The 72089-nt window shown below is 39.3% G+C and overlaps 1 protein-coding gene and 4 pseudogenes across 1 annotated transcript; all 5 read left to right on the top strand.

The window, feature by feature from the left end:
- Positions 1-24929: 24929 nt before the first annotated feature.
- LOC121442717 lies at positions 24930-28308 on the top strand (annotated as a pseudogene).
- Positions 28309-29020: 712 nt separating this feature from the next.
- Positions 29021-30228, top strand: LOC121442716 (annotated as a pseudogene).
- Positions 30229-30915: 687 nt separating this feature from the next.
- Positions 30916-31934, top strand: LOC121442715 (annotated as a pseudogene).
- Positions 31935-32164: 230 nt separating this feature from the next.
- Positions 32165-35746, top strand: LOC121442714 (annotated as a pseudogene).
- A 7-nt stretch (positions 35747-35753) lies between these two features.
- Positions 35754-37912, top strand: LOC121442712 (E3 ubiquitin-protein ligase RLIM-like). The gene is made up of 2 exons (XM_041644322.1): positions 35754-35858; positions 36632-37912. Exons 1-2 carry the CDS (start codon positions 35754-35756, stop codon positions 37910-37912), a joined length of 1386 nt encoding a protein of 461 aa, XP_041500256.1.
- The last annotated feature ends 34177 nt before the right edge of the window (positions 37913-72089 follow it).

Here is a 72089-nt window from a genome sequence, read left to right as displayed (position 1 = left end):
TCCATTTTTTCCTTACATCTGTTAGTTGTTATGATTCTTAACTTTACCTAAGGGCACTTAAAGTCATGTGATAAACATCTACAAGAATTTAATTTGAAGGTCTGTGATAGTTAATCTTGATTGTCAATTTGATTGGATCTGGAGACAATTAAGGCATAAAACTCTAGGGGATCTATAAAGATGTTTTCTAGAAAGATTAACTAAAGGAATAAACTACCTTTGGAACAGATAGGACACTCTTGTGGCAGTTCACATATAAAAAAGCCTTAGGGGAAAGAAGTGCTGTTTTTACACTCCCCCACACACACACCACACACCACACACACACACACACACACACACACACACACACACCTTTGTTCCTTGCTGGTTAGTTCATTTTATCTACTCTTTTACTGCTGCCATCTTCACGATCATTAGAACACAGTTTCTTCACCGTTATAGTGCACATCAAAGTCCAAGGACTTTCCAGAAATCTTTTGTACATTCAACACTAGTGTGTGACTACTGAGACATCCAGCTTTGTACACTATTGTAGCCATTATTAGGGTCTCAGTCTGCCTATAATGTTGATAGCTACTGTTAGAATGCCTAGCTTACATTTTGTAAGCCAACCTAGCAAACCCCCCCTTTTTAGTGTATATTCATTATTTGTTCTGTTCTTCTAGAGAATCCTGAATAAAAGAGGGTTCTAGTCAATTCATTTGGTTTACATGTTTCAACGGCAAACTATTTTTCAAACTGTTGTAAACATTTTAAAACATAGAAGTAATCGTGCTAAAAGGTATACTTCAGCAGCATTTAGCACTCCTTCACTTATGATGATATTACACCGTATTAAACTCATGGTAATGTAAAAATATCATAGGCCAAATATGCATTTAATGTACACTAATTTAGTAACTTTGCAGCACATAGCACTGATTGTTTATTATTGTCATTGTTGCAGGGCTATCATTGAGCTCAGTGTTACTGCTGATCATCACAAGAGGTTATCATACTACATATCGGTAGCCTAAATTCAAATTTTAAGTCATTGTTTTTACTGCATATGTGTTACATTGTGGTAATATAAGAAATAATTTGATACATTACAGAGTAGGTTGTAGCTGGAAACTTCTGTATCTTCTCTAGCACCACTGACTTAGTCTCTCTCCCTCCCGCTGGTCCCTATAGCTACTTGTAAAATAATGATTCTGAGGCTTAATATTAATTATAATTGCTTGGCCAATGGCTCTGGATTCTTACTGGCTAGCTCTTACATATAAATTATTCCAGGAACTCACCAAGGCCAGCTGGCCTGGATCTGAAAAAGCCTGGGATAAAATCGGACTCGCTGAACATAGCGGACAATGAGGACTACTGAGAACTCAAGAACAATGACACTGGGTTTTTGATCCTACTGCACGTACTGGATTTGGGGGAGCCTAGGCAGTTTGGATGCTCACCTTACTAGACCTGGATGGAGGTGGGTGGTCCTTGGACTTCCCACAGGGCAGGGAACCCTGATTGCTCTTTGGGCTGACAAGGGAGGGGGCCTTGATTGGGAGAGGGGGAGGGTAATGGGAGGCGGTGGCGGGGAAGAGACAGAAATCTTTAATAAATAAATAAATTTTAAAAAAAGAACAAAAAAAATATGAATAAATAAAATAAATCTTAAAAAAAAATCTGTGTATCATCACCTGCCCCATGGCTCACCAGTAATGCTCTGGCATTTTACTCCTCTGGTGGCTGCTGGAGTCTTCCTGACTCCACCTTCTTTGTCCCTGTATCTACACTTGGATTTCCCACCTAGCTATATTCTGCCCTGCCATAGGCCAAAGCAACTTCTTTATTAACCAATGGTAATAAATCATGTTCACATGTTTTTGTATTTCCAATGGGTGCAACCATAAATACCATGTAGTTATAAAATATTTCACCAACTCAAAAGTAAATTCATATTTGTTAAGCTCCAGAATTAGCAAATTTGCTTTTACTCTGAGTATCTATTGTAGATATTTCACATAAATTATATAATACAATATTTAATTTTTCATGTGTGGCTGTGGTGATTTAAAATAATATTTTTGAATTGGATTTGTGTTGTACTTGCCATATTTCATCCATTTTTATGGTAGATAGTATTGAGTATACTACAATTTATTTGTATATTTATAAGCTAGTAGATGTTTGGCTTATTTTTCCCTTTCACTTTTATAAACATTGATAGATAAGTTTTGTTCATTTTCCCTTTGGGAATATGTAGTAATAGGAGCAACGGGCTAGCTTTACCGAAAATAATTACACAGAAACTGTATTCTTTTAAACACTGCCTGGCCTGTTAGTTCTAGCCTCTTATTGGTTAATTCTCACATCTTGATTAACCCATTTCTAATAATCTGTGTAGCACCATGATGTGGTGGCTTACCAGGAAAGATTCAGCATGTCTGACCTGGCAGCTGGCTTTATGGCATCTGCCTGACTCTGCTTCTTTCTCCCAGAATCCTGTTCTGTATACTCCGCCTGTCTAAGCTGTTGTCCTTTCAAGAGCCAAGGCAGTTTCTTTATTAACCAACGAAAGTAACACATAGACAAATGACCCTACTACATCAGGAATATAGATATAAAAGTACAATAGCTACATTTCATATCCCCCCAGCTTTTGTATCCTCATTCATTTTTTTTAACCTAAAAAGTCCCATTATTGTTGTCATTATACTCTTGCCATTACTGGAGCATGTTAGATCTACTAGAGGTCTTACCTTTCAATAAAAATTATTCTCCCTTTCAAGCAACAGCAGCAGCAACCTCAGTCAGTTACAACTCAGCAAAGGGTAGCACTTCCTTCCCACCTTCTCCTTCCATGCTAGGATTTTTCTTTGGTTTGACATACTGAAACTACTTTCACACCTGCTATGGTTTCATATGTGCAATTGCCTTATTGTGTTCAGAAATATTGTTTACTTGTAATCACTCACTGCCTCTGGCTCTTACAGATTTTCACTCTTCCACAATGATTTCTGAAGCTTGGGAAGAGGGAGTATAATATAAATATACCATTTAGGGCTGAGAACTCCTCAGTCACTTATTCTCTGTACATTGACTAGTTGAGAGTCTCTGTGTTAGATTAGTCACTATCTTTATCTACTGCAAAAATTTCAGTGATAAGTCTTGAATCTATGGCAATAATCTATAGGCATAATAAATGATAAATCACTAGGAATTGTTTTAATACTATATCATTTATCAAAATAATAGTTGTAGGTTCTCCCCTACTGTTCATAAGCTACATAGTGACAGATTCTTGGCCCTGACAACTGTGTCAGATATGTGTTCCATCTTGTGGAGTAGGAACTAAATCCAATCACAAAAACTATTGGGAAATGGACTGATCTGAAAACAATCAGCCTGAGGATGGTAAGATCCAAAATGACAAACACTACATTTCATTTATGGATGCTAACTTTCAATATTGAGGATGTGTGTTTCATTTGGAATATACACTGAGCTTAGGAAATTTGTAAGGATCCATGAAGAAGGGGAGATTTTAAAGAAGGGAAGATAGAACATAATAATACAAAGGGGGGAAGGAGAATAATGAAACAGAAAGTGTTGCATGGAGCAAGATGTGGGAAGGCAGGACAGGGGATGGAATATGATGAAGGATAACTAACACTAACTACCTTTCAAAAATCCATATGAAAAATCACTACTGCAGAAGCTTCAAAAATATAAACATATCCATATAAATAATACTTAAAATCAGAGTCACACTGTTATTGGACTGTAATGTCCTTACTAGATATCACAGGGCAACAAATAAAGAGTCCAGTGTTAGGAATGGGACACATCTATTGGAATTGTTGGCCAGTGAATTTCAATAGACACCCCCAATATTACAAGCTGTACTAGTGCTCATGATGATACTGGACAGTAACAGTAAGACTCTATTGTTAAAGATACAGCATACTTCAATCAAAGAACATGGAAAAATGAAACTTAGAAATATCATTGCTATTGAAAAGCTGATATAGTTTTGGGTGGGTCTATGAATGATACCAGAATAAAAAAAAAAACAGTATTATCCAGATGTGAAACTTGAAAGTTACAATAAAAATCTGCCTGGTAATATATGCCAATCTGTGTAATAGTGGCATCAATGGCAAGGTAATAACTAAATTTCTTCCTTTTAAGAGTATTCTACTTATAGATTTTCAAAATTCTATGTAATTTTTTAGATAAGCTTTCCTGTTTTGGAAGAAAGATAACATTGGTATTTTAATGAAGATTTCCAACATTGACTATTATAGGTATGGATACTTCATAGATGACTGTTCTCATATTGAGGAAACAAATGACTATGTATACTTTGTTTAATGTTCCTAACATGATATTGTTTTATATTTTCTCAGTTACCTTTTTGTATCAAATTTTATTTAGACTTTTTTTCATTCTATTGGTAGTATATTATATTGATTGATTTTTATTGTTGTAAATCCCACACACTTTAGATAATTCTCACTAGGTACAAAGCATAACAACACTAAATATATTCATAGATTTGTGGCATTAATATGATAGAGATTTTCACATTTGTTGTAGGCCCATATTTCTGTATGGCACAAGACTCATAAGCCCGGCCTGAGGTGGTCACAAACTCTGCAGACAAGCTGTCTCTGTTTAACAATAGCCAGGATGTGCTGCTCCTAATTTTTTTTTGTTATAAATGTAGATTACCTGAGAAGAGATGTTGGCTGAAGCTGATGACTTAAGAGTTAGAAGGTTTAGTGCTTCCTTCCTTTGTAATTTGGAGGAAGTCTTATAGAGATGATAATTCATGGCCTATGTGACAGCTAGCATACAGGTAGATGCGGAGGACATGACTAAAAGCCCATTCACCTTGTTGCCTAGGAGACAGCCTAATGTGTTTTCCCACTCAATTTATGTGATGATATATAAGGTGTTTGGACAATAAACAAGAGGAGATCTTCGAGAGATCTTGTCCTTAAAGGATGACTGTGTAAGCTGCGTCTGATTATTCTTCGTGACTCCATTCCAGTCCAGGTAGGGAATCTGTGCTGGACCCACATGGGCTTCAACAACATTGCAAAGAAACTAAGTTAGAGTGCATAATTATCTTTCTGTGTGATTGCAATATCTGAATATTTCACTATGATAATGTAAGTCTCACAAAAAGAAAAAGTGCTCTTTCTACTTATTTTGAAAATGTTATGAATGATTATGATCATTAAAAATAAGATTTGTAGCTGGGTTGTACTGGCCCATGCCTTTAATCCCAAGACTTGAGAGGCAGAGGCAGGAAAATGTTCTAATTTGAAGATAGCCTAGTCTGCAGAGTGAGTTTCAGGACAGCAAGGGCTACACAGAGAAACCCTATATCAAAAAAAAAAAAAAACAAATCAAAAAAAAATACCAGAAAGATTGGTGGAAATGACTAATGAAGTCATTGAGTTGTTTTAAATTATTTCTTCTTCTTCTGTTTGGTTGGAAGAAAGTCTTGATTAATGTTCCTATACCTCTACTATATACATACACATATACTTACATATAATTGTTTATATTTTGTCTTGCTTCTTGAGCCAATTTTGATAATTTTTGTGTTTTAGAAATTTTCCATTTCACCTATATTATTCAATTTCCTGGAGTACAAACACTCATAATTTTTTTAAATAAGTAGAACTATCTTCATTTTGATTTTTGTTTAATTTAGTGATTTGAACGTTGTCTCTTTCTTCAATAGGCAATTAAGATTTTCATTTTAATTAACCATTTTCTATATAGCTACTAAGCTAATCAAAGCTTACATTTAAAGTAGCTTCTAGTTAGGGAGGATTTATAAAACTTCTGCTATTTTTCAACATGTTTTATATATTTTTATTCAAATTCCTCTTTATTGTTTGTTTATTCTTAACTTTTCTAGTGCATTATTTTCAATGAGTTCTCATTCTCCTCCATTTTTATTGTTGTTGTTTTCTTCTTTAAGTGGTTCACATGTGGATAACAAATATCCCCCGATTCTTATTCCTCTTCTAGAAGCTTTATCACAAGTTCTAATTGTTAGTAGCTTAGTCTTAATAGTATACAGTGAATGGCACAGACCTAGCTCTTTACCCTCTATATTCTTCTTAAAGACTAAATCCTTATACATTATGTTGTCAACATAATTTCATACATATTATTTCAAAAACCACATTTTTTAATTTATTTATTAAGGATTTCTGCCTCCTCCCCGCAACTGCTTCCCATTTCCCTCCCCCTCCTCCGATCAAGTCCCCCTCCCTCATCTGCTCGAAGAGCAATCATGGTTCCCTGACCTGTGGGAAGCCCAAGGACTGCCCAGCTCTAGTGAGGTAAGCCAGACCCAAAAAGAGGAACATGGGATGTACTCACTCATATTTGGTTTCTAGCCATAAATAAAGGACATTGAGCTTATAATTCATGTTCCTAGAGAAGCTAAATAAGAAGGTGAATCCAAACACATAAACCACATATTAAATTACTTAGAAAAAAGAGGAATTTCAAAAAATAATACATAATGATACTGATTGATATATTGTCCATGTAAATTTAGGCTTAGCATTTTTTTCTGAGATATGACTCTCAGTTACTCTGTAATCTCCTTTATTTCAATCTTAAGGACTAGAGTTAGAATCTGTTATATGACAGACAGATTGTATCTGAACATCTTAATTTCACCATTTTGTGCATATTCTTATTTTAATTGCAATATAACTATGTCATTTCCCCTTTGCTTTATTTGCTCCAACCTCTTCCATGTCCTCTTAATCCAGCCCTCCCTCACCAGCCCCATTCGCTCTCAAATTTATATCCTCTTTCTCTTTTATTATTACTCTCTATCCTCTCTCTCTCTCCCTCTCTTCCCCCCTCTCTCTTGCACACATGCACACCCACATAAATGCATAACTTTATAAATGCATCCTGATTTTTCTGATTAGTATTGCTTGTGTGTTTATGATTTCGGGGTTTACCACTTGGTATTCACTAATCAATTATGAGACTCATCCCTGGGAAAAAACCTAATTCATTCTCTCTCTGCAGTCATTAGTTGTCTATAGTTCTTTATCTATGGGTGAGTCGACACTGAGTTTCTCTTTCCATGTTAGTATGTGTATTTGTCTTAGCTTTCTATTGCTATGAGCAGCAACGCTTATAAAGAAAACATTTAATTGAGTGGACTTGCTTCAGAGGGTCAGTTCATCATTGTGGGAAGCATGGTGGCATGGAGGCAGATGTGATGCTGGAGTTGAGAGTCCTATGTCTTGACTCAGAGGCAACAGGATGTACACTGACTGCCACACTAAGTAAATCTTGAATTAAATACCTATAAGCACCCCCACACACACACACACAGACACACTTCCAACAGAAAGTGTAGCCCAAATTGAAGGTATGCCCTGAAGCCTCAAGGTCTGAATCAATGTGTGTCTCATCCAGTCTCTTCCAACAAGACCACACTTCCTCCAACAAGGCCATACCTCCTAAGAGTGCAACTCCCTAAGAGCGTATGTGTGACAAATACATTAAAACTATCACATTATTATATTGTCTTTCTTTAGGTCTCATTTAGGCAGCCATGTTGAGTAAGTGCTAAGGGTACATTTTCCCTGTTTTTTCTAGTAGACACAGTCTTACAGTAGACTTACTGGTCCTTATACTCTTTCCAATCTCTCTTCCAAGATGTTCCCTGAGCCTTAAGAGTAGGAACTATACTGCAGATGAATACTTTGGGGCTTGGCATCCCATGATCACTTAATCTCTGTATTTTGAAAAGCTATGGGACATCTTTTTTGTAAAGGTTTCTGTCTGCTGTCTGCTACAGAAAGAAACTCTGACTAGGAGTGAAAGATGCACTTATCTATGGATATAGGAATAAATTTTAGAATGATGTTTTTTATTACTCTAATCTAGTAAATTGAAATAATAGGTTCTTCTCTGAGATTCATGTGCTCAAAAGCCTTAGGTGCGTGGCTACATTCCCAGCACCAGTTATCCGTTCCCATCCCTTCAAGGAAGCCTTAAGTCCAAGTAGAGAGCTGTTAGTTATTGCCAAGATGTGAGTGCCACTATTGCACCTTTAGGGATATATTGTCATGCTGGTCATTGTTGTGCTTCACAGGGAAAAATAAGGAGCAAGCTTTATTTGGGGAGTGGGATGAAGGTCTATATAGAAAGAGTAGGGTGAAGAGGGTTAAATAGTGTTAGGAATGTTTGAAAAAAGTCTCAAGAATTCACATTATGTTATGTTTACTTAGCTACATATAATAATTGTCAGTATACACACACACACACAATTTAAATGTCACTTGGGTTGACAACACTCCTTACAAGAGCCATAGACTAACAACAAACTCAGTATTGGGCATGAGAATCCATGAGAAAAACCATGGTAGTTCAAGAGATTCCCAAAACTATAGGCTACTGATAATATCCTTGGTGGGCTCGTTTAGACTGAAGTAAGTCATTGCTGAAGTCACCACACACCTGAGATACAGGAATTGGAAAATTCAAACTGATTCAGACATGAAAGAATCCTTTCCAAAGCTTACTTTTCATAACCCCAGAAGGTGCTATACAAGCTGCCAAGGTATGCAGACAAGAAATAGTCCTACCCAGCTGTGACAACTGTGAACTTCATCATTTTAGAATAATAGGTTTCTGTTCAGACATAGACCTCTTAGATAATAGGTTTTTTTCCTTTCTCTCATGCCTTCATGTCTTCTGTCTTCTATAACTTATGAAGAGAAATAATTTAATTTTTCTGAAAAGCTCTTTATCTGTTTCTTTTGAGAGTTTCTTTGTTGTCTTTCAGCAATTTCAATGAGTTGTGCCTCACTTTATGTTAATTAATGTGCATATTCATGCAGTTCACCAGTATGCTATTATGTTTATCTGTGCTTCAGATCCAATTTTGGAACAGAGCCCAGTCTTTTAGGCAGTCTCTACAATGAGTAAACATAAATAAAGTACTCGGCTCCCTATGGGTCTTTGAAGTTACATGTAGGTAAACAAAACCTCATTTCTGGTTATTAATATTTCTGTATGTATTCATATATATATATGACTCATATTCTATACCTAATCTATTTTTTCAATAGTTGTATAATGAACATTCTTAGATATTAGTCACTGTATCCAAGCCGTCTGAAAGAATTACGGCACATCATAGCTCCTAGGTAAAGGCAGATAATTAAAACAAAGATTTCTACTATTATAAACATTTGAAAACATTTCACAAGAATGTTTCCAAGATACTGAACATTCCATAGTTTTTAAATACATGTTGTAATCATACATACTTATAGAATGCAGTGAGAAATTTCTAAATTTAAAAACACTGTATAATTACCAAACCAGAGTAATTGTGGCATCAATCACCTAAATCATTTATTTTTGTCATTTTATCATTCAAAATCCACTCTACTAAATATATTGTAATTTTGTATTGATTCTTTGTGGGTTTCTCATCATGCATCCCAATCCCATCTACCTTCCCATCCCTTATATAACCCCTGCCCTTGTAACTCCCCGAAACAAAACAAAATTCAAAAGGAAAATAACAACAAAAAAAGGACCCCCCCAAACCAAAAGCAACCTATCTAACATAAAAATGTATCCTCGTGAAGCTGTAGTGTGAAACAGTGAGTCACACAGTATGTCTTTTAGTTCATCCATCTTTACTTGCAAGTCTTTATTACAATGAGTCATTGGTCTGGCCCAAGTCTTCTGGCTTCTGCTATACTGTTGACAATGGGACTTTACTGGGACTTCTTTTGGATATTTTGTTATTGCCCTGTGTCGTTCCTGCAGATTTGGATCTGCAGAACCGGCCCTTTCACATGTTCCAGCCATTTAAAAATGAAGTGGATGTTGGGGTGGGCCAGCTCATAACCCTGGTTCTGGGCCTGGGTGGTAGCTGGTTTGGTCAACCTGCCAGCTTGCCCTCATCATCACCACCCAGGCATGTTTTCCAGCACTGCCTGCGGTTATCTCACCCAGTGTAGCAGAGAGCAAGGAGCAGAGACCATTCTCCTGCTTTTACACCCCAGGGCCAGCTCACCTGGTCTCACACCACCAAAATTTGCTCTGTTGTTTTGCCCAAGCAAAGATCAGGGCCTGTTCTCTGGATGGCTGTGGTTGGTGAAGGGCAGGGCGAGCTCTTCCGTTCTCATGCCCTCTATTGCAGGTGGCAAGGGTTGGGTGAAGGAGGACATATTTCTCTTGCTAACGAGGGGGTGGGAGGCAGCTCTCCTCCATTCAAGCTCACTGGCCCAGTTCATCTTTGCCCCCATCAACAGGGTCAGTTCCAGTGTGCTGCCCTGGGGAAGTACAGGACCTGTTCCCTCACCCATGACACTACATGGTAGACAGGGTGTGGGGAGGGCGGCTCTCCTGCTTTCATGTCCTCAGGGCTGGCTTGCCTGGTGCCCCACCCCCGCCATAGGTTCTGTTCTTGTAGTAGAAAATTTAATGTGAAGATCTTTAGTAAAATGTTAGTCAGAACTTTAGTCAAATATACCCTGGGAGGGCACCGTATATTAGCATTACTTGGCTTGCACCACTATCACTTCTTCTGACTTTTGCCTTGGTTTGTATTTCTTTTATTTTTCCATTTTTTTATTGAGAAAAGGAGAAAAAAAAACAAGTTTCCACCTCCTCCCAGCCTCCCATTTCCCTCCCCGTCCTCACACCCTTCTCCCCTTCCTCCCACCCTTCTCTCCCTCCTCCCACCCTTCTCCCCCTCCCCCCACTCCTCTCCCCCTCCCTCTCCAGCACAAAGAGCAGTCAGGGTTCCCTGCCCTGTGGTAAGTCCTAGGTCCTCCCCCCTCCATCCACATCTAGGAAGGTGAACATCCAAACTGGCTAGGCTCCCACAAAGCCAGCACATTACATAGGTTCAAAACCCCGTGCCACTGTCCTTGGCTTCTTAGCAGCCCTCATTGTTCGCCATGCTCAGAGAGTCCAGTTTGATCCCATGCTTTTTCAGTCACAGTCCTGCTGGCCTTGGTGAGCTCCCAATAGATCAGCTCCACTGTCTCAGTGGGTGGGTGCACCTCTCGTGGTCCCGACTTCTTTGCTCATGTTCTCCCTCCTTCTGCTCCTCATTGGGACCTTGGGAGCTCAGTACAGTGCTCCAGTGTGGGTCTCTGTCTCTATCTCCATCCATCACCAGATGAAGGTTCTATGATGATATGCAAGATATTCGTCAGTATTGCTATAGGATAGGGTCATTTTAGGTTCCCTATCCTCAGCTGCCCAAGGAACTAACTGGGGACCTTGGCTTGGGCATCTGGGAGCCACTCTAGGTTCAAGTCTCTTGCCAACTCTAAGGTGGCTCCCTTAACTAAGAATTGTGCTTCCATGCTCCCCTATCTAACCTTCCTTTATCCCAATCCTCCTTTTCCCCCAATTTCCCCCCATTCTCCCCTTCTCCCTTTTCTCTCCCCATCTTCCCATACCCCCATCCCACCCCACCCCCAAGATATCAATTTTCTCCCCAGCAATTTTGTCTACTTCCCATAGCCAAGAGGACAACTATATGTTTTTCCTTTGGTTCACCTTCTTACTTAGCTTCTTTGGGATCACCAATTGTAGACTCTGTGACCCTTGTTTATGGCTAGAAACCAATTATGAGTGAGTACAACCCATATTGATCTTTTTGGGTCTAGGTTACCTCACTCAGGATAGTGTTTTTTATTTCCATCCATTTGCATGCAAAATTTGAGAAGTCATTGTTTTTTACCGCAGCATAGTACTCTAATGTGTATATATTCCACACTTTCTTCATCCATTCTTCCATTGAAGGGCATCTAGGTTGTTTCCAGGTTCTGGCTATTACAAATAATACTGCTATGAACATAGTTGAACAAATGCTCTTGTCATATGATAGGGCATCTCTTGGGTATATTCCCAGGAGTGGTATTGCTGGGTCCAGGGGTAGGTTGATCCTGAATTTCCTGAGAAACCGAAACACCGATTTCCAAAGTGGTTGCACAAGACTGCAATCCCACCAGTAATGGATGAGGGTACCCCTTCCTCCACAGCCTTTCCAGCAAAGGCTATCATTGGAGTTTTTTATTTTAGCCATTCTGACAGGTGTAAGATGATGTCTCAAAGTTGTTTTGATTTGCATTTCCCTGATCGACAAGGAAATCGAGCACGACCTTAAGTGTCTTTTGGCCATTTGAAGTTCTTCTGTTGAGAATTCTCTGTTCAGCTCAGTGCCCCATTTTATAATTGGGTTGATTAGCCTTTTACGGTCTAGTTTCTTGAGTTCTTTATATATTTTGGAGATCAGACCTTTGTCAGTTGCAGGGTTGGTGAATATCTTCTCCCAGTCAGTGGGTTGCCTTTTTGTCTTAGTTACAGTGTCCTTTGCTTTACAGAAGCTTCTCAGTCTCAGGAGGTCCAATTTATTCAATGAGGCGCTTAGTGATTGTACTGCTGGGGTTATACATAGGAAGTGGTCTCCTGTGCCCACGTGTTGTAGAGTACTTCCCACTTTCTCTTCTATCAGGTTCAGTGTGTTCGGACTGATAGTGAGGTCTTTAATCCATTTGGACTTGAGTTTTGTGCATGGTGATAGATATGGGTCTATTTTCATTCTTCTACAGGTTGACATCCAGTTATGCCAGCACCATTTGTTGAAGATGCTTTCTTTCTTCCATTGTATACTTTTGGCTCCTTTATCAAAAATGAGGTGTTCATAGGTTTGTGGGTCAAAATTTGGGTCTTCTATATGATTCCATTGGTCGACTTCTCTGTTTTTATGCCAGTACCACACTGTTTTCATCACTGTAGCTCTGTAATAGAGTTTGAAGTCAGGGATGGTAATGCCTCCAGAAGATCCTTTATTGTATAGGATTGTTTTGGCTATCCTGGGTTTTTTGTTTTTCCATATAAAGTTGATTATTGTCATCTCAAGATCTGTGAAGAATTTTGAAGGGACCTTGATGGGGATTGCATTGAATCTATAAATTGCCTTTGGTAGAATTGCCATTTTTACTATGTTGATCCTCCCAATCCAAGAGCAAAGGAGGTCCTTCCATTTTCTTGTATACTCCTCAGTTTCTTTCTTCAATGCCTTAAAGTTCTTGTCAAATAGATCTTTCACTTCCTTGGTTAGAGTTACCCCAAGATATTTTATGCTGTTTGTGGCTATCGTGAAAGGTGAAGCTTCTCTGATTTCCCTCTCTGCTTCCATATCCTTTGTGTATATGAGGGCAACTGATTTTTTGGAGTTGATCTTGTATCCTGCTACATTAATAAAGGTGTTTATCAGCTGTATAAGTTCTTTGGTGGAGTTTTTGGGGTCGCTTATGTACACTATCATATCATCTGCAAATAACGAAAGTTTCACTTCCTCCTTTCCATTTTGAATCCCCTTATTCCCCTTATGTTGTCTTATTGCTATTGCTAGAACTTCAAGCACTATATTGAAGAGGTATGGCGAGAGTGGACAGCCTTGTCGTGTTCCTGATTTTAGTGGGATGGCTTTAAGTTTCTCTCCATTTAATTTGATGTTAGCTGTCGGCTTGCTGTATATAGCTTTTATTATATTTTGGTATGACCCTTGTATCCCTAATCTCTCCAATACTTTTATCATAAAGGGATGTTGAATTTTGTCAAATGCTTTTTCAGCAGCTAATAAAATGATCATATGGATTTTTTCTTTCAGTTTATTTTTATGATGGATTACATTGATAGATTTTCATATGTTGAACCAGCCCTGCATCCCTGGGATGAAGCCTACATGATCATAATGGATAATTTTTCTAATGTGTTCTTGGATACGATTTGCCAGTATTTTGTTGAGGATTTTTGCATCAATGTTCATGAGTGAGATTGGTCTACAATTCTCTTTCTTGGTTGAGTCTTTGTGCGGTTTTGGTATCAGGGTAACTGTAGCTTCATAAAAGGAATTTGGCAATGCCTCTTCTGTTTCTATATTGTTTAATACATTAAGGAGTATAGGTATTAGGTCTTCTCGGAAGTTCTGGAAGAACTCAGCATTGAAGCCCTCTGGTCCTGGGCTTTTTTTGGTAGGGAGTTTTTTGATAACCTCTTCTAATTCTTCGCGACTAACAGGTCTATTTAGATTGTTCACCTGGTCCTGGTTTAACTTTGGTATATGGTATTTATCTAAAAACGTGTCCATTTCCTTTACATTTTCCAGTTTTGTGGCATACAGGCTTTTGTAGTAAGATCTAATGATTCTCTGAATTTCCTCTGTGTCTGTGGTTATGTCCCCCTTTTCATTTCTGATCTTATTAATTTGCAAATTCTCTCTCTGCCGTTTGATTAGTTTGGATATGGGTTTATCAATCTTGTTGATTTTCTCCAGGAACCAGCTTTTTGTTTCATTGATTCTTTGGATTGTTTTCTGTGTTTCTATTTTGTTGATTTCAGCCCTCAGTTTGATTATTTCCAGTCTTCTCCTGGGCGCATCTGCTTCTTTTTTTTCTAGAGCTTTCAGGTGGGCTGTTAAGTCTCCAATGTGAGCGTTCTCTGTTTTCTTTAAGTGGGCACTTAGTGCTATGAACTTTCCTCTTAGGACTGCTTTCATAGTGTCCCATAAGTTCGAGTATGTTGTTTCTTTATTTTCATTGAATTCCAGGAAGACTTTAATTTCTTTCTTAGTTTCTTCCTTAATCCAGGTATGGTTCAGTAGTTTACTGTTCAGTTTCCATGAATTTGTAGGCTTTCTGGGGGTAGGATTGTTGTTGAATTCTAACGTTAATACATCGTGATCTGATAAGACACAGGTGGTTACTAATATTTTTTTGTAACTGTGGATGTTTGCTTTGTTACCAAGTATGTGGTCAATTTTTGGGAAGGTTCCATGAGCTGCAGAGAAGAAGGTAAATTCTTTCCTATTTGGGTGGAATGTTCTATAGATGTCTGTTAAGTCCATTTGATTCATTACCTCCATTAATTCTCTTATTTCTCTGTTAGGTTTCTGTCTGATTGACCTGTCCATTGGTGAGAGAGGAGTGTTGAAGTCTCCTACCATTAGTATGTGCGGTTTGATGGCTGCCTTGAGTTTTAGCTATGTTTCTTTTACGTATGTGGGTGCTTTTATATTAGGGGCCTAGATGTTCAGGATTGAGACTTCATCCTGATGAACTGTTCCTGTTATGAGTATAAAATGCCTGTCTCCATCTCTTCTGATTGATTTAAGTTTGAAGTCAACTTTGTTAGAGATTAGTATGGCCACACCTGCTTGTTTCTTAGGTCCATTTGCTTGATAAGCCTTTTCCCAGCCCTTTACTCTGAGTAGGTGCCTGTCTTTGTGGTTGAGGTGTGTTTCTTGTAAACAGCAGAATGTTGGATCCTGTTTTCGTATCCAACCTCTTAGCCTGTGCCTTTTAATAGGTGAGTTGAGTCCATTTACATTAAGTGATATTAATGACCAGTGGTTGTTAACTCCGGTCATTTTTTTAGTCGTAGAGTTTGTGTGTTTCCCTTCTTTGATTTGTGTTGGTGAAGGGTCTCTAGATGTCTGACTTATTGTGGTCATTGTTGGACTCCTTGGTTTGTGATTTTCCTTCTATTACTTTCTGTAAGGCTGGATTTGTGGCAGCGTATTGTTTAAGTTTGTTTTTATCCTGGAAAATTTTATTTTCTCCATTTATAGTGAACGAAAGCTTGGCTGGGTATAGTAATCTGGGCTTGCATCCATGGTCTCTCAGTTTCTGCAGTACATCTATCCAGGACCTTCTGGCTTTCATGGTTTCCATGGAGAAGTCAGGTGTAAGTCTGATAGGTTTACCTGTATAAGTAATTTGGCCTTTTTCCTTTGCAGCTCTTAATATTCTTTCCTTATTCTGTATGCTTTGTGTTTTGATAATTATATGGTGAGGCGATGTTTTTTTTTTGATCCAGCCTATTCGTTGTTTTGTATGCTTCTTGAAACTTTATAGGTATATCTTTCTTTAGGTTGGGAAAGTTTTCTTCTATAATTTTATTAAATATATTTTCTGGACCATTGAGCTGCACTTCTTCTCCTTCTACTCCTATTATTCTTAGGTTTGGTCTTTTTATTGTGTCCCATATTTCCTGAATATTTTGTGATGAGAGTTTGTTGGACTTGCTGTTTTCTTTGATCAGTGTGTTTATTTTCTCTATGGTATCTTCAGAATCTGAGATTCATTCTTCTAACTCTTGTATTCTGTTGGTTATGCTTGTTTCTGTAGACTCTGTTTGTTTACTTAAATTTTCCATGTCCACTCGGCCCTCTGTTTGTGTTTTCTTCTTTGCCTCCATTTCAGTTTTCAAGTCTTCAACTGTTTCCATTATCTGTTTGATTGTTTTTCCTTGGTTTCCTAGGGTATCATTCACTGATTTATTCAATTCTTCAAACTTTCTTTTATATTTCTCACCCATTTCTATAAGGGCGTTTTTTACATGCTGTTTAAGGGCATCAATCACTTTCATGAAGTCATTCTTTTCTACTTCTTCTTGATTAAGGTGTTCATGTCCTCCCGTTGTGAGGTCGCTGGTTTCTGGTGTCTTCATGTTGCTTTTCAGCTTGTTGGGCGAATTCTTGCCTTGGCGTCTGCCCATCTCTTCTTCCAAATGCTCCCTTATGGATCTTCTTTTACCGTATCAGGTCTCCTTGCCTACCGAACGCTGGCTCTCCCCAATGTTGGCTCTCCTGTTGCCAAGAGATCAGGTCTTCGTGCTGGTTGGGCAGGCCGCAAACAAAGCGCCTACCCTGCTTGGTGCAGGTAGGCAATAGAAACAAAGGGACTCCTGCCTGCTTGGGTGCCCCGAGGATTCAGACCCAGTGCCCAGACAGTCTGGGCTGGGTGATGTTATGTGTCGAAAGAGGACAGTGGGGCCGAAGTGGGGAGGGTTCTGGATGGGAGCTGGGTGGGCTAGGAAGAAAGAGGCGGTATGCAGGGAGTGGAGGCCCTGCAGAGAGCCCAAGAAGGATAGGGGGCCAAGGAACCTCTGAGCTCCCCTTCCCAGGCTGGCGCCGCAGGGCCAGAAACTCACCCCAATGCTATCTCTCCTGGTGCCGAGAGATCAGGCATCTGTGCTGGTGGGCAGGTCGCAAACAAAGTACCTACCCTGCTTGGTGCAGGCAGGCGATCGAAACAAAGGGCTTGGTTTGTATTTCTATATGCTAATTCCATAAATCTAAGTCACTGGGCTTTGTTTTCCCTCTATCCAAGAAACGCAAGAGATGTGAAGCCTGATGGAAAGAACTAAAGGCACCACGTAGCCAATGACAGTTAAATTGGGTCTTAAAGAATTGTGGGGAATTTGCAATCAAAGAGAAAGAGAGGAAATAGTGCATTTTCTGATCACATCAGCCATAGAGAAAATAATGCTACTAGTCTCTAGGTAACTTGACAACCCAGGTTATTTTGTTAACTCTAGTCACTACTCCTTAAAACATCTGAGGCAAACTGCTTCTTACTGGGATTCTGATAGAGTTAATGGAAATTTAGTAGGATCCGTTATTGAACAAGTTTATAGAGATTTTATTATGCTAATTGAATTTCCAATGTCCCAATGGAGGCTATTAGCTGGCAGCATTTCCCAAATGCATTTGTCAGCAGAGCAATAACAGTTCTTTGTATATTAATTTACTTGTAAGGGCTTTCTCTTAAAGTACCATTCACAGAAACTCACATTTGGAAATGCTGTTTAATAATTAGCACAAAATTATCATTTATCAAGTGTTCGTGCATATATTTTTCATGAGGTACCTCACCCAGTCTTTATCAAAACCTTACAATTTAGACTTTGTTATTATATTATATTATTATTATTATATATTATTATTATATTATATTGCTGTCAAACTTGAGCTTAGATGAAGAAACCAAGCTATAAGAAGTCAAAAGATTTATGAATTGTGAAGATAGAAATCTGTCCAATTTTAGTGATTTTTAAAAAAAAAAAACATAATCTCTGTCTTTAAACTTATAAGACCATACTGGAGATAGCTGCAGTTACTATTTATATAAGAACCATGAGAGATTAAAGATTTCCAGTTAGCAGATGGATGGTTTAGTTGATAGGAACTGTCTGCTTTAACAGATTGTCATGTGCCACTAAGCAAATTGTTCCCAGTCAGTGTCAATGTATCACATAAATATTTTTATAATCGAAGCAAATTCTTGTAATATTCTAGGACTTAAACATAGTAACCACTATTGTAGATTATCTCATCCAATGTTTTTAAAGTCTCTTTAGAATGAGACCAATTATTCTTAGCTAATGTGGTTTGAACAAGAGAATTTACAGGTTGAGACAAGAACCATGAAGCAGAAATAGAGATAAGGAATAAAATGGACTTTTGAACCTGCAAATCTTACCTTTGCAGCATGAATTCTGATTAGTCTTAATAAATAAAATCCGAAGTCTGATATGAGGGGATAAAAGCTGAAGGAAAAGAGAAGCAGTGCGGCCAATCACTAGAGAAACCTTTTACCTCTACCAATGCTCACCCCGAAGGGTGATTCTGTACTCAGACTCTTTTCTCAGACTACATCCTTAGACTGCATCTGTCTCCACTAAACCTCAGACTGCAATGAGCTCCTGTCTCCTCCCGCCTTATATGCCTCCTTCTACACAGCCATATCACTCCCATCTCCACCTCCCTAGTGCAGGGATTAAATGTTAGAGATTCAAAGTGCTGGGATTAAAGGTGTGAGCCAACACCACCTAGCTACTAGTGGCTTAGCTCTGCACTCTGATCTTCAGGCAAACTTTATTTGTTAAAACATAAACAGAATATCACTACATACCTTCTCCAACAAGGCCACAACTCCCAATTCTTCCAAATAGTTCCACCAACTGGTGCCCAAACAGTCAAACATATGAGCCTATATAGGCATTGTGCGTGTGAGTGTGTGTGTGTGTGTGTGTGTGTGTGTGTGTTTATGGCTCACCATTCAGAATTGTATAATTGTCAGGAGCCATTTCCCCCCAAAATTATTTCAGGGACCATTGCCCTGGGGAGTTTGCAGAGAGCCCCACACCCCAACGGTATTTAGAACTGTTTTATTGGCAGAGCCTACCCCACACCCAACTATCTTGAGAGCTATCTGTTAGCGGAACCCGCCCCACATTCCAACTATCTAGAGAACTAGGTGTGACTTCCTGACCGAGGAATCGTGACCTGACAGATCATAACCTCCTGGCCGACAACCTTGTGACCGGCTGGAACCATCGATGCAAGATTCCTTCCTGCCCTTGCCCCTGCCCCCCATCTCATCCCCAAATTCCTCATCCAGGGGCTATATAAGCTGTAACCATGACACTAATAAATGGAGGCTTTGACAAATCTAGCTTGGCCTTCTTCCTCTCTCCCGCTCATGTCTTTTCAGATAGCACCTCTCCGAGACCCTGGAATAAAGGACCAGCCAGGTGGGTCACAACCCCTAGACTAACTGACCCGCCAAGGCGGTCTACATATAATCTATCAGAGGGCTTTTGCTTAGAAAAGACTGACTCTCACACACTTAGCAGCAGATAATTGCTGTAGCTTTTCATGTAGGGGCAGGACTTTGTTAGAGTTCTGCTATCTACATTGGGCTGTCAACTAAATTGGAATTCTTCACACCTTGTTTAGTTGGCCATGATTGCACTTCTCTATCATATATGGAATAATCTATCTAGCAATAGACATGCTTATCCTCTGGTCCTTATACTCTTTCAGGTCCATCTTCTGTAAAATTCCCCAAGTCTTGGGTGTAGGGGTTCTGTTGTAGATTGATCAACTGGACATGGACATTCTGTGGCCAATTGTTCTCTGCAATTTGAGCCATTGTGAATTTCTGTGATGGTTTCTATCTCCTAAAAAATGAAGCTTCTTTGATGACCAAATGAGAGCTACACTTCTTTGTGGATGTAAAGGATACATATTTAGAATGCAGTTAGATGTTATACTGCTTTAGTAAAGCTGTAGTAGTGTGTTCTCTAGGGACCATGACTTCACTAGCCACAGGTAGTTGGCTAGGTGTCAGTACTAGGCATGAATTTCTTCCTATTGAGCTGGCCCTGAGTTCAATAAAATGAGTTTTGGTTACCTCTAAGATGTAAGTGCCATTTGAACCTTTGGATATATCTTGACATCCTAGTCGCTGGCTGTGGTTTGTGAGCTTTACAACTGTTATGACTATTAGTTTCTTTTCTTCATTAGCACTTTGCACAGCAACTTTCTGTACTATGAAAGGTAGTACTCAAGAGGAGTTTTGGGAGTCAGTACCATCTCTATTCCTTCAAACCCATGTCTGAAGCATATGATATCTTCATCAATCGAGTCTTACCCAAGCCACACACAGATCATGAAGTAAAGAGTAGTTGGAAGGACCTTGAGAATAACCTTGGACCAAAACCTGGCTAAATAATTAATTAAGAACCTAGGAACAAAAATAAGATCACATTTATCTCTGGCCATCTGTAAGATTGTACCCAAGATTGTACACCATTTGTAAGCATGTACCCAAGGTTGTTAGCAGAGTTAATTTCTCATCTGACTACCCATGAAGTAGTCACTTAAAATAATAATCACAGTAAGAAAGTACATCAAAACTACAACTCACCTAAATTGTTGACATAGTCCTAAACCTCATGCACACATATAGTGATAAAGAATGTAGTCCATCTACCTCTGTATATTTAACTATACTTCTGATTATTTAGTTTATGATATACTAGGGAATACAAATTAAAGAAATTAGATTCAATGATGTAATAATATAGGGAAAGATGTGAAAAAGTAGATCAGATACTGAAAATTCAGGAAAATGCTTTTTTTCCAACACAGTAGTCATTTGAACATAAATTGATAACCAAATAAGTAACAATAGCAATAGTTGCCATAAAAGGAAAATGCTTAGTACCCAGTATTGCCATAAAAATATATCTTTTCTTATTTTTATCAGTCACAAAATCAAGATATATAATGACAAAAGAAAACAGAATCCATTCACAGGAAATATGACTCATCCTCAGGAAATGAAGCAAACATTAAAAAGACATTTGAGAGACTGGAGAAATGAAATGGCTTATGGTGAAGAGTAAGTACTACACTTGCAGATGACCTGAGTTTGGTTCCCAGCAACCACCAGGCAACTCACAAAGCACCTATGACTATAGCTCCAGGGATCTGGTGCCCTCTTGTCATCTGCATGAGAATTGTCTTACCAACAGGCACATGCACATAGTGCACACATACAAATATGAAAAATAAAATCTCTTTTAAAACTTGGAAACACCTAGATTTTGGACTTTGTAAACAAAGTTACCAAAGCACCTATTATACACATATATAAGGAATAAAATCTGCTTTCAGTAAAACAATTAAGAACATATAAAATGAAAATTCTCAAGTAAAAAATAAATAGCTAAACTGGAAAATTCACTAGAGGAAAACAAGAGTGCATTTTGCTTTCAAGTTAAAGAGTTACCAAAATTGAAGACAGATGAATACAATGTGAGAGGTATAATGAACAGAAACAAAATGAATGAAGAAAATAAGCAAAGCCTTAGAGAAAAGTAAGACACGATGAAACAGCGACATATACAGCAGGTGTTCTAGGAATACATGGCATAGAGAATTGGGGAAAAAATAAAGAAAGGTTGTCTACAGATTTCATAAACTTTTGAAAATCATAGTCAAATCTAAAATATACAACGGATATCAAATGGATAAACAGAAAGAACTCTGCCTATCCTATCATGGTAAGAATGTTAAGAGTCAAAATAGAGAAAATATTAAAAGCAGTAGCAAGAAAGAAATTACTGATACAGACATAGCCAAAATTTGAAGAACAATGAAACAATAGAAACCACAAATTCATAGAACCAGGTATAGTAGTCTGGGCTGACATCCATGGTCTCTTGGTGTCTGCATAACATCTGTGGAGGACTTTCTGGTTTTCTGAGATTCCATCGAGAAGTTGAGTGTTAGTCTGTTGGGTCTGCCTTTATATGTTACTTAGCATTTTCCTTTGCAATTCTCAATATTCTTTCCTTATTCTGCAGATTTAGTGATTCGATTATTATGTGGTGAGGGGACTTTTTGCGGTCCAGTTTCTTTGGTGTTCTGTAAGCTCTTGTATCTTCATATGCATTTCCATTTTTAGGTTGGGAAAGTTTTCTTCTATGATTTTGTTGGAAATATTTTCTATGCCTTTTAGCTGGCATTACCCTCCTTTTCCTATCCCTATTATTCTTAGGCTTGGTCTTTTCATGGTGTCCCAGATTTCCTAGATGTTTTGTGTTACGACTTTTTCGGCTTTAATGTTTTCTTTGACTGAGGAATCTTTTTCCTCTATCATCTCTTCAATGCCAGAGATTTTCTTCCATCACTTGCGTTCTGTTGGGTATGCTTGCATCTATAGTTCTTGCTTGTTTACCCAGATTTTCTATTACCGGAATACCTTCGTTTTGTGTTTTGCTTATTGCCTCTATTTCCTTTTTCACTATTAAACTGTTTCCTTCACTTCTCTGATGACTTTTTCTTAGTTTTCTTGGCTTTCTTTAAGGGATGTATTGATTACTTCCAAGTTTTTGCTTGTCTTTTCCTTGATTTCTTTAAAGGAATCTTTAATTTTCTCATTAAGGGCTTCTATCATCTTCACAAAAGTGATTATAAGGGTTTTTTTTTTCTGTTTCTTCTATGTTGGGATGTTCATGTCTTGCTGTTGTAGAACTACCAGATTCTGGTGGTGCCGCATTGCTCTTTATGTTGTTAAATGTATTCTTGCACTGGTGTCTACCCATCTCTTCCTTCAATCGGTGTAAGTGGTACCTTGCATCTTGGGACACTGTCTAATTGGTGATCTAAATAGAGAATTCTCAGGAATCCACAAGGATGATACCAGCTAAGACTCCTAGAAATAGTGGGGAGTGTGCCTGAACTGACTTTCCTGTGCAATGAGATTAGTGAATACCCTAACTATCATCAGAGAGCCTTCATCCAGTAAGCGATGGAAGTTGATGTAGGGATCCACAGTCAAGCACCAGACTAAGCTCTGGGATTTCAATTGAAGAGAGGCAAGAGGGATTATATGAGCAAGGGGAGGTCAAGATCATGACAGCAAAATCTACAGACAGTTGAACCATACTCATGGGAACTCATGAATTCTAGACCAACACTTGTAGATCCTGCATGGGACTGAATGTGGGTGACAATTGTGTAGCTTGGTGTATTTGTAGGGTCCCTGGCAGTGCGATGAAGATCTATTCTTGGTGCATGAGCTGGGTATTTAAAGCCCATTCTCTATGGTGAGATTCCTTGCTCAGCCTTGATGCAGTGGGGAGGAGCTTGGTTTTACCTCAATTTAATGTGCCAGACTTTGTTGATTCCCCATGGGAGACCTTACCCTTTCAGAGGAGTGGATAGGAGCTGAGTTGAGGTAGGAGGGGAAACTGTGGTTGGTATGTAAAATGAATAAAAAAATTTTAAAAGAAAGCAAGGAAAAGAAAAAATCAAGCAGCCATTATGAAAAATGTACTCAAATACTTAAAATAAGAAACCATATAATCCACCAACCCCTCAAATGGGTATAGTAACTAAAGAAAATTATATTACTGTGCACTTTTATTGCATCCAATCAAAACAGCTGCAATGAAATGGATACAACTTAGATATCCAAATAATTAATCTTGAAAGAAAAAAATCCTGTAAGGGGGACAATATGGCTGGAACTGGGGGTGAAGGTGGGGATCAATATATTAATTATCAGCCAAAAAGAAAAATGCATTGTCCCATTATTATAAATAATCTAATATAATTGATTACACAGAAGTTGATAGTAGAATAGTGATAGCCAGAAGCTGACGAAAGCATAGAGAAAAATAGAGAAAAGCTGATCAATGGGTATTGCATAATCATAAAGCATAAGTAAGAATTTCTGGAGAACTACTGCAAAGAAAAATGACTATAGATAATAATTATATACTGCATATATGAAAAGATAAAAGAAAAGAAAAATATTTTTGAATACTTTCACAAAAGAAAAGTAAACACTACACAGCATGTATGGAAATATTTTCTGATATTACATTGCTATGCAATTAATTAAATTAATGTGCAAAACAGGAAGTATTCACTTTTAGTGAACTTAAAAATGCATTCACTAATAAAGACTCCATTGCTTTACAACTGTGACTGTGGAATACTCTGCCACAAATAGTACATTTATAACATACCGCCAATACCCAAGGGTCAGAGATCATCTTGAAATAAGGAGAAGAAGGACTGCAAGAGTCAGAAGTTTGGGAAGACCAGAGCAAATCAATGTCTTCTGGACACTATAAGACTTCTGTACTTGTGAATTCACAGGAGATGTGGTTGCTTGCATAAGGCCTGTATAAGATCAAGCCAACCAACATTGTAGAATGAATAGAGGAGCAGCTTATGAGGCTCCACCCTTTGTTAAGGATCTTTTGACAATTGATGACTTCTGTGAGATGGTAAGTCAGTTTTCTATAAGGGTGTGTTTCCTTGTATGTCAGTGGATGGCGTCACACCAGAAGTACATGGACAGCATAAATGAGTCAGTGAGTTAATAAATTAAAAAAAAGAGGGAATAGAGTTGAGAGTGTGAAAGTGGCTGTGGCACTTAGGGGAGGAGTTGTCCATGAGCATGATCAGAATACATTTTACAAATTTCTCCAAGAACTAACAAACTGTTTATTTAAAGAACACTGAAACTGTTAGGTAACAATGGGGAAGATAATGGCTGCTTGAGCTATGTCTCCGAACGCGTCGTGCTGAGCGGCTAGAGACGGGTCTCTCCCTGGCATTCGGAGGCAGGCTAGAGAGTGGGCGGCAGCAACAGAGAGGCGCTCCGACGATGGAGCCCAGCGAGTCCGCTCCTGGCCAGACCACTGAAGCAGAGTGAAGAAAACTGAAAATTCTCCACTTGTTTATCAAGATGGAAAACTCAGTTTCTAAGGGTAACAGAAATGACCAATCTGCAGCACGGCGCAGAAGTCAAATGGATCGATTGGATCGTGAAGAAGCTTTCTATCAATTTGTAAATAACCTGAGCGAAGAAGAATATAGACTTATGAGAGACAACAATTTGCTGGGCACCCCAGGTAAGCTACATCTAAGGAAAGTTATATATGTAGGTTGTTAGGTTTTTAAGAAGTAGCTTGTTTTATAATATGTTTCTTTAACAAAAAATATTAATATAAGAGATACTGAATGGCATTTACTGCCTGCCCTATTTATTGCCTGATTCCATTCTTTAATAATTGGAACAATCATAATACAAAATTTTAGTAAAATGGATTAAATAAAATTGAGCTGAACAATTTAGTTAGCAAGCCATGCATCCAGTTATAAACTAACTAATAGGATTTTAGTTCCCAGGACAGACTCATTTTGTCATCCTTTATTCTCTGACTGTGTCCCAACTGAAACCCTAGAGTTAGTCGTGGGGAAAATGACAACTACAACTTTGTCCTTAGTCACTCTCTTTCACGCAGATAAGGTCTCATTTGATCCTAGTCAGAACTCAGTCTACGTCTTCCTTCCTTCCCATTTCTATTTCCACCAACCTGTGGATGGGTTCATTAGCAAGACTAGGTGGAGCATTTTGAGCAAACAATACCAGACTTTAGAATTAATCTTAACTGCAGTTCTGTACGGTTTTGCTGTTACCTGGTGTGGTTACTGGCAAGTCAGTCACTCAATTGAAAGTGCAGATAACAAAGCCAGAGGTGACCTGCTGACTGTGCTTGTGATCCCAGCTGCACAGGAGGCTGAGGCATGAGCTTGTTGAGTTTGAAGACAGCCTGGGTAAACCCTTCAAAACGAGTCCTGAGGGTGGAAAAAAGAGACAGAAACTGACTTGTCGATTGACCTTCATTTGTAATTTGGCCAACTTTGATAACTTTCAGGCGAAAGCACTAAGGAGGAGTTGCTCAGAAGACTAGAGCAAATAAAAGAGAGTCCACCGCCGCATAGATCACGTGAAAATAGAGGTATATTGTGCTTTGGGAAGTGGGCTGTTGATGGAATGATAGGAAATTCATAATAGTAAATGTTAGTCAAAGATTATCCAGAAATGCCACAAGTTAACTTGGTGATAAGTAACTGTTCATAAAAAGAGAGGTGGCATTTTCTTAATGTATGAATGAGAAAGTCAGCATGCTTTTTTCTGCCCCAACTTTTGGGATGTTTGTGTTAATTGGGCCACAGTAGCAGTAGTCTATTTAAATGAGATTCCTTACCATGGCTTCATTATCCATTGATATTCGCTACTAAGTAGTTACTTGTTTATAAGTATGACTTCATCAGCAAAAAAGGAAACACTGCTTTGCATGCCCCAGTGCCTTCAAACTGGGGGTAATTTTGTTCCACATGGGGGCATTAGCAACGACTGCAGACACTGGTTGACACAACTGATCAGGGTTTGTTCTTAGTATCTAGCAGGCAGAAGGCAACTATACTGCCAGCCATTGTGATGATCTACCAAACACAGCACAGTTCCCAGCATTAAATGTCTCAGAGGGTCAGTGCTGCGGCTAAGTAAGCAAGCTGGCTCTAAGCTCAGGACTGGTGCCTCCCTCTCTGCAGGAAACAGAGATTGACCATAAGCTAGGAGCTGGTGCTGGTACATTACTTCGTAAACACACTGCTAGGTATGCTGTTACTCCAGGTTCAGGCTATTCATTTCATATGATCTTCATTTTCGTGGTATTTAAAATCTTGATATTGACAAATATTCAAGTAGTTGTAAACCATTAGCCTTGATTATATGATTACTATGACTACAAAATTCTTGTATTTTAAAGCAACTTCATATTTTCAAAGGCACTTAAGCTAGGCGCCTAGATGAAGTAATAGAGACTGAATTTGGTAGAAATATAATTGGAACGAAAATACAAACACTAGTCCCGACAACTAGCAATTGTGTCATGTGATTTTGTTTAGACAATAGACTAGAAAAAACATGTAGCCTTCTCACAGTCTTGTAGCTTCTTCTAGAACAGCGCTGTTACTCATGGTTTGGTGACTTTTTTTTTTTTTTTGCTTTTCACTTAGAAATCAGTGTTGTATACAGCATAAGATCTTTGAATGTAAAATTCATTCAGAATTGCAAAATTCTTTAATTTATTTATATGATTGTCCTAATTATTGTAGTCCCTTTCTCTCCTTCTCCCCCTTCTTTGTTTTATACAGGACGAAACTCTTTAATGACATCATCTGCCGGACCATCTGGGTCAGAACGCACTTCTGAAGAATTTACCAACGTGCCATCCACCAGAGGTCAGAGGAGGACAAGAGGCCGGAACCCAGAACACAGGAGAACCAGAGCCAGATCTTACAGAAGTAGGTCTCCTGTGCACCCAGCAAATGACATTCCACAAAGATCTCATCATAGCATCTCATCTCAGACTTTTGAACACCCTTTAGTAAACGAGATTGAGGGACGTTCTAGATCACGTTCCCATGTAATTTTGAGACAGCCGATAAGTGGACTAGGTAGAGGTCTTCTTGCAGCTTTTGCGTTGAGAACTGCAACTCAAAAGGCAAGTTCTTCGGACACAGGTACCACTGATGAAGCTGAAAGATCTGGTCAAAGGCCTCCAACCATCGTCCTTCTAGTCTGAATTCTTCTGAGAGAATACCCACAAAGAGATAGCAGAGCTTGCAGAACTCGGTCTCGGTCAACGCCTCAGATACCAAACAACATAATCTCTTATCACAGTGAACGTGATTTTAGGCACACCTTTATACGTTCTGGGCGTGTAGGTGCAGGTGTGAGAACCTATGTGCGTACTAGCAGGATTCCCATTGGTAGAATCTAAAATAATGGATCAACTGACACTACATCTGTTCAGATTCGAACCATGTTAAGGAGGATAATGACAGGTTTTAGTGAGCTGGCTAGAATAGAAACACAGAGTGGAAGAAGGAGCTCTGGTGGTAACCGTTCTGGTTCTGGCTCCAGCTCCAGTCCTGGCTCCAGTTCCAATGGTCAAAGTTCAGGAAGTAGGTCAGCCATGTTTGAAGGCAGGAATGAAGGAACCCGAATTCTCGCAGCAGGTGCCAGGAGAGCAGGCCTACAGAGGGCCCCAGGTTTCATTGATCAGAATGGCTCTTCGTCATTTTTTAGTCTGTCTTGGGTTTTATTCTTAAATGAGAACGACGACCAATGTAGAGGACTCACCAAAGAACAGATTGATAAGTACAGCTACGTCAGCAAAAAGGAAACACTTCTTTGCCTGCCCTTGTGCCTTAAAATGGGTGTAATTTTGTTCCACATGGGGGTATTAGCTATGACTGCAGACACTGGTTGACACAACTGATCAGGGTTTGTTCTTAGTATCTAGCAGGCAGAAGGCAACTATACTGCCAGCCATTCTGATGATCTAACAAACACAGCACAGTTCCCAGAATTAAATGTCTCAGAGGGTCAGTGCTGCGGCTAAGTAAGCAAGCTGGCTCTAAGCTCAGGACTGGTGCCTCCCTCTCTGCAGGAAACAGAGATTGACCATAACCTAGGAGCTGGTGCTGGTACATTAGTTCGTAAACACGCTGCTAGATATGCTGTTACTCCAGGTTCAGGCTATTCATTTCATATGATCTTCATTTTCGTGGTATTTTAAAATCTTGATATTGACAAATATTCAAGTAGTTGTAAACCATTTTCCTTGTTTATATGTTTACTATGACGACAAAATTCTTGTATTTTAAAGCAACTTCATATTTTCAAAGGCACTTAAGCTAGGCCCCTAAAGAAGTAATAGAGACTGAATGTTTTAGAAATATAATTGGAATGAAAATACAAACACTAGTCCCGACAACTAGCAATTGGGTCATGTGATTTTGTTTAGACAATAGACTAGAAAAAGCATGTAGCCTTATCACAGTCTTGTAGCTTCTTCTAGAAGTTACTCATGGTGTAGTGACTTTTTTTTTGCTTTTCACATAGAGATCAGTGATGTATACAGCAAAAGATCTATGAATGTAAAATTCATTCAGAATTGCAAAATTCTTTAATTTATTTATATGATTATCCTAATTATTGTAGTCCCTTTCTCTCCTTCTCCCCCTTCTTTGTTTTATACAGGACGAAACTCTTCAGTGACATCATCTGCCGGACCATCTGGGTCAGAACGCACTTCTGAAGAATTTACCAATGTGCCATCCACCATAGGTCAGAGGAGGGCAAGAAGACGGAACCCAGAACACAGGAGAACCAGAGCCAGATCTTACAGAAGTAGGTCTCCTGTGCACCCAGCAAATGACATTCCACAAAGCTCTCATCATAGCATCTCATCTCAGACTTTTGAATACCCTTTAGTAAACGAGATTGAGGGACGTTCTAGGACACGTACCCATGTAATTTTGAGACAGCCAATAGGTGGAGAAGGTAGAGGTCTTCTTGCAGCTTTTGCGATGAGAACTGCAACTCAAGGGGCAAGTTCTTCGGACACAGGTACCACTGGTGAAGCTGAAAGTTCTGGTCAAAGACCTCCAAATATCGTCCTTCTAGTCTGAATTCGTCTGAGAGAATACCCACCGAGAGATAGCATAGCTTGCAGAACTCGGTCTCGGTTAACGCCTCAGGTCCCAAAGAACATAATCTCTGATCATAGCGAACTTGGTTTTAGGCACACCTTTATACGTTCTGAGCTTGTAGGTACAGGTGTGAGAACCTATGTGCGTACTAGCAGGATTCCCATTGGTAGAATGTGAAATAATGAATCAACTGACACTACATCTGTTCAGATTCGAACCATGTTAAGGCAGATAATGACAGGTTTTGTGAGCTGGCAAGAATAGAAACACAGAGTGGAAGAAAGAGCTCTGGTGGTAACCATTCTGGTTCTGGCTCCAGCTCCAGTCCTGGCTCCAGTTCCAATGGTCAAAGTTCAGGAAGTAGGTCCGCCATGTTTGAAGGCAGGAATGAAGGAACCCGAATTCTCGCACCATGTGCCAGGAGAGCAGGCCTACAAAGGGCCCCGGTTATCATTGATCAGAATGGCTCTTCGTCATTTTTTAGTCTGTCTTGGGTTTTATTCTTAAATGAGAACGACGACCAATGTAGAGGATTCGCCAAAGAACAGAATGATAAGTATAGCTACGTCAGCAAAAAGGAAACACTGCTTTGCCTGCCCCTGTGCCTTCAAAATGTGTGTAATTTTGTTCCACATGAGGGTATTAGCTATGACTGCAGACACTGGTTGACACAACTGATCAGGATTTGTTCTTAGTATCTAGCAGGCAGAAGGCAACTATACTGCCAGCCATTCTGATGATCTAACAAACACAGCACAGTTCCCAGAATTAAATGACTCAGAGGGTCAGTGCTGCGGCTAAGTAAGCAAGCTGGCTCTAAGCTCAGGACTGGTGCCTCCCTTTCTGCAGGAAACAGAGATTGACCATAACCTAGGAGCTGGTGCTGGTACATTAGTTCGTAAACACGCTGCTAGATATGCTGTTACTCCAGGTTCAGGCTATTCATTTCATATGATCTTCATTTTCGTGGTATTTTAAAATCTTGATATTGACAAATATTCAAGTAGTTGTAAACCATTTTCCTTGTTTATATGTTTACTATGACGACAAAATTCTTGTATTTTAAAGCAACTTCATATTTTCAAAGGCACTTAAGCTAGGCCCCTAAAGAAGTAATAGAGACTGAATGTTTTAGAAATATAATTGGAATGAAAATACAAACACTAGTCCCAACAACTAGCAATTGTGTCATGTGATTTTGTTTAGACAATAGACTAGAAAAAGCATGTAGCCTTCTCACAGTCTTGTAGCTTCTTCTAGAAGTTACTCATGGTGTGTTGACTTTTTTTTTTGCTTTTCACATAGAGATCAGTGTTGTATACAGCATAAGATCTATGAATGTAAAATTCATTCAGAATTGCAAAATTCTTTAATTTATTTATATGATTATCCTAATTATTGTAGTCCCTTTCTATCCTTCTCCCCCTTCCTTGTTTTATACAGGACGAAACTCTTCAGTGACATCATCTGCTAAACCATCTGGGTCAGAACGCACTTCTGAAGAATTTACCAATGTGCCATCCACCATAGGTCAGAGGAGGGCAAGAAGACGGAACCCAGAACACAGGAGAACCAGAGCCAGATCTTACAGAAGTAGGTCTCCTGTGCACCCAGCAAATGACATTCCACAAAGATCTCATCATAGCATCTCATCTCAGACTTTTGAACACCCTTTAGTAAACGAGATTGAGGGAAGTTCTAGATCACGTACCCATGTAATTTTGAGACAGCCAATAAGTGGACTAGGTAGAGGTCTTCTTGCAGCTTTTGCGTTGAGAACTGCAAGTCCAGGGGCAAGTTCTTCGGACACAGGTACCACTGGTGAAGCTGCAAGATCTGGTCAAAGACCTCCAACCATCGTCCTTCTAGTCTGAATTCTTCTGAGAGAATACCCACCGAGAGATAGCAGAGCTTGCAGAACTCGGTATTGGTCAGGTCTCAGATCCCAAACAACATAATCTCTTATCACAGTGAACGTGGTTTTAGGCACACCTTTATACGTTCTGAGCGTGTAGGTGCAGGTGTGAGAACCTATGTGCGTACTAGCAGGATTCCCATTGGTAGAATCTGAAATAATGAATCAACTGACACTACATCTGTTCAGATTCGAACCATGTTAAGGCAGATAATGACAGGTTTTAGCGAGCTGGCAAGAATAGAAACACAGAGTGGAAGAAGGAGCTCTGGAGGTAACTGTTCTGGTTCTGACTCCAGCTCCACTCCTGGCTCCAGTTCCAATAGTCAAAGTTCAGGAAGTAGGTCCGCCATGTTTGAAGGCAGGAATGAAGGAACCCGAATTCTCGCACAAGGTGCCAGGAGAACGGGCCGACCTAGTGCCCCAGGTATCATTGATCAGAATGGCTCTTCGTCATTTTGTGGTCTGTCTTGGGTTTTCTTTTAAAATGAGAATGACGAACAACATAGAGGACTCACCAAAGAACATATTGATATGTATGGCTTCGTCAGCAAAAAGGAAACACTGCTTTGCCTGCCCTTGTGCCTTCAAACTGGGTGTAATTTTGTTCCACATAGGGGCATTAGCAACGACTCCAGACACTGGTTGACACAACTGATCAGGGTTTGTTCTTAGTATCTAGCAGGCAGAAGGCAACTATACTGCCAGCCATTGTGATGATCTACCAAACACAGCACAGTTCCCAGCATTACATGGCTCAGAGGTTCAGTGCTGCTGCTAAGTAAGCAAGCTGGCTCTAAGCTCAGGACTGGTGCCTCCCTCTCTGCAGGAAACACAGATTGACCATAACCTAGGAGCTGGTGCTGGTACATTACTTCGTAAACACACTGCTAGGTATGCTGTTACTCCAGGTTCAGGCTATTCATTTCATATGATCTTCATTTTCGTGGTATTTTAAAATCTTGATATTGACAAATATTCAAGTAGTTGTAAACCATTAGCCTTGTTTATATGTTTACTATGATGACAAAATTCTTGTATTTTAAAGCAACTTCATATTTTCAAAGGCACTTAAGCTAGTCGCCTAGATGAAGTAATAGAGACTGAATTTGGTAGAAATATAATTCTAACGAAAATACAAATACTAGTCCCGACAACTAGCAATTGTGTCATGTGATTTTGTTTAGACAATAGACTAGAAAGAACATGTAGCCTTCTCACAGTCTTGTAGCTTCCTCTAGAACAGCGCTGTTCCTCATGGTGTGGTGATTTTTTTTTTGCTTTTTACTTAGAAATCAGTTTTATATACAGCATAAGATCTATGAATGTAAAATTCATTCAGAATTGCAATTTTTTTAATTTATTAATAGGATTATCCTAATTATTGTAGTCCCTTTCTCTCCTTCTCCCCCTTCCTTGTTTTATACAGGACGAAACTCTTCAGTGACATCATCTGCTGGACCATCTGGGTCAGAACGCACTTCTGAAGAATTTACCAATGTGCCATCCACCAGATGTCAGAGGAGGGCAAGAAGCCGGAACCCAGAACACAGGAGAACCAGAGCCAGATCTTACAGAAATAGGTCTCCTGTGCACCCAGCAAATGACATTCCACAAAGATCTCATCATAGCATCTCATCTCAGACTTTTGAACACCCTTTAGTAAACGAGATTGAGGGACGTTCTAGAACAGGTACCCATGTAAATTTGAGACAGCCGATAAGTGGACTAGGTAGAGGTCTTCTTGCATCTTCTGCATCGAGAACTGCCACTCAAGGGGCAAGTTCTTTGGACACAGGTACCACTGGTGAAGCTGAAAGATCTGGTCAAAGACCTCCAACCATCGTCCTTCAAGTCAGAAGACTTCGTCTGAGAGAATACCCACCGAGAGATAGCATAGCTAGCAGAACTCGGTCTTGGTCAAGGTCTCAGATCCCAAACAACATAATCTCTTATCACAGTGAACGTGGTTTTAGGCACACCTTTATACGTTCTGAGCATGTAGGTGCAGGTGTGAGAAACTATGTGCGTACTAGCAGGATTCCCATTCGTAGAATCTTCAATAATGGATGAACTGACACTACATCTGTTCAGATTCGAACCATGTTAAGGCAGATAATGACAGGTTTTAGTGAGCTGGTAAGAATAGATACACAGAGTAGAAGAAGGAGCTCTGGTGGTAACCGTTCTGGTTCTGGCTCAAGCTCCAGTCCTGGCTACAGTTACAATGATCAAAGTTCAGGAAGTAGGTCAGCCATGTTTGAAGGCAGGAATGAAGGAACCCGAATTCTCGCACCAGGTGCCAGGAGAGCGGGTCGACCTAGAGCCCCAGGTATCATTGATCAGAATGACTCTTCATCATTTTGTAGTCTGTCTTGGGTTTTCTTTTTAAATGAGAATGACGAACAACATAGAGGACTCACCAAAGAACATATTGATATGTATGGCTTCGTCAGCAAAAAGGAAACACTGCTTTGCCTGCCCTTGTGCCTTCAAAATGCGTGTAATTTTGTTCCACATGGGGGCATTAGCAACGACTGCAGACACTGGTTGACACAACTGATGAGGGTGTGTTCTTAGTATCTAGCAGGCAGAAGGCAACTATACTGCCAGCCATGCTGATGATCTACCAAACACAGCACAGTTCCCAGCATTAAATGGCTCAGAGGTTCAGTGCTGCTGCTAAGTAAGCAAGCTGGCTCTAAGCTCAGGACTGGTGCCTCCCTCTCTGCAGGAAACACAGATTGACCCTAACCTAGGAGCTGGTGCTGGTACATTACTTTGTAAACACACTGCTAGGTATGCTGTTACTCCAGGTTCAGGCTATTCATTTCATATGATCTTCATTTTCGTGGTATTTTAAAATCTTGATATTGACAAATATTCAAGTAGTTGTAAACCATTTTCCTTGTTTATATGTTTACAATGACGACAAAATTCTTGTATTTTAAAGCAACTTCATATTTTCAAAGGCACTTAAGCTAGGTGCCTAGAAGAAGTAATAGAGACTGAATTTGGAAGAAATATAATTGGAATGAAAATACAAACACTAGTCCCGACAACTAGCAATTGGGTCATGTGATTTTGTTTAGACAATAGACTAGAAAGAACATGTAGCCTTCTCACAGACTTGTAGCTTCTTCTAGAGCAGCACTGTTAATCATGGTGTGGTGATTTTTTTTTTTTTTTGCTTTTCACTTAGAAATCAGAGTTATATACAGCATAAGATCTATGAATGTAAAATTCATTCAGAATTGCAAATTTTTTTAATTTATTTATAAGATTATCCTAATTATTGTAGTTCCTTTCAATCCTTCTCCCCCTTCTTTGTTTTATACAGGACGAAACTCTTCCGTGACATCATCTGCCGGACCATCTGGGTCAGAACGCACTTCTGAAGAATTTACCGAAGTGCCATCCACCATAGGACAGAGGAGGGCAAGAACACGGAACCAAGAACACAGGAGAACCAGAGCCAGATCTTACAGAAGTAGGTCTCCTGTGCACCCAGCAAATGACATTCCACAAAGATCTCATCATAGCATCTCATCTCAGACTTTTGAACACCCTTTAGTAAACGAGATTGAGGGAAGTTCTAGATCATGTACCCATGTAATTTTGAGACAGCCGATAAGTGGACTAGGTAGAGGTCTTCTTGCATCTTCTGCATCGAGAACTGCCACTCAAGGGGCAAGTTCTTTGGACACAGGTACCACTGGTGAAGCTGCAAGATCTGGTCAAAGACCTCCAACCATCGTCCTTCTAGTCTGAATTCTTCTGAGAGAATACCCACCGAGAGATAGCAGAGCTTGCAGAACTCGGTATTGGTCAGGTCTCAGATCCCAAACAACATAATCTCTTATCACAGTGAACGTGGTTTTAGGCACACCTTTATACGTTCTGAGCGTGTAGGTGCAGGTGTGAGAACCTATGTGCGTACTAGCAGGATTCCCATTGGTAGAATCTGAAATAATGAATCAACTGACACTACATCTGTTCAGATTCGAACCATGTTAAGGCAGATAATGACAGGTTTTAGCGAGCTGGCAAGAATAGAAACACAGAGTGGAAGAAGGAGCTCTGGAGGTAACTGTTCTGGTTCTGACTCCAGCTCCACTCCTGGCTCCAGTTCCAATAGTCAAAGTTCAGGAAGTAGGTCCGCCATGTTTGAAGGCAGGAATGAAGGAACCCGAATTCTCGCACAAGGTGCCAGGAGAACGGGCCGACCTAGTGCCCCAGGTATCATTGATCAGAATGGCTTTTCGTCATTTTGTGGTCTGTCTTGGGTTTTCTTTTAAAATGAGAATGACGAACAACGTAGAGGACTCACCAAAGAACATATTGATATGTATGGCTTCGTCAGCAAAAAGGAAACACTGCTTTGCCTGCCCTTGTGCCTTCAAACTGGGTGTAATTTTGTTCCACATAGGGGCATTAGCAACGACTCCAGACACTGGTTGACACAACTGATCAGGGTTTGTTCTTAGTATCTAGCAGGCAGAAGGCAACTATACTGCCAGCCATTGTGATGATCTACCAAACACAGCACAGTTCCCAGCATTACATGGCTCAGAGGTTCAGTGCTGCTGCTAAGTAAGCAAGCTGGCTCTAAGCTCAGGACTGGTGCCTCCCTCTCTGCAGGAAACACAGATTGACCATAACCTAGGAGCTGGTGCTGGTACATTACTTCGTAAACACACTGCTAGGTATGCTGTTACTCCAGGTTCAGGCTATTCATTTCATATGATCTTCATTTTCGTGGTATTTTAAAATCTTGATATTGACAAATATTCAAGTAGTTGTAAACCATTAGCCTTGTTTATATGTTTACTATGATGACAAAATTCTTGTATTTTAAAGCAACTTCATATTTTCAAAGGCACTTAAGCTAGTCGCCTAGATGAAGTAATAGAGACTGAATTTGGTAGAAATATAATTCTAACGAAAATACAAATACTAGTCCCGACAACTAGCAATTGTGTCATGTGATTTTGTTTAGACAATAGACTAGAAAGAACATGTAGCCTTCTCACAGTCTTGTAGCTTCCTCTAGAACAGCGCTGTTCCTCATGGTGTGGTGATTTTTTTTTTTGCTTTTTACTTAGAAATCAGTTTTATATACAGCATAAGATCTATGAATGTAAAATTCATTCAGAATTGCAATTTTTTTAATTTATTAATAGGATTATCCTAATTATTGTAGTCCCTTTCTCTCCTTCTCCCCTTCCTTGTTTTATACAGGACGAAACTCTTCAGTGACATCATCTGCTGGACCATCTGGGTCAGAACGCACTTCTGAAGAATTTACCGAAGTGCCATCCACCAGATGTCAGAGGAGGGCAAGAAGCCGGAACCCAGAACACAGGAGAACCAGAGCCAGATCTTACAGAAATAGGTCTCCTGTGCACCCAGCAAATGACATTCCACAAAGATCTCATCATAGCATCTCATCTCAGACTTTTGAACACCCTTTAGTAAACGAGATTGAGGGACGTTCTAGAACAGGTACCCATGTAAATTTGAGACAGCCGATAAGTGGACTAGGTAGAGGTCTTCTTGCATCTTCTGCATCGAGAACTGCCACTCAAGGGGCAAGTTCTTTGGACACAGGTACCACTGGTGAAGCTGAAAGATCTGGTCAAAGACCTCCAACCATCGTCCTTCAAGTCAGAAAACTTCGTCTGAGAGAATACCCACCGAGAGATAGCATAGCTAGCAGAACTCGGTCTTGGTCAAGGTCTCAGATCCCAAACAACACAATATCTTATCATAGTGAACGTGGTTTTAGGCACACCTTTATACGTTCTGGGCGTTTAGGTGCAGGTGTGAGAACCTATGTGCGTACTAGCAGGATTCCCATTTGTAGAATCTTCAATAATGGATCAACGGACACTACATCTGTTCAGATTCGAACCATGTTAAGGCAGATAATGACAGGTTTTAGCGAGCTGGCAAGAATAGAAACACAGAGTGGAAGAAGGAGCTCTGGTGGTAACCGTTCTGGTTCTGGCTCAAGCTCCAGTCCTGGCTCCAGTTCCAATGGTCAAAGTTCAGGAAGTAGGTCAGTCATTTTTGAAGGCAGTAATGAAGCAACCCGAATTCTCGCACCAGGTGCCAGGAGAGGCGGCCGACTTAGGGCCCCAGGTATCATTGATGAGAACGGCTCTTCGTCATTTTTTGGTTTGGCTCGGTTTATCTTCTTTGATGAGAATGACGAACAACGTAGAGGACTCACCAAAGAACAGATTGATAATTTGACAATGAGAAGTTTTAATGAAAGTGATGCCTTGAAGACATGTAGTGTTTGTATTAGAGCGTATACAGAAGGTGACAAGCTTCGTAAGCTACCTTGCTCCCATGAGTACCACATCTACTGCATTGACCGCTGGTTATTGGAGAATTTTACCTGTCCTGTTTGTCGCAGGGACGTCTTGTCTTCTGGGAACCGTGAAAGTGTTTTGTAATGAGAACAGAACTGTCGAAGCTGTGTAGCTGGAATAGTGATGGGGAAATGGAAATCACTTGCTTTATGTCAATTTTTTTGAGTGGTGCTTAAATATAAAGTCACAACTTGAATCCAGTCATTGCTTTGAGTTTCTTTTCTTTTCTCTAGATTCTCTTTCAGGATAGAAAGTATATTTCAGAAGCGACGTTTTAGTACTTCAGTGTTTGATTTCAGTAGCAGATTATTGCTAACCTGTTACTGATAATTTACCCATGTACACTTGTCATTTTCCCTTTGTTACCTACCATAAGGTCTGCCATAGCAGTGGCTCCTTTATCATCTTGACCTCCTTTTAGGTTTTCCAGGCCATAAGAGGGGCATGAAGAAAATTCCCACTCATGACTAAGTTCCATTATATGTTTTGTAAGTGATTAATTAAAACTATAACATTCCCAGTTGTTAACACAAATTTAGTCACATTCTGAATATTGTTTGTTCACCTTCCAGATTAGGTGATGATGGGCATATCCATGTAAATAACACTAAACATTAGGATCTTCTACGTGTATTAACTGTCCTAAGCCCATCAATGTGGCACACAATAGAGTAAACTTAAAGTTTAATTGAGATATTTATCTTGTGGAAGTACTAAAAAACCTATGCTTGTGTAAGTAAAAAAAAAATAATTCATTTGTTTAAAAATATAAAGCTTTTTTTAGAGGCTCAGTACTTTTCCAATGTAATGTTGTAATGCATTCAAAATTGTAAAGTACCATGCTTAGAAATGAGAACTGCTTTTTGTAAGCCAGCATAGTAAAACAAACACACCAATCAAAGTTCGAAGCTGCTTTTGTAAGTGTGTAGATGTCAAGAGCAGAACATAACTATATTGAATGTATTTGAGAACAGCTACTGTGATATGGAAAGGAAATGACCATGTAGAATCACACTGCACTAAAACCCAATGGAAATCATGGATTTTAACTTGGATTTAGGCAGGAAGTGATAGAGGGTAAGAACACTGCTCTGGAGAATGGACCGTTTTCATGATGACAGTGATATGGACTTGAACTGGTTTCCTACAGTGACAGCTGCTGTGGCTATTCTACTTAAATAGATGAAGCAGAAGATCATCAAATGTGGTAGAGCTGTCTTTGGTTTAAAATAAGCACACAACTACCACTTAGCACAAGTTAAATTGGTGTTTTTACAATCGCTCTTCTAAAACAAAAGGTGGAGGAAAGAGACTTCTAAACCAATTCTAAGGTAGGGATTTCAGTTGGTACAGATGGGTGTGCTTTCGCAAAAGTCTCGGATTTGCTTGTTTTTGAGATTTCATGTAAGGTACTAGTGCACACTTGTCGATATTTCATTGCTATATCTAGCATATCTAACAAGCCACATTTAAATGGCATATTCATAAATTAGGAGATTATTTTTTATTGAAAGTGAAGCATGTTGGGTTATTTGAAATTCAAATTCTAGTTGTGTTGCCCATATTTGTAAATGAGATGGCCGGCTCACATCTATGAACACGTACTTTATTGTTTTTTTTTTTTTTTAGTGATAACACTCGATTGTGATAACCCCAGTACTGTTGCCTAGTTTTTCTTTTGAGGCTGATTGGGGTTAAGATGATCCTGGCTGGTTCCCTAGAGAAAGCTGCCAGGCCGGAAGAGAAGAAGGACTGAGCAGGCACATCCCTGGCCTTTCACCAAATGAGCTAACTACACAGATTTGTCAGAGATTCTAGAAACTATTTTACCCAAATCTGCTTACCCTCACTGATACCACCTTAGCAGTACAGATTATTTCAAAGTTCATTCTTTCAAGTTTTCCTCTGCCTCTCAGTCCTACCTAAGTGTCAAGGAAATGAAATTGTAAATATGGTAGTTGTTTACAAAGGATATGTACTGCTCTTGCAAGGAAATAATGTCCAAACAAAGCTTCACTTATTTGTTTTAATATAAGCAGATTTCACTGTTTATGGCGCTTATGTAATACATTTTTATCTTTTTAAAAGAATTGTCCATGTAAAAGTCAGGATTCCTTTATATTTGTGAGCCTCCTTGTCACCTTTCTATGGTTTTCAGATCTGCAGGATAGTCCTGATTAACTAAAAACAAATCCATTTTCCTCTTGATAAAAATGTTCCGTGTTAGGGGTGTTCATTTTCTATAGCTCAAAAACAGCTGCAGCACATTCTATACATGAAGTTACTGACAACAGATACCTCCCTGAACTCCCCAATCATATTACTCATTTGCGAAACGTACTGAAGTCAGAGGTAACTCAAGGAGGATGCTGTTTGTCAATGCAGATGTTGAATCTCTTCAGAGACACTTGAAATCTATCTTCCCATTTCTAGACTTCAGTAGAATGCACATGTTTGACGTGCATGTGGACCCTTTCGAATAGGATTCCTATCTCTTGGGTTCTGTAGAATGAATACAAGTATTTTTAGTGGGAGTTGATTTCATTTTACCAAGTCCATAAATATTATATATTTACTAGTCTTGCAGATGTTAATGATAAGGTTGTTCGTATAGGTGTCAGGTGTACAATGAAGAATGAAAATCTTTTTTTCTCACCAGTGTCCAAACACCTATTCTTGCAAAAGACTTTACATTTCATTTTGTATTTTTGCACCTTTTCTTTATTACAGAAAGGTTCTGTCTTTAAGGCTTACTTTGAACTTTATGCAGTAATAATGTTGGGAGATTCCATTGTTCAAAGCATAGGGGAAAGTACTAAAGCCTGATTTTCCTTAAAGATTTCAAATTTTTTTAATCCGCTTCCTAGTGTGAAGGTTTGCAGTGCTTTGTTTTTATTCCATGCAGCTTACAATGTTGAGATTTTTTAGTGCTGAAAACCAAGTTGAACAATTTAAGAAACGGCAGGCTATTTGCAGTAACACTGAAGAGAGCTGTGTTGGGAAATTGGAACTTTTTCCCTGAAAAGAAGATGATAGTTGCTCCACTATGTTAATGGAGGTGGCATTGGGGAGAGGGAGGAGGCTCACACGCTAGTGTTAAAACAGGTGATTGTCCAATTGATAAGGAAATGTGCCAAGAGATACTCAGTCTTTAGAGACATGATTATCAGAATCCATCCCAGGTAGGAATATGCTTAGCTTTGTTATCTTAAGCAATGCTTTTTTTTTTCCTCCTGGAAAATCATTATTTCTGTGCCCAATATTCTCTGCTTTTGTCAATGTCTTATATTTATGAAGGGTTAACATTTAGCATATTTTGTATTTAACCACCTGCTTCTATGATTTTAAGTTGGTTCTCCAAGTACTCATGATAAAGAGTTCAATGTTGCAAATGACTATTAAAGGCCATTTCTAACAGTTTGCTAGAATGCAGTAGCACCTTGTAGTTGACCTTGTTTTTTAAACAGATGTAGGAGACTTTTTAAATTCTTTTGTGAAAGGAAATAATTTGTAATCTGCCTTAGTTGATTTTTTTAAAAATGTTTTTTTCTTACTGGCTTCTCTGTCACACTCTTACCAACAGTGTGCAGGACATGGGAGCCATGCTTGCAGATCACTTAGGGTCTAAAGACAGTTCTTATTGTTGCTCTCCAAAGTATTCTCCCTGTACTTTTGTAACAGGAAGTGAGTGCACATGTGAGGGTGTCTGCTTTTCCCCTTCAGTACAGTTCAGTATGTTTATGTACAGTAACAGTGTTGTAATTGAGTTACCTACTAAATGGTTATTCTCAGAAAACTGTTTTTAAATGTACATTGCTGTATCATGCTTCACTTGGCAAGGTCTGAGGAAAGTGTATTTCTTTCTTTTTTATTTTTTATTACTTTATAAATATTACCATTCAAAATTTCCACTTCCTCCCCTCCTCCCACTTCCCTCCGGCTCTTCAACTCACCCCCCCCAAACCCCCTCCAGTCCAAAGAGAGGACAGGGTACCCTGCCCTGTGGGAAGTCCAAGACCCTCCCCCCTCCATCCAGTCTTAGTAAGGTATGCATCCAAATAGAATAGGATACCAAAAAGCCAGTACATGCAGGAGAGAGAAATCCCAGTGGCATTATCATTGGATTCTCAGACTGCCCCAATTGTCAGACACATTCAGAGGGTCCAGTATGAGCCATGGTCGTCCAGCTGGATTTGGTGAGCTTCCATTAGCTCAGGCACACTATCTCACTGGGTGGACCAAATTTCGTGGTCCTAACTTCCTTGCTCATATTCTCCCTCCTTCTGCTCTTCGACTGGACCTTGGGAGCTCAGTTCAGTGCTCGTATGGGGGTCTCTGTCTCTATCTCCATCTGTCGCCGGACAAAGATTCTATGGTGATATTCAAGATACTCATTAGTCTGACTATGAGACAAGGCCAGTACAGGAACCATCTTTTTTACCACCCAGGGTCCTAGCTGGGGACATCCCTGTGGACACCTGGGAACCCCTCTAGAGCCAAGCCTCTTGCCAACCCTCAAATGGCTCCTTTAATTAAGATATCTTCTTCCCTGCTCCCATATCTGCCTTTCCTCCATCTCAACCATCCGACTCCCACAAGCTCTCCCCAACCCTCTCCTTTTCCTTTCTCTCCCCTCCCCTTTTCCCCATCCCACCCAAAACCCATGCTCCCAACTTTTTCCTGGCAATCCTGCCTGCTTCCAATTTCCAGGAGGATCTATATATGTTTTTCTTTGGGTTCACCTTATTAATTAGTTTCTGAGTAGTACTGTAATGTGTATTTGTTTCACACATTCTTTGTCTATTCTTCCATTGAGAGGCATCTAGGTTGTTTCATGGTTCTGGCTATTATTAACAATGCTGCTATGAACATAGATGAACAAATACAATTGTAGTATGATAGGGCATCTCTTGGAAATATTCCCAAGAGTGGTATTGCTGGATCCTGAGGTAGGTTGATTCCCAGTTTTCTGAGAAACCGCCACACTGTTTTCCAAAGTGGTTGCACAAGTTTGCATTCCCACCAGCAATGGATGAGTATACCCCTTGCTCCACAACCTCTCCAGCATAGGTTATCATTGGTGTTTTTATTTTAGCCATTCTGACAGGTGTAAGATGGTATCTCAAAGTTGTTTTGATTTGTATTTCCCTGATAGCAAAGGAAGCTGAACATGTCCTTAAGTATCATTTGGCTATTTGATATTCTTCTGTTGGGAATTCTCTATTCAGTTCAGTACCCCAATTTTTAAATTGGGTTATTTATAATTTTAATGTCTAGTTTCTTGAGTTCTTTATATATTTTGGAGATCAGACCTTTGTCTGATGTGGGTTTGGTGAAGATATTCTCGGATTCAGTAGCTTGCCTTTTTGTCTTAATGACAGTGTTCTTTGTTTACAGAAGCTTCTCTGTAGTAATTTGAGCAGTGGGGCTGCGTCCCCGGCACCCCGGCTAGCTTATGCCCCAAAATAACAACACACAAACTGTATTCTTTTAAACACTGCCTGGCCCATTAGTTTCAGCCTCTTAACCCATTTCTAATAATCTATGTAGCACCACTAGGTGCGCTTACCAGGAAAGATTCGGCATGTCTGACCTGGTGGCTGGCTGCATCGCCGTCTGCCTCAGAGAGCAGAGCCATCGAGTCTGCCCGGGAGAGGGGAGCATGGCGTCTCTGAGCTCACTTCATCTTTCTCCCATCATTCTGTTTTGTTTACTCCACACACCTATATTCTAACCAATAAAATGGGCCAAGGCAGTTTCTTTATTTTTTAACCAATGACCTTCCTCCATCAAAGGGGAAACCCTTTGTCTGTTTAAACAAAACAAAGGGAAGGCTTTAACTTTAACACAGCAAAATTACATATAACAAAACAGTTATCAAGTAAAAATTACAATATTTACATCTATTTTATCTTTATCATAACTAAGGAAAACTATAACTATAACTAACTATGCTTCAACTACATCAAAGACTCCAGAAAGATACAATATTACCTAAGCAAGCAAGAAATAAGCAACTTTCAAACTCTAGAAATGACAGAGACATCTCACTGCCTGGACAGTCACCCAAAGTTCCTCTGTACCTTTGGGGCATCCATCTTCGGCCTCAGGCCCATAATATCCAGAGACATTTCCATGAAGAAGGAAATTTCAAAGGCAGTCACTATCTGCTTGTCCTGAAGAATGTCTTGCAGACTCTTTCATGAATCAGGAACCCTGAAAGTTCATCTCAACTTTAGGCAAGTTCAGTAGTCCTGTCTCTGTGGGTTCTGTGTCCAGTTTATGCAACAGTCCAGGCAAGAACAGTTTCTTGCCCAAATGATTATCAAACTCCATAAGGTGCCTCTTTGATGCCCATCTTTGTCTTGAAGTAGATTGGTGCTGCCAGGAGTAGATGTGTCTCATTGTCATGAAAAGCCCTAAGTTATTAAAACATTATATGCCATATTCTATAATCTTTGAAAGATACGAAGAATGCCTATCTAAAATATACCTATGTACATCTAGAAAATCTTAACTAACATGACTACAAACTTGACTATTATGATTATCTATTAACAACCTATATACATTACATTTTAAGTGAACTACACAATCACAATAACTTAATCAAGAGCAGAAATACATATACATATAACAAAATTGACCTTAAATTTATATCCCTAAAGCAAAATCCATATCAATGCAAATTATTCATACCTATATCATATCCCCCTTTAAATGTAAAAGAACATTTATAAACCATATTTGGGAACATGGGCACAGTTTTTTCTCTCCAAACTGCTTCCTGTGGAATGGGGGCATTGGTAATTAGGTCTTTCATGGTATAACCTGTGTGCTAGTTTCATCTCAGTTGGCAGTTGAGTGAAGCAATTTTCTGAAGGTGTTCACAACAATCCTTCAGGAGGGCGTGGTCCATCATACCATATTGGAATAGAAACAATCCCCAGACTCTCACCCTCTGTGAAAACAAAATAACAAACTCCTTTCCAAAGCATCATGTCCTTAGATCCAAATTTCAAAGTCAAGGCATTTTCAAAATATCTATGTTGCATTAGTTCAGCAGCATTTATAAACAAATATCTTTTAGCAGCTGTTGCTCCTTCCTCAGCATTCAAACAATTCAAGGAGGGCATAATAGCATACAGTATCAAAATTCTCTGTGTATTTTCCATCTTTGTGCACTTTATTTTAACCTCTATTGTTTATTTTTACTTTTATTTTGTGCCTTTTGGGACAGGTTCTCTGTATCTCTGACCTGGAATAACTCTGTAGACCAGGCTGTCCTTGAACTCTCAGAGATCCTCCTGTCTCTGCCTCCCAGGCATTGGGATTAAAGGCATGTGCTACCTTACCTAGTAGTCACAGAGGTCAATCTTCCTCTACCTCCCAAGTATTGGGATTAAAGGTGTGTACTACCACACCCAACAACTCTCTTCCTTTTTTTTGTTTTTTACTTTAAGAACTTCAACTTTTAGCCTGCACATATTTTTAACACACTGTAAATCATTTAAAAGTTTTCTTTTTTCTTTAAATCTTTCTTTTACTGTATATGTCTCTTTTTTGACCACATGAGGCTTTAATTTACCAAGCAATATCAGTAGGACTAAAGCCGTGGCTTGGCCGGCTAGATGTACCCCATTCCTTAGCTTTCTGCCATTCCAAACTTGTGGATGAGGTACCGGCCAGAGCAGCATTCAGTGCCACAAGTCTACAGTGTTTCAAGGTCTTTGCCATCAAACAAGCTGCAACAGACAACACTCAAGTCCTCTCTCTGTAGCTGGCCCTCCTGCCTCAAACAGCCAGAGTTTGCCCTGGCAGGACGGCCCAGAAAGCCGGCATTTTTAAACAACACAGGTTTTTTTCCTGCTACTGCTGAAAACAAACAAGCATTCAGTTGGCTTTTATCAACACCATTTAAATGTTTCGTAGCAGGACCTCTTAAGAGCTGGAGGGTTTTGCAGCTGAAGCTGAGTCAGGAAGCCTCTCTTAGATGAGAGTGCTTGCTTGCTTCTAGCAAGCAGAGCAGACCTGAGAAATCGCTGCTACCAAGAAAACATGCTTTACTCTTTCCCAAGTTTTCTCAGGCTTTCAGTGGATTCAGTTGTTTACACGTTGGGCGCCATTCTGTAGTATTAGAAGCAGAGGGGCTGCATCCCCGGCACCCCGTCTGCCTGGCTAGCTTATGCCCCAAAATAACAACACACAAACTGTATTCTTTTAAACACTGCCTGGCCCATTAGTTTCAGCCTCCTAACCCATTTCTAATAATCTATGTTGCACCACGAGGTGCGCTTACCAGGGAAGATTCAGCATATCTGACCTGGTGGCTGGATGCATCACTTTCTGCCTCAGAGAGCAGAGCTATCGCGTCTGCCCTGGGAGAGGGGAGTATGATATCTCTGAGCTCACTTCCCCTTCCTCCAAGCATTCTGTTCTGTTTACTCCACCCACATATGTTCTAACCAATAAAATGGGAAAAGGCAGTTTCTTTATTTTTTAACCAATGACCTTCCTCCATCACTTCTCAGTTTTAGGAGGTCCCATTTATTCAATGGGGCCCTTATTGTCTGTGCTACTGGGGTTATACATAGGAAGTGTTCTCCTGTTCCCATATGTTGTAGAGTACTTCCCACTTTCTCTTCTATCAGGTTCAGTGTGTTCAGACTGATATTGAGGTCTTTGATCGACTTGGACTTGATTTTTGTGCATGGTGATAGATATGGATCTATTTTCATTCTTCTACAGGTGGACATCCAGTTATGCCTTTACCATTTGTTGAAGATGCTTTCTTTCTTCCATTGTATACTTTTAGCTCCTTTATCAAAAATCAGGTGTTCATAGGTTTTTGGATTAATATCTGCGTCTTCTATTCGATTCCATTGGTCGACTTCTCTGTCTTTATTCCAGTACCAAGCTGTTTTCATTATTGTAGCTCTGTAATAGAGTTTGAAGTCTGCGATGTTAATGCCTCCAGAAGTTCCTTTATTGTATAAGATTGTCTTGGCTATCCTGGGTTTTTTGTTTTTCCATATAAAGTTGATTATTTTTCTCTCAAGGCCTGTGAATAATTTTGTTGGGATTTTAATGGGGATTGCGTTGAAGTTATAGATTGCCTTTGGTAGAATTGCCATTTTTACTATGTTGGTGCTACCCATCCAAGAGCATGAGAGGCCTTTCCATTTTCTGGTGTCCTCTTCAGTTTCTTTCTTCAATGCCTTAAAGTTCTTGACAACTAGATCTTTCATTTTCTTGTTTAGAGTTACCCCAAGATACTTTATCTTATTTTTGGCTATTATAAAAGGTGAAGTTTCTCTGCATTCCTTCTCTGCTTCTCTACCCTTTGTGTATAGGAGGGCTACTGATTTTTTTGAGTTGTTTTTGTATCCTCCCACATCATGGAAGGTATTTATCAGTTTTAGGAGTTCTCTGGTAGAGTTTTTGTGGTCACTTATGTACACTATCATATCATCTGCAAATAACAAAAGTATGACTTCTTCCTTTCCATTTCAAATTCCCTTGATCTTCTTATGTTGCCTTATTGCTATTTCTAGAACTTCAAACACTATATTGAAGACATATATGGAGAGGGTGGACAGCCTTGTCTTGTTCCTGAATCCCTTTTAGTTTCTCTCCATTTAATTTGATGTTAGCTGTCGGCTTGCCTGTATATTGCTTTTATTATTTTTAGATATTATCCTTATATCCCTAAACCTCTCCAAGGCCTTCATCATAAGGGGGTTTGGAATTTTGTCAAAAGCTTCTTAGGCATCTAATGACATGATCATGCTTTTTTCTTTTAGTTTATTTATATGATGGATTATATTGATAGATTTTCATATGTTGAACCAGCCCTGCATGTCTGGGGTGAAGCCTACTTTATCATAATGGATGATTTTTTTGATGTGTTCTTGGTTTTGGTTTGCGAGGATTTTATTGAGAATATTTGCATCCATATTCATGAATGAGATTAGTCTGTAATTCTCTTTCTTGGTTGAGTCTTTGTGTGGTTTTGGTATCAGGATAACTATAGCTTCATAAAAAGAGTTTGGCAATGACTCCTCTGTTTCTATTACGTGGAAGACATAAATGAGTATAGATAGTAGCTTTTCTTGGAAGTTCAGGTAGAATTCTTCATTAAAAACATCTGATCCTGGCCATTTTTGGTCGGGAAGATTTGGATGACAGCTTCAATTTTCTTGCAACTTATAGGTCTATTTAAATTGTTCACCTGGTATTGATTTAATTTTGGCATATGGTATTTATCTTTTAAAAATAACCATTTCTTATAAAGGTTCTTATAAGTTACTTATAAAGGTAAACCTATCAGACTTACACCTGACTTCTCTATGGAAACCATGAAAGCCAGAAGGTCCTAGATAGATGTACTCCAAAAACTAAGAGACCACGGATGCAAGCCCAGACTACTATATCCAGCCAAACTTTCATTCACTATAAATGGAGAAAACAAAATTTTCGAGGATAAAAACAAATTTAAACAATACGTAGCCACAAATCCAGCCTTACAGAAAATAATTGAAGGAAAATCACTAACCAAGGAGTCCAACAATGACCACAATAACTCAGACATCTAGAGACTCTTCACCAGCGCAAATCAAAGAAGGAAAACACACAAACCCTACTACTAAAAAAGTGACCGGAGTTAACAACCACTGGTCATTAATATCACTTAATATCAATGGGCTCAACTCACCTATAAAAAGGCACAGGCTAAGAGATTGGATAAGAAAACAGGATCCAACATTCTGCTGTCTACAAGAAACACACCTCAACCACAAAGACAGGCACCTACTCAGAGTAAAGTGCTGGGAAAAGGCTTATCAAGCAAATGGACCTAAGAAACAAGCAGGTGTGGCCATACTAATTTCTAACAAAGTTGACTTCAAACTTAAATCAATCAGAAGAGATGGAGAGGGACATTTTATACTCATAACAGGAACAATTCATCAGGAAGAAGTCTCAATCCTGAATATCTATGCCCCTAATATAAAAGCACCCACGTACGTAAAAGAAACATTACTAAAATTCAAGGCAGCCATCAAACCGCACACACTAATAGTAGGAGACTTCAACACTCCTCTCTCACCAAAGGACAGGTCAATCAGACAGAAACCTAACAGAGAAATTAGAGAATTAATGGAGGTAATGAAGCAAATGGACTTAACAGACATCTATAGATTATTCCACCCAAAGAGGAAAGAATATACCTTCTTCTCTGCAGCTCATGGAACCTTCTCGAAAATTGACCACATACTTGGTAACAATGCTAACTTACACAGTTACAAAAAAATATTAGTAACCACCTGTGTCTTATCAGATCACCATGGATTAAAGTTAGAATTCAACAACAATGCAACCCCCAGAAAGCCTACAAACTAATGGAAACTGAACAGTCAACTACTGAACCATACCTGGATTAAGGAAGAAATAAAGAAAGAAATAAAGTCTTCCTTGAATTCAATGAAAATAAAGAAACAACATACTCGAACTTATGGAACACTATGAAAGTAGTCCTGAGAGGAAAGTTCATAGCACTAAGTGCCCACCTAAAGAAAACGGAGAAAGCACATATTGGAGACTTAACAGCCCACTTGAAAGCTCTAGAAAAAAAAGAAGCAGACTCACCTAGGAGGAGTAGAAGACTGGAAATAAACAAACTGAGGGCTGAAATCAACAAAATAGAAACACAGAAAGCAATACAAAGAATCAATGAAACAAAAATCTGGTTCCTGGAGAAAATCAACAAGATTGATAAACCCCTATCCAAACTAATCAAACGACAGAGAGAGAACCCGCAAATTAATAAGATCAGAAATGAAAAGGGGGACATAACCACAGACACAGAGGAAATTCAGAAAGTCATTAGATCTTACTACAAAAGCCTGTATGCCACAAAACTGGAAAATGTAAAAGAAATGGACGCTTTTTTAGATAAATACCATTTACCAAAATTAAACCAGGACCAGGTGAACAATCTAAACAGACCTGTCAGTCGCGAAGAATTAGAAGCTGTTATCAAAAACCTCCCTACCAAAAAAAGCCCAGGACCAGATGGTTTCAATGCAGAATTCTACCAGAACTTCCAAGAAGACCTAATACCTATACTCCTTAATGTATTCCACAATATAGAAACAGAAGGGTCATTACCAAATTCCTTTTATGAAGCCACAATTACTCTGATACCAAAACCATTCAAAGACTCAACCAGGAAAGAGAACTACAGGCCAATCTCACTCATGAATATTGAAGCAAAAATCCTCAACAAAATACTGGCAAATCGAATCCAAGAACACATCCGAAAAATTATCCATTATGATCAAGTAGGCTTCATTCCTGAGATGCAGGGCTGGTTCAACATACGAAAATCTAGAAATGTAATCCAGCATATAAATAAACTGAAAGAAAAAAACCATATGATCATTTCATTAGATGCTGAAAAAGCATTTGACAAAATTCAACATCCATTTATGTTAAAAGTCTTGGAGAGATTAGGGATACAAGGGTCATACCTAAATATAATAAAAGCTATATACAGCAAGCTGACAGCTAACATCAAATTAAACAGAGAGAAACTCAAAGCCATCCCACTTAACTCAGGAATACGGCAAGGCTGTCCACTCTCGCCATACCTCTTCAATATAGTGCTTGAAGTTCTAGCAATAGCAATAAGACAACATAAGGGGATCAAGGGGATTCGATTTGGAAAGGAAGAAGTTAAACTTTCGTTATTTGCAGATGATATGATAGTGTACATAAGCGACCCCCAAAACTCCACCAAAGAACTTATACAGCTGATAAACAGCTTTAGTAATGTGGCAGGATACAAGATCAACTCCAAAAAATCAGTCGCCCTCTTATACACAAAGGATATGGAAGCAGAGAGGGAAATCAGAGAAGCTTCACCATTCACGATAGCCACAAACAGCATAAAATATCTTGGGGTAAATCTAACCAAGGAAGTGAAAGATCTATTTGACAAGAACTTTAAGGCATTGAAGAAAGAAATTGAAGAGGATACCAAAAAATGGATGGACCTCCCTTGCTCTTGGATTAGGAGGATCAACATAGTAAAAATGGCAATTCTACCAAAGGCAATTTATAGATTCAATGCAATCCCCATCAAGATCCCATCAAAATTCTTCACAGATCTGGAGAAGTCAATAATCAACTTTATATGGAAAAACAAAAAAAAACCCAGGATAGCCAAAACAATCCTATACAATAAAGGATCTTCTGGAGGCATTACCATCCCTGACTTCAAACTCTATTACAGAGCTACAGTAATGAAAACAGTGTGGTACCGGCATAAAAACAGAGAAGTCGACCAATGGAATTGTATAGAAGCCCCAGATTTTATCCCACAAACCTAGGAACACCTCATTTTCGATAAAGGAGCTAAAAGTATACAATGGAAGAAAGAAAGCATCTTCAACAAATGGTGCTGGCACAACTGGATGTCAACCTGTAGAAGAATGAAAGTAAACCCATATCTATCACCATGCACAAAACTCAAGTCCAAATGGATTAAAGACCTCAATATCAGCCCGAACACACTGAACCTGATAGAAGAGAAAGTGGGAAATACCCTACAACAGATGGGCACAGGAGATCGCTTCCTATGTATAACCCCAGAAGCACAGACATTAAGGGCAACATTGAATAAATGGGACCTACTTAAACTGAGAAGCTTCTGTAAAGAAAAGGACATGGTCACTAAGACACAAAAGATAAAATAATAATTAAAAGAAATACAATGAAAACAGACAATCCTTAATAGGATAAAACAAGCAAACAATGGATCAGGTTGTTTTTTTTTTTTTTAAAAAAAAAGATCCAATGTAAAAGCAACAGAAACACATGTAGTTGCAGATACAAATATTCAAAACACAGAATCCCATAAAGATTACAAAGCCAGAAACAATACTGCAGTGGGCCACAGGATCCATGCACTGAGATTTCAGCTGATAGAGTAGAAGGCTGATCCACCAGAACAAGTGTACTCTGGGGGTGATACACCAAGTTTGCAAGACACTGGGTCTATCTCCTTTTGTATATTGACAGATTCCGACAGTAGATCTCTTGTGAAGCCATAGGCACCCTCCCTTGGCGCAAGATTCAACAGAGTATGGATTATTGGACACAACTCTTTCCCATGCATCAATATATTGGATCATCTCACTACGGGGCCTGAGAAACAAAGTGCAGTCTCTGTTTACGGAAATGTCCACGTCATTTTCTGGATTTTGTAATGGATATCTCTTTTTTTGGGCATCACTTTAGGCATCTAGATAACACAGCATTGGCAATAGGATAACTATCCACCTGAACATTACCTATCTCTTATATTATAAAATATCTTGATTTTGGGGCCGGTTTCCTACCCAGGATCTGGCATGTGCTTAATATTCATTCACACTATGCTGCTTGTTGAAAGTGTGACTGAATCAGATCTGCTTGTGTGCTTCTCTGTTTGAGCGTTTGGTTCATTGATTTTTGGCTCAATTACTAATCATTATATTGTCAGATGCCATTTTTGTTTTTTAATGAGAGGGAGAGAAAGCAAAAAAAATGATATTGATTTAAGTGGTTAGGAAGACAGTAAGGATCTGGATGGTATTGGGTGAGTGGAAAGTATTAACAGAAGATATAGTATAAAAATATTTTTTCAATACACATCCATAATCCCAGAACACAAGTACCTGAGTAGGAGGCTGGCCATTGCAGTGTCTTAACCATCACAGTACCATTAGTTGATTGTCCTCTCACCTAACAATAGTACTGATAAATTAAAAAAAAAACTGCAGAGATTCTTTAAAAATACACTTCTAACCCTTGGCAGAGAAGCAGGGAGATCACTAAATATCGGAGAAAAAAGAGAGTTTGGTATACATAGTGGGATACATAAAGAAGGACTGTCTTGAAAACTCCAAAACAAACTAACGAAGAAAAATTAGCACTTTCAAGATAACTCTTCTATGATTAATTCAATGTAACTTTTCTACTGTGTTTATGTACAGCATAGTGGGCATGCATGCACACATGCAAACACACAGACATACACAAACACATACACAAGCAAACACACATTCAGCACAATAGTCATTAAAATACAAAGACAGAAACATTCTCTTAGCATTTCTTTTCCTAGAGATATAAAATAAAGAAATATGAGAACTTCTTACCTTCAAAGAATTATTTTATCTCTTTATCTTTAAGATCAAATTGTCAGCAATGTGATATGAAGCTCTTGAGTCATGTATGTGTATGTGTGTGATAAATGTTAGTGACAGTAAAAAGATATCCTGATCCTGAACAAAAAAAAATAACCATTTCTTTTACATTTTCCAATTTTGTGGTATAGAGGCTTTTGTAGTATGACCTAATGATATTCGGAATTTCATCAGTGTTTGTTGTTATGCCCCCTTTTCATTTCTGATCTTTTTAATTTGAGTGTTCTCTTTCTACCTTTTGATTAGTTTGGATAGGGGTTTGTCAATCTTGTTGATTTTCTTTAAGAACCAGCTCTTTGTTTCATTGATTCTTTGGATTGTTTTCTGTGTTTCTATTTTGTTGATTTCAGCCCTCAGTTTGATTATTTCCAGTCTTCTACTCCTCGTGGGTGAGTCTGCTTCTTTTTTTTTTCTAGAGCTTTCAGGTGTGCTGTTCAGTCTCTAATGTGAGCTTTCTTCGTTTTCTTTATGTAAGAACTTAGTGCCTTAAACTTTCCTCTTAGCACTGCTTTCATAGAGTCCCATAGGTTTGGGTATGTTGTATCTTCATTTTCATTGAATTCAAGGAAGATTTTGATTTTTTTTATTTCTTCCTTGACCCAGGTGTAGTTCAGTAGTTGACTGTTCGGTTTCCATGAGTTTGTAGGCTTTCTGGGGGTGGCATTATTGCTAAATTCTAACTTTACTCCATTGTGATCAGATAAGACACAAGTAGCCATTCCATTTTTTTTTATATCTGTAGAGGTTTACTTTGTTACTGAGTATGTGATCAATTTTCAAGAAGGTTCCATGAGATGCTGAGAAGAATGTATATTCTTTCCTGTTTGGGTGGAATGTTCTATAGATGTCTATTAAGTCCTTTTGATTCATCACATCTGTTAGTTCTCTTATTTCTCTGTTAAGTTTCTGTCTGGTTGACCTGTCCATTGGTGAAAGAATAGTGTTGAAATCTCCTACTATTAGTGTGTGAGGTTTGATATGTAATTCGAGTTCTGGTCATGTTTCTTTTACATATGTGGGTGCTCTTATATTAGGAACATAGATATTTTGGATTGAGACTTCATCGTGATGAACTGTTCCTCTTTTTTTTTTTTTGGTTTTTCGAGACAGGGTTTCTCTGTGGCTTTGGAGCCTGTCCTGGAACTAGCTCTGTAGACCAGGCTGGTCTCGAACTCACAGAGATCCGCCTGCCTCTGCCTCCCAAGTGCTGGGATTAAAGGCGTGTGCCACCATCGCCCGGCTTGAACTGTTCCTCTTATAAGTATAAAATGTCCTTCTCTATCTCTTCTGGTTGATTTTAGTTTGAAATCAATTTTGTTAGATATAAGGATAGCCACACCTGCTTGTTTCTTAGGTCCTTTTGATTGGAAAACCTTTCCACAACCCTATACTCTGAGGTGGTATCTGTCTTTGAAGTTGAGGTATGTTTCTTCTTAACAGCAGAATGTTGGATTCTGTTTTCCTATCTATTCTCTTTTTTATTATTATTATTTTTTTATTGAGAAAAGGAAAAAAAACAAAAACAAATTTCCTCCTCCTCCCAGCCTCCCATTTCCCTCCCCCTCCTCCCACCCTTCTCCCCCTCCTCCAACCCTTCTCCCCCTTCTCCCACCCTTCTCCCCCTCCCCCCACTCCTCTCCCCCTCCCTCTCCAGCACAAAGAGCAGTCAGGGTTCGCTGCCCTGTGGTAAGTCCTAGGTCCTCCCCCATCAGTCCATTTCTGGGAAGGTGAACATCCAAACTGGCTAGGCTCCCACAAAGCCAGCACATTACGTAGGTTCAAAACCCCGTGCCATTGTCCTTGGGTTCTCATCAGCCCTCATTGTTCGCCATGCTCAAGAGTCCAGTTTTATCCCATGCTTTTTCAGTCACAGTCCAGCTGGCCTTGGTGAGCTCCCAATAGATCAGCTCCACTGTCTCAGTGGGTGGGTGCACCCCTCGTGGTCCCGACTTCTTTGCTCATGTTCTCCCTCCTTCTGCTCCTCATTGGGACCTTGGGAGCTCAGTCCAGTGCTCTAGTGTGGGTCTCTGTCTCTGTCTCCATCCATCACCAGATGAAGGTTCTATGATGATATGCAAGATATTCGTCAGTATTGCTATAGGATAGGGTCATTTCAGGTTCCCCATCCTCAGCTGCCCAAGGAACTAACTGGGGACCTCGGCTTGGGCATCTGGGAGCCACTCTAGGTTCAAGTCTCTTGCCAACCCTAAGGTGGCTCCTTTAACTAAGAATTGTGCTTCTGTGCTCCCCTATCCAACCTTCCTTTATCCCAATCCTCCTTTTTCCCCATGTACCCCCCATTCTCCCCTTCTCCCTTTTCTCTCCCCATCTCCCCTTACCCCATCCCACCCCACCCCCAAGATCCCATTTTCTCCCCGGCAATTTTGTCTACTTCCCATAGCCAAGAGGACAACTATATGCTTTTCCTTTGGTTCACCTTCTTACTTAGCTTCTTTGGGATCACCAATTGTAGAATCCGTGACCCTTGTTTATGGCTAGAAACCAATTATGAGTGAGTACATCCCATATTCATCTTTTTGGGTCTGGGTTACCTCACTCAGGATAGTGTTTTCTATTTCCATCCGTTTGCATGCAAAATTCGAGAAGTCATTGTTTTTTACCGCAGCATAGTACTCTAATGTGTAGATATTCCATACTTTCTTCATCCATTCTTCCATTGAAGGGCATCTAGGTTGTTTCCAGTTTCTGGCTATTACAAATAATACTACACTGTCACCAAGACAAAAAGGCAACCTACTGACTGGGAGAAGATCTTCACCAACCCCGCAACAGACAAAGGTCTGATCTCCAAAATATATAGAGAACTCAGGAAACTAGACTTTAAAATGCTAATTAACCCAATTAAAAAATGGGGCACTGAACTGAACAGAGAATTCTCAGCAGAGGAAGTTCAAATGGCCAAAAGACACTTAAGGTCATGCTCAACCTCCTTAGCAATCAGGGAAATGCAAATCAAAACAACTTTGAGATATCATCTTACACCTGTCAGAATGGCTAAAATAAAAAACTCCAATGATAGCCTTTGCTGGAGAGGCTGTGGAGGAAGGGGAACCCTCATCCATTGCTGGTGGAAATGCAATCTTGTGCAACCACTTTGGAAATCGGTGTTTCGGTTTCTCAGGAAATTCGGGATCAACTTACCTTTGGACCCAGCAATACCACTCCTGGGAATATACCCAAGAGATGCCGTATCATATGACAAGAGCATTTGTTCAACTATGTTCAAAGCAGTATTATTTGTAATAGCCAGAACCTGGAAACAACCTATCTATTCTCTTAATCTGTGCCATTTTATACTTGAATTGAGTCCATTGATATTAAGTGATATTAATGACCAGTGGTTAACTCTGTTTATTATTTTGTTGGTAGTGTTTGTGTATTTCCCTTCTTTGAGTTGTGTTGGTGGAGGATTGTCAGATATCTGTGCTATTGTGGATCTTGTTGGCTTCCTTGGGTTGAGGTTTTTCTTCTAGTACTTTCTGTAAGGCTGGGTTTGTGGATACGTATTGTTTAAATCTGTTTTTGTCCTGGAATATCTTGTTTTCTTCATCTATGGTGAAAGAACGCTTTGCTGGCTAAAATAGTCTATATTTTTATCCATGGTCTCTTAGTGTCTGCAGCATATCTATCCAAGACCCTTTCATGGTTTCCATAGAGAAGTCAGGTATAAGTCTGATAGGTTTACTTTTATATGTTACTTGACCTTTTTCCTTTGCAGCTCTTAATATTCTTTATTTATTCTGTATGTTTTGTGTATTGATTATTATATGGAGTGGGGATTTTTTTGATTCAGTCTATTTGTTGTTCTGTAAGCTTCTTGTACCTTCATAGGAATATCCTTCTTTAGGTTGGGAAAGTTTTCTTCTAAAAATTTTTATGAATACATATTCTGGGCCTTTGAGCTATAATTCTTCTCCTACCCCTATTATTCTTAGGTTTGGTCTTTTCATGGTGTCCTAGATTTCCTGGATGTTTTGTGTTAAGAATTTGTTGGATTTGATGGTGTTTTTTTTTTTTTTTGATCAATGAGTTTATTTCTTCTATAGTATCTTCAGCACCTGAAATTCTTTCTTCTATCTCTTGTAATCTGTTGATAATACTTGTCTTTGTAGTTCCTGTTTGTTTACCCAGATTTTTTATATCCAACCATCCCTCTCTTTGTGTTTTCTTTATTACCTCCATTTCAGTCTTCAAATCTTGAACTGTTTCCTTTACCTGTTTGAGAAATTTGTTAATTTCTTCTAACTTTTTGTTTGTCTTCTTCAATTTCTTTAAGGGAGTTTTCCACTTCCTGTTTACGGGTCTCCATTATTTTCATAAGGTTACATTTAAAGTCGATTTCTTCTACTTTTTCTGGGTGAGAATGTTCAAGTCTTTCTGTTGTGAGTTCACTGGATTCTGGTGTCATATTGCTTTTTAGGATGTTGAATGAATTCTTGCATTGGTGCCGGCCTATCTCTTCCTTCAAATGAGACCAGCAGAGTCTTGGTGTCTTGGCCCAATCTTTGCTGTGGTTGACTGTGTACTTCGGAGTTTTTCTTGTCTGCCCTCCCTTAGGTCCCTGTGCAATGGATCAGGCTCTCCGATCCGCTCCACCCTGAAGCAGGCTGTGCTGGGGGATCAAAGGACCCTTCAGATGAAAAGGAGTGCTTGAGGGCAGAGTGGATTGGGGTAAAGAAAGCCAGCAGCCAGGATCACACCCTGCTGGATGGCCAGAAAAGCCCAGGGAACTGGAAGGGGCCTGGATTCAGCTCCCCCCCCCAGACTGTCCGGCCTTGTACCACCCACTCACCTCTCTGGATCCCCCTATCGTGGGAGCAAGGTTTCTTTCTGTGTTCCAAGGACCTCACAGACATAAAAGTAGGCTTGGGGGGCAGGATGAGATCTTACAAAAAGCCCCATTGGCAGAAACATTCCTTGCTGACTCCCTTGCCCCTCAGCCCTGAAGCAGTCTGAATTCGGGGATCCAGGGGATCCCACAGATGAAAAGGAGTGCTTGGGGGCAGGGTGGATTGGGGTAAAGAAAGCCAGCAGCCAGAAATGCACCTGCTGGACAGCCAGAAAAGCTTAGGGAATTGGAGGGGGCTTGGACTCAGTTCACTGGGACTGTCTAGCCTCGTGGCCACTTACTTCTCCAGATCCCCTCAGCACGGGAGCAGGGCCTCTTGCTGGGCTCCAAGGACCTTGCAGACCAGGAAAGAGTATTTCTATGTCACAGTTTAAGCAACTAAAAACAGCTGTGACCTCAATATCTGCCATATATATATATATATATATATATATATATATATATATATATTTCTGAATTACCGTGTTTTGATGTAGGGTATTGTACTGTGCACTTTTAGGTGGTCTGGAACTCTCTGTGGACCAAAATTGCCTCAAATATGTGACAGTCCCTGTGCCTCTCCCTCTTGGATGTTGGGAATACAAGTACTTGTCACCAAATCTAGCTCAGCACTCCGAAATAAGGATTTCTTTCCCTTCACTGGTACGTTTCTGAAATAGTCTCCAACACTCCAGGAAGTGAGTGGCTTCTGTAAGTCACCATAGCTTGGATCTGAAAGCCTACAACATAGAATAGAATTTCTACAGGGAATATTTTTCTAAGTATCAGTTTTATGATTGTTTTTATGTCCATGTAGATGTCTGGATTCAAATCTCAGAGCTATGGTGAGATACTTGGGACTTTTTTGTTTTGGTATTTTGAGAGGGTCTCGTTTTGTAGCCCAGGTTGGCCTGGAATTGGTGATCCTCCTGATTGCTGGGATTACAGGTGCGTCACCGCACCCAGAAGGGATTTGTGTGCTAAAGTCCCACAGCTGCTCTGTGTCATTTGGATGAGCGGCTGGCTGTCTAGAGACACGCAGTGAAAGTGAGCCTGCCATGCCCCTGTGCCTTGTTTCTCATCTCGATTGTTTCCAGTTCCAATCTGTAGTCAGGCCAGCTGCCCAGCCTTAACTCTGCTCAGTGCCCTGTTACTAACGTTTTTAACAGATTGGTTTTTATATGTGGAAACTGTCCAGCATTTGCATTTTACCTCTTGATGGCTCCATTTGTTCTTGGTGCTGCTTTTAAAGGTATAGGTCCCTGTGAGTGTCCCGGTGGGTGTAGGTATGCGGTTTGCCCGGTTTTGGACCTATGTCTGTCTTCTGCCAGGAAAAGCTGCTTTGGTACAGATGTTTACTTGAGTGCCTGTAAGGAACTGGGCAGCAATCCTCGAAAGCTCTGAAGCCCCTAAGAACCTGAAAGGTTTTGAAAAGGGCAGACCTTAAATCGTTGAACATGAAGCACATGTGTGCATGCTGTGTAAAGACTAAAGTGATGGCCATAGCAGGGCTTCCTGACCTGTGATCCATTTTCAGAAAGCAACAGAGGAGCACAAAGGGAAGTGAATTTACTTGGCTTGCTTTGTCTGGTTTCCCATTTTCTTACCATTTAAATCTGAATAAAACACCCTTCTCCGGTATCTGATCCAACAAACTCCTGGTTGGGAAGCCCTGTATTAAATTTGGAGAATGTAACCTTTTTTGTACAGTGCTTTACGCCTGCTAAAATTTAACTTGTTTAACAGAGCAAGACTTTGAAGGGTCATTCATTAAATCTGGTTTGATTATTAATAGCTATCTTTTAGGAAGAAGCTTTTCCCTATGTACAATGTCATACTGCTGACTTAAAATATAGACTATCAATAAAATGCATGCAGATATAAAAATAGCACTCAAAATGAAAGAATAAGCATCAGCTAATAAGTCAAATATGTAAATGCAACATGCAAAATCATAAAGCATGTAGTTCTGAATATGCCATTAATTTGTATTTTATATAACTTCAGGGGACCTTTCCTTATTAATTTCAATTATACCATTAAACATTAAAATACCTGCAACTCTATTTAAGAGTGATCCTGTAGAATAATGAGGTAGTTACTACAAAATTCTTAGCACAATTCCATTAAAAAATTATGTCCTACACAAATATAAGAAATTCCTTCTATTCAATGTTGTATATAACTAAATCAAAACAATACAAATTTGACAACAAAGGGGACACTATTGTTGAAGACTCTACATACTTCTGTGGCACAACACAGAGAAATGAGGCTAAAACTAAACTGGAATCTTCTATGAGGGTCTTTAGCCCTCATAGTTCCAGAGAATTGTCAGCAATTAGTCCTATTCAGATGTGGCTTCGGTGTGATTACCAAGTGTTCAGAAAATGTTGGTTCACGGATAAAACAGTGGTAAGTGTGTTGTAGACATGACCAGCTGCTTTCCGACTGGATTTGGGGTTGACTCCACAGGAATACATTCATGTCTGGTACTGTATACCTTATCAAAAGATCATAGCAGAGGAGAATCCTAGGGAAGAAACTACTACTGTTATATTGCTAAATGGATACAATGTGTCTGTAAGATCACCTGCTAAGAATTTATCTTTATGCCCACAGATTCATGATTTTTTATTCAGTGGCTGGTTGTTACTAAAGAGGCTAATAACTTCTTAAGATACTGGAATAATGACTATTGCCTGCTAGGTTCCAAGGACTTACACCACCCACACCTCATCTCCACACTCAAGGATAAACACTGAAGAACGGGAAGCAAGAATTAAGAGCTGGAGGAAGTAGAGTGCTCCAAAACACTTTATCCTGGGTATAATATGGTCATAGCACCCTGGAAACTCTCAGTGACTGGGATTAAATCTACAAGCCTTGCAAAAGATTGGATCTGTCAGCATTCTATCTTGGGGAGGGTGTTCAGGAGGCTCCAACTCTCCTTGAAGATTTATAAGCAGCTAACAGTTTCTAGAAGAAGGGTTTCACAAGACCTCACCACTCTCTGGTGGTCTATAGGCAATTGATGGCTGTTAGAGGAGAAAGAGACATTTATATCACTACATCTAGTCACTGATAAGTTGCCCATGCCCATATAACCTTTCATCAATGCTCTTCTAAGCAATCTGTAGCACTAGTAATAAAAACCCAGAGACAGAAATTGGGTTCAGCCTGAAGGACAGAAAAGCAAAACAGTCAGCCACTGGCTCTTACCTCTACCTCAGTCTGAAATGGCAATCCTGCCTCCAGGAATCTCAGCATAAGACAGTGTGTGAGAGCTGGCTCCACCCATCTTATATTCCTCTGGGCTGGAATTAAAGATGTGCACCACTACCACCTGGTTTCTGTGGTAAAGTGGTATGGCTACTGGGATTAAAGGTGTGTGTCAACACTGCCTTGTCTGTAAGGCTGACCAGTGGGGCTTTTTTACTCTCTCACCCTCAGGGTAAGCTTTATTAATTAAGACACAAATGAAATATCACTCCAGAAATCCTAATTTTTCAACTCTCTGGATCACAAAAATGACTTAAATGTAGGAGAGAAACTAATTAGGAAAGAGAAGTGGTATGCAAAATGCAAGGGAAATGAGAGGAGCAAATATAATCAAAATTATAGAAAAGTGTGTGCTGGCTAGCTAGTTTTATGTCAACTTGACACAGGCTGGAGTCATTTGAGATGACTGAATGGAGAAAATGAAAACACCATATTTGTCCATAGGCTGGCCTGCAGGCTTTTTCTTGATTAATGACTGATGTGAGTAGGCCTAGCTCAAGGGAGATGGTGATGCAAAAGAAAGTAAGCTGAACAAACCTTGAATGGCAAGGCAGTGATCAGTGTTCCTCCATGGCCTTTGTCTCATTTCTTTCCTCCAGGAGTCTTCTCTGCTTGAGTTCCTGCTCTGAATTCCTTCAGTGATGGGAATGTGACCAGAGAATTGGAAACTGAAATAAACCTTTCCTCCTCAAGTTCCTTTGGTCATGGTATTTTTTCAAAGAATAGAAATACTAAGCCAAAATATGTATATGATTTTCATTGGTTAATATTAGTGACATTTTCAGAACTGCAATGTTTAACTTGCATGAATCTTCCTCAGATAGGTACCAGTTTAATTTTAGTATGATAAAGAAACTTTAATTCTACATGGATTCATTTGATTTACTATTTTTACATATATGTATATACATTATAGAGGAAACCAAACAATAATATAGTATAATTTTTCATTGGTGCATAAAATATGTTACAAACTTTTATTGGCACCTAATAAAAGCTTACTAAAAGATTTTAATGACAAACTATATAAATATGTTTTCATTTTTGATTTTTTTCTTGTTTCCTTAAAATACATAAATATACAAAGATTATGCCTAAGAACACAGTTTAAAAGAACACTGTAGTAATAAGAGTGGCAGGGGGCTGCGTTCCCAGCACCCTGGCCGCCTGCTCGGCTAGCTTATGCCCGAAATAACAACACAAAAACTGTATTCATTTAATCACTGCTTGGCCCATTCTCTTCTAGGCTAATTCTCACATATTAATTTAGCCCATTTCTAATCATCTGTGTGTAGCACCCCAAGGTGCGCTTACCGGGAAGATTCTAGCCTATGTCCATCCTGGGTCAGAGCTTCATCCCGGGAGCGGGGCATGGTGTCTCTCTCAGGCGTCTGCTCCCGAGAGAAGAGCTGTTGAGACTGACCTCACTTCCTCTTCCTCCCAGCGTTCTGTTCTGTTTACTCCTCCCACCTATCTTCTAACCAATAAAATGGGCCAAGGCAGTTCCTTTATTAGCCAATGACCTTCCTCCGTCAGAACACAGATGGTCACTAACATAGAGATCCACAACTGGACGATGTGCAGAGACCGAGTCCTAAATGGGATGTCTTCATCCCACCTCTCCCACCAGTACTCAAGACGCTATGCAGAGAAGGAGGTGGAAAGACTGTAAGAGCCAGAGTGGATAGAAAACAAGGAAGCACTGTCCTGCAGACACTACGGAACTGATGTGCATCTGAACTCACAGAGACTATAGCAGTATGCACAGAGCATGTACAAGTTCAAGCCAGGAGTCCCAGTGCCAAGAGGGGGAAAAGAACATGATCTCCCATCCCTAACCAAGAAACTCACGGCAGCTGATATGCATTTGAAATGAAAAAAAAAAAACTAGTTGTTTCCAATGCAGTCTCACCAGGGATACAAACCACAGTTAAGGGCAGATTCCATGCCCAACATCAGGTGCCAATACAAAATTAACTCTATGATGTTTTGTTGACATTTCTATTCCACTGTTTTGTTGGGGTATTTTTCATCTTACTGGTCTTTTGTTTATATATTATGTTTTCCAGTTTTGTTCTTATTGTTTTCAGCTTGACAAAATCTAGAGTTATCTGATAAGAGGGAATCACAATTGAGAAAGTGCCTTCATAATATTGCCTACTAAGTAAATCTGTGGGGGCCTTTTCTTTATTAATGATTAATATTATGATATTATAATTGTAGGGATAAGTCCCACCCCTTAGGGGGCGTGTTCGCCTCGGGCTAATGTTTGCCTATAAATTTGGCTAGCATGCTCCCAGCCGCCCCTTCTGCTTTCCTGGTCTCCATGGGAACGGTGGTTCTGTAAGTCTAATTCCCCATTAAAGATATATATATATATATATATATATATATATATATATATATTTACAATCTGTTTGCATTCGTTTATGCCATTACATATAATTTTTAATATTAATATAATTGGAGGGTTCATCTCACTGTGGGCATTTCCATCACTGACAGATGATCCATAGCAAGCTGAGCAAGGCATGGAGAGCAAACCAGTAAGCAGCACTCCTTCATGATCTCCCCTTCAGTCTCTATGTTTAGGTTCCTGTTTGAGTTACTGTCATGACGTCCTTCAATGGTGGACTGTGATGTGGAAGTATAAATAAAATAAACCCTCTCCTCCCTGAGTTGCTTTTCTTTTTTTATTTCTTTCCTCATTTTAATTTACTTTTTATTTAACGAAAATCCTTTTTATTTTATATTCCAAACTTAGTTCCCCCTCCCTCCTCCATTTCCCCTACTTTCCTACTCCCACCCCACCCCATCCACTCTTCAAAGAACGTAAGGCCTCCCATGTGGAGTCAACAAAGTTCTACACATCAAGTTGAGGTAAGACCAAAGACCTCCCTTCTCTATCTAGACTGAGTAAGGTATCCCTCCATAGGGAATGGTCTCCAAAATGTCAAATCATGCACTAAGGATAAATCCTGGTCTTACAGCCAGTGGCCCCACAAACTGCCCAAGCCTTACAACTGTCACTCATATTCAGAGGGCCTAGTTCAGTCCTATGCAGGTTTCTCCAATGTTAGTCTAGAGTCAGTGAGCTCCCAGTAGCTCAAGTCAGCTGTCTCTGTGAGTTCTCACACCATGATTTTGGCACTCCTTGCTCTTAGAATTCTTCCTCCATCTCTTCAACAGGAGTCCCAGAGTTCAGCCCAGTGCTTGGCTGTGGATCTCTGCATTTTCTTCCAGCAGCTACTGGATGAAGGTTCTATGATGATAGTTAGGGTAGTCATGAATCTGATTAGAGGGGAAGGCAAGTTCAGGCACACTCTCCATTATTGCTTGCTTGGAGTCTTACCTGGGGTCAGCCTTGTAAATAGGGAGCATGGGTAGAAGGGGAGGGGGAGGGGAGAGGAATGGGAAAGGGAGGGGAGGAGGAGAACATGAGAGAAAAGGATGATCGAGTTGAAGGAGGGACAGAGAGGTAGAGTAAGGAAAGAGATATCTTGATAAAGGGGTTCATTATGAGGTTAATGAAAAACCTGGCTCTATGGAAATTCCCTGAGTTGGTTTTAATCATGATATTTTATCACAGCAATTCAAAACCTGACTAAGATATTCCGATTCCATTTATATGGAATATTTGAGATAAAGAAATCCATTAGTTGCTTACTAGTGTTCTTTCTGATATAAGGTGTTATGCACACCATAAGCAGAAAAAGTAAACATCAATCTTATCCATCTGTGAACCCTATGAACTATGATAACGATGTACCTGAAAAGATAGGCCCACTGATGCAAAACTGGCATGAATGTTATGGGGAAAATGTTCTGATTGGATTTACAGTCTGCTTCTTGAGATTAGGCTCATATGTGGCACTGATAATGGGTTCAAGCTTTTATGGTTAGATGTGTCATAGGCTATAGGGGAGAAGCTACTGCTATAGTTCTGCTAACTGAAAATGGATGACCCCTTATGACTTTTTGCTGCACCCATAAGTCAGTGCTCAGCATTCATCATAGAAGTTTCTTCTTGTGGTAGATGGCAATCAATGAGATCTGTAGGTGGCCAAAATACAAAGAATAAGGGATTTCAGAGTGCTCAGCCCTCTGCACATCTATACCACATACCTTTATCTCCACAATTCAGTGATCATTTGAGAAAAGGGTGAAAATATTGCTAAGAGCCACCAATAATGGATAACGTCAAGGAAACTGTTTTCCAGACATAACAGGACAGCTGCACATATAAACTCAGAGCAATTGAGATAGCATGCACAAGACATGAACAATTTCAAGCCACACAAAACCCTAGCATGGAGGTTGGGGAAATGAGCAAAAATCTCACCTCACTTTTAACATTAGGTAGTTACTGGGAGAGGAAAAGTCAGTTCTTTTTGAATGGTGTGACCCCTGGTAGGTTGATCACATTCCAGGACATGTCCCAGAACAAAGAATAGTTAGGCAACATCAATTAGACACAGAGAGGGAGAGACAGAGAGACAGAGACAGAAAGAGATAGAGAGAGACACACACAGATGACAGAGACAGAGAGAATGGGCATGGAATTGAGTAGGTAGGGTTGTGAGAGTTGAGGATTTAGGAGAAGATAATTGAAGGAGAAGGGTTGAGTGTGATCAAAATATATTGTATGGAATTCTCAAAGAATTAATAAAAATGCTACTATGAGAGAAGATGTTTTGAACCTTCCCATTAGGTAGATATATGGTTAAATTCTTGTGAACACATATAGCCTTTCAGAATGCAAAACTTATATAATAAGAGGAAAGTAATTGTTTTGGTAAAAACCATGTTAGTTGCATTTTGCTTGGTTAACCAGAAACAAATGATACTTTAGCTGTTAACAGTTCAATTGAAACCCACTATAAGCAGCAGAAAAATGACTACTGTTTAATTGGTGACCACAAGAAAAAAAAAAAGGAACCAATTACTGATAAAGGCTTTTTTGTAGATTTATTCTTCTACAGTTAGAAAGTAGTACAACATGAAAGATATCTTTTATTACTGAAAATAATTTCAAAGTAGAAAAACGTGGAAAATGAGATGAAATCATGTGAGACTTTTTCAGATTTCAAAGATGGAGATAAAAAGTATTGTATATAAATACTATAGCAAATCACCATACACATAGTCATGTTGGGTATAGCTATTCTGTTCTGATAGATTGTTTCCAAATAATTTACTGTGCCTGAACCTAGAGAAAATGAGCAAGTCCTTGGACTCTAAGGCAATATTAGAATCCATAAAGGCTATGAAGACACTGATTACTCTTGATTTTTCTCCCAATGTGTGTGGTATATGGAGATAACACTTTTAAATTGCCTCAACTTAGTATATTTCAAATAAAGAAATAAAGGGCCCTCAATCTACTCTTATCTGCCCCTTTATATGACAGGCATCAGGTGAGACAGAAGAATAAATATGTGGTAGCCTATAGCTACCCCCTTGTTTTCAGCCTTTACAGAGTTCTCCAAACATAGAGACCATTTCCTACAAATTTGTGCTTTTTACTTTTATTAGCATGCATCTTTGAACCATCTCTACCATTAATTCATCACCTCAATAGACCATCATCAGTTGTTGTAGGAGCTGCAGACTAAGTTCCTGCCGCCCCAGCTCCTGGTCTCCTGGCTAGCTTATACCCCGAAATGACAACACACAAACTGTATTCATTTAAACACTGCTTGGCCCATTAGCTCTAGCTTCTTACTGGCTAATTCTCACATCTTGATTACCCATTTCTATTAATGTGTGTAGCACCCCAAGGTGCGCTTACCAGGAAGATTCTAGCCTACGTCCATTCTGGGTCGGAGCTTCATCGCGTCTGCCCCAGAGAGGAGAGCTATTGAGTCTGAGCTCACTTCCTCTTTCTCCCAGCATTCTGTTCTGCCTACTCCACCCACCTAAGGGATGGCCTATCAAAATGGGCCAAGGCAGTTTGTTCATTACCAATGACCTTCCTCCATCAATCAGTTTCTTTGCCTTCCCTTATACTTAGCAGCAGATCATTTCTTTGTTCTCATTAATTTTTTCCATTAACTATGTCCTATTACTTTCTATTTCATTGGAACTTCAACAAGGAAAAGGCTTTCTTGAGCTGGCAGGATCACACTTCTTAGCTTTGCCAAATTCCTGATGCTGTTACTTAGTTTTTTCTTTCTTTCTTTCTTTCTTTCTTTCTTTCTTTCTTTCTTTCCTTCCTTCCTTCCTTCCTTATTTCATTATTTCCTTTCATTCTCTCTTTCTTATTTTTCTTTACTTTGTTTAAACAGCGACTTGAAGAAGCAGGGACAATTCCTAAAATAACAGACATTCCATTTTGAAAACTATAAGCATAGATTTATGATATTTTGCTTTTTGAATATGTAATTTCTTAACTCTATGCAACCTAAGCTAAAACTCCAAATAGTTATGTATCTTGTCAATTCACTGATACATTAGACAGTTTAGGGGTATCCTAAGGGATCCTAATAAGGAACAAGTGAATTTACATTGTTTCTTGAATGATTCCTTTATTTTCCCAACAAATTCTGTCTTCTCTAGATGCTGCAAATAAATGTATTAATAAGTATAAGCTCCTAGAAACTATTCCAATTTGGAGTCTATAATATTGATTTAAACCTAAAATTAAAATCATATTCACAGAGGTATTCTCTGTATTCATTTATTATTTTTGTAGCAAATATGTAGACATTTAGGCTAGATAACATCAAGCAGATAAATCTTCATTATACTTGAAAAAAGTGCAAAAAAGTAATATAAAATTGAAGGCTCATAAAAAAGTTTGATCTTCAGGAAGTGATAGTGACTAATATTTCTGATTCTTTTGGAGAATCCAGGCAGTGTTGCAATGGGTTCCCAGTGTTAAGTATTGCATGGTAGGATGCAACCATATTAGAGTTTCTATTAGAGTGTTTTTGACATGTCTGGGTTTTGCTTTGGTTGAATAGTCCTTGACCCTGTGGCATCTAAGACCTGGTTCCAGATGTGGTGATTCATAAAATAAACCAGTGCTCCTCCTTAAATTAAGTATGGTCAGTTTGAGAGTGTCTCTGAAGACCTATTTTGCAGCTTAAACCTATTACCTCAGCTAAAGTGGCTAAAGCCTTTTCAAAAATGCATCATCTGAATGATTGACAGTTCAGAGAACTCACATTCATTTACAAATCCTTTCCTGTATTTAGTCTACAGTGTCTTGGTTTTAAGTACATTTGATTCGATCATTTCCATAAGTACGGAATAGCGAAAGTGCCCAAATGTACTTATTTGGACGAATAAAGTGGTTAGGAAAGAGACTGCTTGCTGCAATGCAAGTAACATTGAATTAAATAAAGAAGAGGCTGACTTTTAGCCAGTCTTGACTTCTCTACTTTCTGGCTTTAAGAGCATCTCCAAGGCTTTGTTTTCTTTCAACTGAAAAATGAGGTCAGTGGTATTCAATGTTTGGGAGGTTCATGAACTTTGAGAAAGTTTATGAGAGGTATGAAGTCTTGCTAGTAAAAAAAAAAGATATAAAGAATCCCTGCCGGGCGGTGGTGGCACACGCCTTTAATCCCAGCACTTGGGAGGCAGAGGCAGGCGGATCTCTGTGAGTTCGAGACCAACCTGGTCTACAAGAGCTAGTTCCAGGACAGGCTCCAAAACCACAGAGAAACCCTGTCTCAAAAAAAAAAAAAAAACCAAAAAAAAAAAAAAAGAATCCCACACATGTTCACAATGCACACAAATTTTGTACAGTTCAAGAGTTTCTTTAACAGAAAAAATCATTGTTTCAAAATGAATCAAGTATGAAGGCTACTGGCCTGGTGATCAGGGTTTTCTTCCCATTTTTATCACCGCCCCACCCCTGCTTTAACCTAGATTTGAAAATATCAGCAACGCCCTGAGTATGCACTTCACCACTGACAGTAAAGGAAACACCAAGGAAAACAAGGGAGAAGAGAAATCATTTCTCAAAATAATTTTCTCTGAGCTCTCTCTGATTAACTATGCTCTACTGGACAAGGGCTGTAACTGCCTGCCACTTTCATCACCTGTAAAATGAGGAAGTCATGCATATGTGCCATTTGTAATCATTTAGTGGATCGCTATCTGAAAACCTTCACTGCTGGGCCCTTCCTGTCAGATCTCCCTTCCCGTTAGCAGGCTGCCTAAGGTGACAGGGCTTATGAATCCAGTAGCTGGTTTACATTTTCTGTTGTTTTGAATCCTTTTGGGATTCTGATGGGAATTATAAAACGTTTCCCAAGAGTTAAAAAAAAGGATATATGAGTGTGTAAGAAAAATTTTTCAAAAGAATCATGAGTTCAGGAGTCTTTGAAAGCCCAGTCAGTCACAATCCACTAGTGAAAGCTCAGAGCAGGGGAGATGCCTCCAAGTCCTTCCACTGTCAACACACCAGTGCATCTTGTCCAGGGCAAAATTTCGTGGCAAATTCCTCTTTACATTCTCCCCCATTTTTATCCAGTCTTTGTTTCTTGACGATTGTCATGAACCTGTCAGTGTAGATTTAGCTGATAAACATACACTGAGGTAGGAATCTGAAGTTCTGCATTTTCCCTTCAGAATTTTTTGTTCAAAAAGGACACAGATGAAGAAAGATCCAAGAGAAAAACCAGACTTGAAATGATGGTTTTCCATCCTAGCAGCAGGTATGTGAGTCGACTCAATGGGGGGGAGGGGGTACCTGACATTTGCATTGAGTATTGTGTTATGTGAAGTAAGTGACATTCTGTCTATAGATAGAGGTATTTCTTAAAGTGGTGTTTTCCATGTGTACATGAACATGAGCTCTACATAATGACTTTTGTGGACTTTTAGCTGAATTGTCTATCAACAAAAGTCTAATACAGTGAAAATTCTCATTAACTTGTGTTAGCTATGATTTTGGCATGAGGATAAGTTCCAAACACTCCCTTTTCAACATTCCTTTGAGAACTATTTATGATTGGGAAATGTAATGCTCATTTGTATGAAAATAGTTACTATATAGTGTAAACACTTCAAGACATTTTGACAACAACAATTAATTAGGTTTTCTTAGACGCTAGGCATTCCATAACACATGATGGTGTCATGGTTCTTGGTTTAGACACTGTTTCAGGTCATTTGTCTTCCCCTTTATTTTATGAAGTAAGAATGAAAATTCAATTAATCATTCAAGCAAGATTTTACTGGTTTTGTCAATGACAATAAACTGGAATAAATTAGCATTTTTGTGTGAAAACTGGTAGAAGTCCTGACTTAATGTGAATTGTTTGATGTGGGCAAAGCTATATCAAGGACCCTAATGCCTTAGACGCATGGAAAATGGCAAAAAACATCTCCGGGTTAGGCTCAGGGAAATGCCAAAGCCTGGTCCAAGTGAGAACACTGACAGTGTGTGCAGAAAATGCGCACTGTAGCTTTCTGTCCTTAGATGCTTATGGCCTGAAGACTAGAGAGTCTATTTTTATGCAGATTAGTTAAACTCCCCTCCTTGTCCAGAGGTGTACCATAAACCCTGTCTCCTTGTTCAGCTGTCTGCAATGACCCCGCCTCCCTGCTCAATTGTGTCTAAGAACCACCCTGAGTTTACAGGGTCTGTGGCTTTTCAATCCAAGAACCCAGACCAGCCTGTCCTAACTTTTCTGTGTATCTTTTCTTCATTCCTCCACTGACCCAGTCAGGTCTGTCCCTGGAGTCCTGCTGGATGTGGCAATTTTGGATTTGGCCACTGGCCCATTTGTCTTGGACAGAAACAGCTCTCTACATATTCCACTTCACTTTCTGGATTTAGAAAAACGCTAGGATTTGAGATTTGCTTTTCTACCATCTTTAATAATCATTTTAGTGACATGCTGCCAAGAAAAGCTAAAACATAAATTCATCAAAATTGAAATATATTTCAAGGAAGGAGTTAAAGAGTTGGTTTACTCTGTAATTTCTTGAAACTAACATTAGAGTTACTTTGCAGCATTTTTAGGACTGTGCAGGAGGTCCCATAAATGTGGAAAACTACCTATAATCTACCAATACCACCATAACAATATGAACTCCAGTCTCTGGAGATTTCTCTCTGAGGTCTTTGAATCTCCTGAATCAGAATCTCTAAGTTTTTATTGTCTGCTTCTTTATAGATATTAATAGAATCAAATACCAGCTATACTTTCTTAATAGATCACCCTATAGCTGCATGATTTGCAATGATAGTCTATGACTTTAAATCACCTTAAGATCAAAACTCCAAATTAAGGTTCAGTGTTCTCAGAGTAGTAGTTTGGAGAAAATTGCTTATCATTTATGAGCACATTTGAAAACTATACTGTAGAAACAAAATACTACCTAAGACATAGGGCATTTTTATGTATAAAATAAGATTATGATAACACATCATGGTGCCTGACATTTAGGCCCTTAAATAAATACCTTCTTGTCCAGGTGAAAAATGTATTTTTACTTAAATAAGGAATGAGTATATCTGTTTAGCTAACTAATAGTGATTTTTCTCTCACACAAAATGATATAGATATTTTAAGTGTTTTTCTTGAGCTAATTCTAGCACCCTGATGTGCAATTGATGATGAGGATATGTTAGTTTTTTGCTCTGGTATAAGAAAGCAGAATGTCCTCTGAAGATTTGAAAGTGCTAAACACACAGTAGTCATAATTAAATTACAGTTTTAACAAACTAAAATCATAAAAATTGGAGGAGTGGGGGAATTTTTGGCATTTAAATTATAGGCCTGGTAGTATAAAGATATTTCACAAACTAAGTTAAGCGTACTCTGTACTATGACATATAATATTTATAGATATATTGACAAAGAAGCGAAGCTGAAACAACGGTTTTAGAATCATGGGGCAGAGGTTAGGAGATAATGAA

The sequence above is a fragment of the Microtus oregoni genome, unplaced genomic scaffold, assembly GCF_018167655.1.
Source record: "Microtus oregoni isolate MIOR12 unplaced genomic scaffold, Mior012 000094F_ref0000399, whole genome shotgun sequence".
NCBI classification, from domain to species: Eukaryota; Metazoa; Chordata; class Mammalia; order Rodentia; family Cricetidae; genus Microtus; species Microtus oregoni.
Note: the sequence above shows the minus strand (reverse complement) of the source record. Positions and strands in the feature narration are given on the sequence as shown.

Coding starts and splice junctions, on each gene's coding strand:
- LOC121442712 (XM_041644322.1), top strand. CDS start 35,754: ATGACGAACAACGTAGAGGACTCACCAAAGAACATATTGATATGTATG. Junction 35,859..36,631: donor CTTGTGCCTTCAAACTGGGT/GTAATTTTGTTC, acceptor ATTTATTAATAG/GATTATCCTAATTATTGTAG.